The 72,089-nt window shown below is 44.8% G+C and overlaps 2 protein-coding genes across 5 annotated transcripts in view; one reads left to right on the top strand and one right to left on the bottom strand.

Annotated features, from left to right (window-relative positions):
• pef1 (penta-EF-hand domain containing 1) overlaps window positions 1-5,718 on the top strand; it is a 16,494-nt gene extending 10,776 nt beyond the window's left edge. For all 4 annotated transcript variants that reach the window (XM_085962681.1, XM_085962680.1, XM_085962679.1 and 1 more), the window contains exons 4-5: window positions 3,315-3,458; window positions 4,754-5,718. In XM_085962681.1, coding sequence (XP_085818807.1) covers window positions 3,315-3,458; window positions 4,754-4,983 — 374 coding nt within the window. In that variant the 3' untranslated portion in view covers window positions 4,984-5,718. The remainder of the gene's footprint in view (window positions 1-3,314; window positions 3,459-4,753) is intronic.
• A 7,092-nt stretch (window positions 5,719-12,810) lies between these two features.
• On the bottom strand, window positions 12,811-57,972 carry LOC147103239 (orexin receptor type 2-like). The gene is made up of 9 exons (XM_085963180.1): window positions 57,765-57,972; window positions 55,299-55,604; window positions 37,483-37,661; window positions 36,055-36,298; window positions 25,416-25,531; window positions 22,200-22,414; window positions 15,611-15,732; window positions 13,144-13,209; window positions 12,811-13,001 (listed from the first exon to the last, which is right to left on the bottom strand). Exons 1-9 carry the CDS (start codon window positions 57,970-57,972, stop codon window positions 12,811-12,813), a joined length of 1,647 nt encoding a protein of 548 aa, XP_085819306.1.
• Between the last annotated feature and the right edge of the window lie 14,117 nt (window positions 57,973-72,089).

Genomic DNA, 72,089 nt, shown 5'->3' with positions numbered 1-72,089 from the left:
GGGTGTAGTATTTTGTTTAAATTTGTTTTCATTATGGGTTTATATTTTGTTTATCAGAAAGGAGAACCATTTCCATTGAGGGCAGAGTTTTTTAAAATTTGTTTATGGGATGTGGGTGTCGCTGGCAAGGCCAGCATTTATTGCCCATCCCTAATTGCCCTTGAGAAGGTGGTGGTGAGCCGCCGCCTTGAACCGCTGCAGTCCGTGTGGTGAAGGTTCTCCCACAGTGCTGTTAGGTAGGGAATTCCAGGACTTAGACCCAGCGACGATGAAGGAACGGCAATATACTTCTAAGTCAGGGTGGTGTGTGACTTGGAGGTGGTGGTGTTCCCATGCGCTCTGGCATTCTACAGAAGGCACTTAACATTATAGAAGGAATTAAAACAGGGAGGCTTATTTAGAGAAATCTACTACAGTATATAGAATATTTTTGCTGAAATTTTGCAAAATTATGCAGCACAGCCTTCATAATTCTCTTCACTTTTTAAAATCATTACAGGGAATTGAAGATCATTTATTAATTCTTTCCGTATTTGCTTGTGTTACAATCTAATAGTCTAGGACTATTGGGAGGGAAGGAAAGATGAAGTGGTGGAATTTCTAACATATTTCCATGTTTTCATTTAGTGACTCAAACTGTGTTTGTGTCCAAAATCCATGTGTTACAAATGATTCTGGCAAGCTATAACATTCTTTTGTTCAGTTATATTATTCGATATTTTTGTTCGGTAAGTGGCGATGGTGTTGGGCAGTGACTTGGATAAGTGTGTGATGGAGCTCTCTAAACAGCTGCTGTTGAAACACCTTAAGGGTAATGGTGATCTTTGGTGATAATTCAGCTCCATCTAACTGTTAGCCTCACTAATTTGTTAAAGCTGGTAGTCTCAATTATGTTATCAACACTCTCAGTTTGAACAGAAATATCCAAACATTAACAGGAACAAAACCAAAAATATCAGTCTTAATACTTTTGCGACTGATTTTAGGGCTTCTTGTTCAGACTGCCTGTAAGTTTCAACTTCATCAAGATGAACGGATACTTTCAGTATCCATTTAATCTGGTAATGCATGCCATTTGGACATAATATGCACATCCAGGTTTGGTTAATCATAGCCTAGTCTTCTGCACAGTAACTCACAATATAAGCCCTATATATAGTGTATAGCTGGGGGGAGCCCGGCTTTGCCAGGGCTGTTTTGGGCCGGGCGGTTTAAATCGAGTGCCAGGCTTTGGGCCCTGTCTGTGTCCCTCTCTGAATCTGCTGCCGGGCAACATTTCTACCTTTTAATACCTTGAAAGATGAAAGTGAAAGTACTTATAAAACGTTTTTGGTAAATCTTATGTTATTTTTAAAAGAGATACTAACTTTTTCAAAGCTGGATGATCAAAGTAGTTTGAGCTGGAAGCTGAAGTAATGGCAGTGAAACAATGGCTGCTACATCCCTGAGATGAAAACGATTAGTCCCACACACACACACACCGATTGGCCAACCATCAGGGGACCGTACTGTAGGATTGGTCAATCGTGACGGCACAGGATTGGTCGAACCTTGACGTCAGTCAATCAATGCTAAGTAGCAGATAATGAGTAATTTTGAAGGTTTTTTGCATAAGGCGCGAACAATTTTCGTCCGACCGAAAAGTAAATACGCTTACGAGCGTCCCGGAAGCGTAAGCTTTCTTCGGAGGTAACGCGCGCGTAGGTACGCTCTATAACTTTCGAGCGCATAGCCGGACAGACGCACACGTGAGGACAGAAGGACAGACAGACAAGGACAGACAGACAGATCGACTCGTTTATATATATATCCCTGAAGGCAGCGGAGCAGGTAGATAAGGTGGTTAAAAAGGCATATGGGATACTTGCCTTCATTAGCCGAGGCATAGAATATAAGAGCAGGGAGGTTATGATGGAGCTGTACAAAACGCTGGTGAGGCCACAGCTGGAGTACTGTGTGCAGTTCTGGTCGCCTCACTATAGGAAGGATGTGATTGCTTTGGAGAGGGTGCAGAGAAGATTCACCAGGATGTTACCTGGGATGGAGCGCCTCAGCTATGAAGAGAGGCTGGACAGGCTGGAGTTGTTTTCCTTGGAGCAGAGAAGGCTGAGGGGGGACCTGATTGAGGTGTACAAAATAATGAGGGGCATAGATAGGGTAAGAGGAACTTTTCCCCTTAGTGGGGGGGTCAATAACAAGGGGGCATAGATTCAGGGTAAGGGGCAGGAGATTTAGAGGGGATTTGAGGAGGAATTTTTTCACCCAGAGGGTGGTTGGAATGTGGAACTCAATGCCTGAAAGGGTGGTGGAGACAGGAACCCTCACAACATTCAAGAAGCATTTGGATGAGCACTTGAAATGCCATTGCATACAAGGCTATGGACCAAATGCTGGAAAATGGGATTAGACTGGACAGGGATGGATGGGCGGCGCAGACACGATGGGCCGAAGGGCCTCTTTCTGTGCTGTAAAACTCTATGACTCTATATATAGATTACTGCTGCTAAATGGGATAATCTATTGGTTTAATTAAACCAGATTTGAATTTGACTCCTTTTATAAATTGAGCATCATAAGGGCCTGTCTTTCTGGAAAACTGAGCAGGGAGCTTTGCATCGGTGGTCAAAGTGACATCTCGTCCCAATTTTAGGGGCTATTGAAACAAGAAAAAGGTTTATTTTTAAATTTAAAAGGAAGTATGAAAATGGTAGACAAGCAGGCATTTTTGAGTACAACTGGATCATTTCCCGTTTGCCAGTATTTTTAGTGATCTGAAATTGAATTCTTTATTTTGGTAAGTTTTCAGTTCGGTGTTTAACAAGTGCTTTAAATGATAAGGCTAGCATGCTAGAAAATTATAACCCGTTAAGTCACTTTGGAAAATATAAAAATCTATTTTTTTAATCAAGAATGTCCTTCTATAAGAATACATGAGTTCCTGCTCATGAAGGCTGAATGTTCTATTTGCAACATGATACACTGAGTGCTGCTGATGGCTTCAGTGTACAGTGTAGAATGTGTGTTATTCAGTGTAGCTAATCATGATCACTATTTAAAGGGTAAGTTTCTTTAAAAAAAAACCTTAGGTTATCTCGCCTTTCTAGCTGGGGCTGAGCAGGCAGGTGGCTGACTGCTCTAAGGCTGTCACCGATGCTACTCCGAGCTAGTACCAGGAGGTGTGCAAACCCAGTCTGGAGTAGCTTCCCCCACCCCGCCAAATGACCATCAAAGAGTAGCTTTATTTTTCTCGGGTTCAACTATTTAGCTCGGATGAAGTAAATTATTTAAACCGATTTTACCCTTTGCTCCTCCAGATATGTTTGATAAAAGCAAAATTGGCAAGATCGATCTGTACGGCTTTTCAGCACTGTGGAGATTTCTTCAGCAGTGGCGGTCCATGTTCCAGCAGTTTGACCGGGATCGATCAGGAGCCATAAGCCCCCAGGAGCTACAACAAGGTGAGCCAAAGGAACTTGTTTGTGATTGCTCTCCCTGTATCCACGTCACAGTAATTGCTCCTCACTGGAAAGAGTGGCCTTTGATCTGACTACTGAATTAAACAAAATGAAGAGAACAAAAGAGGGTGATACGTGTGATCTGATTTCAAGAAGTGGGATTAATGTCTCTTTTGTTTATCTTTTTGTAGCTGAGGGTTGGGCTTTGGGCTATGTTGAGTTACAGCAGCTGTACACTCTGCAATTGGGATGAAGAGTACCTATGTGATGACATAATAAAAACCATGGGTTGAGGATTGCCAGAAATAGTTTATTAATAATTGGCAAGTGTCAGCTTGGCTCAAGTGATCGGACTCAAAAGGTGAGCGTGCTAACGTTGTGGGCTCTAGCCTCACTACAGGACTTGAGCACATAACTCGGCTCACACTTCAACGCAGTCCTGAAGTACAGTCCATCAGACTAGACGTTAAACCAAGGCCCTGTCTGCCTGCTTAGTTGGATGAAAAAGATCTCCTGGCACTATTTGAAAAACAGGGAATTCTCCAGGTGTCCTGGCCAACATTCCTCCCTCAACCAGCATCACGAGCAGATTATCTGGCCATTCATCTGTGGGACCTTGCTGTGTGAAAACTGGCTTCCCACATAACCACAGTGACTGTACTTCAAAAGTAATTCGTTGTTTGTAACGTGCTTTAGGATGTCCTGTGGATTTGATCAGTTCCAAGTTTTTTTTTAAATAGGTGTAAATCTTCATTAGATCCAAATGGAAAAGTTATGAAAATGATTGAATATAGAACAATTGAGATGTATTAAAATTAAGTTGATTTTTATCATTTGAACAAATATTAACTTTTATTTCACCAATCCATTTTTTGGAGTTTGGTATTTGTGTGTCCAACTCAATTTGCTTTCCATGATTTGGCTTGAGGACGCTCCGTTTCTTCCTTGAACAGAGGCCCAACAAGTCCCCATCCACCACCACCCTCCTCCGCCTGGATGAACTTGTTCTCACATTGAACAACTTCTCCTTTGACTCCTCATTTCCTCCAAATTAAAGGTGTTTCTATGGGTACCCGCATGGGTCCTAGCTATGCCTGCCTTTTCGTGGGATATGTGGAACACTCTTTGTTCCAGTCCTACTCGGGTCCCCTCCCTCACCTCTTTTTCCGGTACATTGATGACTGTATTGACTGTGTATTTCAGAATTTAATTTTAATTACATTATCAAGTTATTCTTCATTAAAATCTTTTATTACATTTAACCTAATGAAGCTTATGTTGGGTTTGGTTTTTTGCAGCTCTCTCTCAGATGGGTTACAACTTAAGCCCACAGTTTGTCCAGTTCCTTACGGCCCGGTACACACAAAAGTCCGCCCGGTCCACCATTCAGCTGGACAGTTTCATCCAGATCTGTACACAGTTGCAGAGTACAACTGATGCCTACAAAGAGAAAGATACCAACCGTTCTGGAAATATCCGCATCAGCTATGAGGACTTCCTCATTCTTGCTGTATCACGCATGCTATGATCTGTTGTGATATCAGAGAGCTAGGTTGAATGTCTGTTCACCTACTGTGGTCAGCTAAATGGATTAAACGTAGAATTGTAAAAATAAAAATTGGATTGCGAACAAAAGGAGCAATTTAAAATGGACGACAGGGTTGTACTCTCTTGTCCCACCAGTTATGGACCATTGTTGTACTTTCAACACTGTAATTATAGTACTGTATTTACTAAAGTAATGCATTTACATATAACAGAAACTCTCATTGCTTGGACTCTATTAAAAGATGTGCTTATTTTAAAAGTGTTCCATAAATCAAATCGAAATAAAGTTTGAATTGAAACCTGTTCCAACTATAACACTAAGCTGCAAAAAGTGACTTCAGTGTAAGAATGGCCCGATACAACCTATTCCAAATTGAAGGCTTGTGTTTTGAAACAGGCGTAATTCCAACAAAACTTGTTTATTATAAAGTTCTGTATAGAGTAGCATTACATATGTGTAATAGATTATACTTTTTCTGCATTGATTTTTAATGATTTTGCACCCCAAAAATTAAAAAGAAAATTTCAGTGAAATTCTGATTTTGATGCATTATGTGGGAAAAGGTTAAGTGAGGAATTGGGAAAACTAAGAGCAATTTTATAGGCCTTGAAGATTGCATTAGATTTTGTGTTTCAGGTATCTTCTTTGTCGGAGAGCTCTGCACATTTTGCAAACTTAATAAAGACGAGTGCTGGATTCGATTGTAGTACTACAGTTTGGACTAGTTGGTAACATTTTTTGAACTGGAATGATCATTTTCATTAGCTGTGAATATAGCAGTATATAATAAACACCAACCTATACTTGCGATCTTTGCAATAGTACTGTAGCTTTACATCGGTAATCTCCAGCTTCATTTAAGCATACTAAAAATAAGCAAATATGCCATGAACTGAATTGTTCATTCACAAGCAAAAATATTAGTAAGTAAAGCAGTTTAACTTATGTAAGCAGTTTTGTTTCAGAGTTTGTTGGTATCCACAGCAGCTATCTAATCCCTGTTGGATTTTTTACAAGTCACAGATATCTCTGTCTTTAACTGTACCCTAATACTGTCCTCTTAAGCTATTAGCTTGCTGGTGGTACATGTATAGAACATCTTAACACACTAATTTGGAACAGCCTGCCCTGGCATTTAGGCATATGCTGTTCTCTTGTATTTGCATCCACGATTGTGTGGCTGTACTTGGCAAAATTCTGAGACTGGCTTATTTATTAAACAGGTACAGACAGAAGTCAATAAAAGCGTCAACCAAATTGTTTAATGAAAATTAAATTATATTTTATTGATAAACTTTGTAATATCTATTACATGAAAAGGCAGGTTTTCCAGAAGCTGTTTGATTTCTGTTTTAAATTTACAAAAGTTCTTTGACATAAATTAAAAACAAATGCTAAAAATATACAGTAGGTTGATCATTTGAGAGGATAGGCTAATATTTCACATTTAACCATCTTCCTCTTTTGGATGCTGATTGATCAGTGTATTTGCAGCAATTTCTGTTTTATTTCAGATTACCAGCATTTATCACTCCTGTTATGCTTAGTTTGTTATAGTGGTCCAGCAATACTTGTACTAATCAAATTAGATGGCCTGCTCCTGAAGCCCCCACCACCACAGAAGCCAGTTTTCAGCCAATTCAATTCACTCCACGTGCTATCAAGAAATGGCTGAGTGCACTGGATACACCAAAGACTATGGGGCCCAACAACATCCTGGCTGTCGTGCTGAAGACTTTTGCTCCAGAACTAGCCACGCCTCTAGCCAAGCTGCTCCAGTACAGCTACAACACTTGCATCTACCCAATAATGTGGAAAATTGCCCAGGTATGTCCTGTCCACAAAAAGCAGGACAAATCCAATCTGGCCAATTACAGCCTCATCAGTCTGCTCTCAATCACCAGCAAAGTGATGGAAGGTGTCGTCGATACTGAAATCAAGCGGCACTTACCAATAACCTGCTCACTGATGCGCAGTTTGGGACCTGCCAGGACCACTTGGCTCCTGACCTCATTACAGCCTTGGTCCAAACATGGACAAAAGAGCTGAATTGCAGAAGTGAGGTGAGAGTGACTGCCCTTGACATCAAGGCAACATTTGACCGAGTGTGGCATCAAGGAGCTCTAGTAAAATTGAAGTCCATGGGGATCAGGGGGAAAACTCCACTGGCTGGAGTCATACCTAGCATAAAGGAAGATTGTTGTGGTTGTTGGAGGTCAATCATCTCAGCCCCAGGACATCGCTGCAGGAGTTCCTCAGGATAGTGTCCTAGGCCATCTTCAGCTGCTTCATCAATGACCTTCCCTCCATCATAAGGTCAGAAGTGGGGTTGTAAACTGATGACTGCACAGTGTTCAGTGCCATTCACAACTCCTCAGATAATGAAGCAGTCCATGCCCGCATGCAACAAGACTCGGACAGTATCCAGGCTTGCGCTGATAAGTGACAAGTAACATTCGCACCACACAAGTGCCAGGCAATGACCATCTTCAACAAGAGGGTGTCTAACCATCTCCTTCACATTGGCATTACCATTGTCGAATCCTGGGGTTCACCATTGACCAGAAACATAAATGCTGTTGTTACAAGATCAGGTCAGAGTCTGGGTATTCTGCGGCAAGTGACTCACCTCCTGACTCCCAAAGCCTTTCCACCATCCACAAGGCACAAGTAAAGAGTGTGATGGAAAACTCTCCACTTGCCTGGATGAGTGCATCTCCAACAACACTCAAGAAACTCAACACAATCCAGGACAAAGCAGCCCACTTGATTGGCATTGCCTTAAACATTCACTCCCTCCACCACTGGTGAAACGCGGCTGTACTGTGTATCATTTACAAGATGCACTGCAGCAACTCACAAAGGCTTCTTCGACAGCACCTCCCAAACCTGCGACCTCTACCACCTAGAAGGACAAGGGCAGCATGTGCATGGAAACACTACCACCTCCAAGTTCCCCTCCAAGTCACGCACCATCCTGACTTGGAAATATATTGCCGTTCCTTCATTGTCGCTGGGTCAAAATCCTTGAACTCCCTCCCTCACAGCACTGTGGGAGTACCTTCACCGCATGGACTGCAGCGGTTCAAGAAGGCGACTCACTGCCACCTTCTCAAAGACAACTTAGGGATGGGCAATATATGCTGGCCAAGAATGCCCACATCCCGTGAATTAATAAATTTAGAAAACTGAAGGCACGGCTTCCAATGGTGGGGCGAAGGAAATCAGGGATGCAGAAGGCCAGAAATGGAGGAATGCAGAGTTCTTGGTGTGTTGTATGGCTGGAGGGGGTTACAAAGATGGGGCAGGGTGAGGCCATGGAGCGATTTTAACACAAGGATGAGAATTTTAAATTCGAGGCATTGCTGTACCGGAGCCCATGTAAGTCAGTGAGCACAGGAGTGATGGGTGAATGGGACTTGGTGCGAGTTAGGATAGGGGCTGTAGAGTTTTGGATGAGCTCAAGTTTACAGAGGGTGGAAGATTGGAAGCTGGCCAGTACAGCATTTCCTTCGCCCCACCATTGGCGATCGTGCCTTCAGTTTTTTAAAATTAATTCACGGGATGTGGGCGTATCTGGCAAGACCAGCATATATTGCCCATCCCTAGTTGCCCTTGATCGAGTGGAGGTAACAAGCAGGGGCAGAGATGGGTGATATTACAGAGGTGGAAGTAGACAATGTTGGTGATGGAGAGGATAGGGAGCCAGAAGCTCAGCTCAGCGTCAAATAGATGCCGAGGCTGCGAACAGTCTGCTTCAGCCTCAGGCAGTGGCCATAGAGGAGGATGGAATCGATGGCTGGGGAATGGAGTTTGTGGCGGAGGCTGAAGACAATGGCTTCAGTCTTCTCAATATTTAATTGGAGGACATTTCTGCCTATCCAATACTGGATGTCGGACAAGCAGAATGACAAATATTAGGCAGTGGAGAGGTTGGGAGAGGTGGTGGTGAGGTAGAGCTGGGGTCGTCAGCGTACATGTGGAATCTGATGTGTTTTTGGATGATTTCGCCGCGGGGCAGCATGTAGATGAACAGAAGTGATCCCTGAACAGAACTCTGAGGCACACTGCTACAATCTTGAAAACATTCTGAGAAACTGCTCATAATTCCTACTTTCTGCTTCTTCCCTTCTAATAAATTTTCAATCCAATTTGCTCACTTTCCCCTAAATTCCACACACCTTGATCTTCTCCAATAGTCTCCTGTCTGGTATCTTGTCAAAGGCTTTCTGAAAGTCCACATCTACTGGTATTTTCCCCATCCACTAAGTCTCTCACCTCCTCAAAGAACTTGTATCAGGTTTGTCCTTTATGAAATCTGTGTTGGCTGTTTCTAATTCTTCATCTAGGTCATTCATTAAATATCTTGTCTACCAATTGAGTATTTTTCATATATAAAAAAGATGTAATTTCAACTTATTTGGAATTCCCTTCTAAAGATGAAAAAAGATACAAAATCTTTCTTAAAGTGGCATGGCATTTATTAGATCTCTCAGTATTGATTACAGAACAATGATGATTCATGGAAAATCTTGCATATTTGCATGCACCATAAATTTACTTTAGGACAGGACAAATGAAACATACATGGGCGTCTGATCAATCATTGGCTGATGTATAATGTCTGTCATCGTGTTTGATGCTTAAAGCTTTTCCTGTAAAATTGGCCATTGTTGCTCCCAGACACTCATTAGTGACTTGTTGCCCATCACCTCAGTATAATATATTAACAATCAGCACAGGACATTTATCTTAATATAAACACACGTACTCTGTGCACTAAAAACACTGAATGAATGGATTCACTGTATGTGGCAATTGTCTTCAATCAGCTTTTTCATCGACTATTTTTTGTACTGGGCCCTGCCAAGGATGTTTTTAATGGAGTTTTAAATTAGGAATGTTCCTGGTATGTCTGATAAGTCATTACATAAATTCTTTTAATTTCAACAGTCAATTGCTTACCACTTTAACAACATAAAAGTGATTTGCTGGTGTATTTTGAGCTATCCAATGGGAGATTTCAGGAGGATGAAAGCTGTATAATGCTGCCATTTTGGCAAAGACAATAAATGTTTATAATAAAAGCAGAATATTGTTATGTAGTAGAAGGTCATCACTCCAACTTCTGCCTCCTTGAAGCAGCTGGTGCCAGGATAGATAGAATGTATGGAAGCAGGAGTCTCTCAATACTGCAGGGAACTGCATTATCAGAATGGCTCAAATGCAGTATGATAAGTCCATCATGGTCAACTTGTATGTGAATGTGAGACATCATTAGAAATAAATAATTAGCATTTTTGCATTTATATAACGTATTACATGACCTCAGCACGTCCCACAGCGCTTTACAGCCAATGAGGTACTTTTGAAGTGTCGTCGCTGTTACAAAATACCTTTTATCAGCATTCAAAAACTGAAGCCTTTCTGGAATGAAATGGATACAAGCTTTTACTTTAGCTATAAATTTCTGCTGGGGGGACCATGATTTCTGAAAATGAAGTCTTGTAATATCCATTACTTTACGCTCATTATCCAGCTCTGTTACATCCTCTATGAATTTTGATAAATTTGTTGTGGGCACACCTGTCTTATGTAGGCCAATTGTGACGTGTGACCTCTGCCTGTTGTTCTCTCTGTGTTCTGTTCAGTCCTGTAAAGGAGTACTCTTCCTGATAATTTCAGTTCTACGTCAAGAACATAGCCATGCCTATTGTTAATTCTTTGTGCTTTTAATTTATGTGCAGCTTCCAATTCTGTCACGTTTAACATTGATGTGAATGGATGTAAATGTTTAATGCTGAAACATTCTGATATAACATGACTTCTGATATAATAATTCACATGTTTCTTTTAGTCAGGGAGAAACCATTAAAACATTTTCTTTTCATTATGCTATTTTCTTTCCTTCACTTTTTATGACGCTTCTCAAAGATAGTGTTATAAAGATGGTTTATTGTATTATGAAGCTGAATGAAAAACTATTCAGCTATAGAACACAGACTAGCTCAGAATGTGAATAAACTAAAATAATTCTAAGAGTATTTTTTCTCAGCAATGAGATGTTCTTTAGTAGTCAAAGATTTAGAGAGATAATAATCAGTGTACCATAGTAATTAGATGGAAAATTATAACACTTATATACATAAAATCATGGATTTTCCATGCTGCTCAATGTAAGTAAGAGGAGATGCTATTTCAGAAGGACAGAAGAATTATAATATATAATGCTCAATATATTATTCTGCTGCTAAAGTTATTCAGGCTGCAAGGTATAATCCCACTGTATTCTTAAAATCAATGATCAGGTTACATTCTGAATAAACAGGCTTTCATTTTTTAAATGTAATTGATTTGGCCCTTGACCATGGCAATCTGAATGGCCCGGATTTTGTGGTCGAAATAATGGTGAGGCTGTCAACGCTCATCGTTATTAGGAATAAATCGGACAGCAACTTCCAGCGTCCGCACATGTGTAGTTAAACACGGAAATCAGGAAGTTGCTGTCCGAGTTACTCTGCTCCTCCAGAAGCTTCACTACACCAGTATCTCGCCAAGAGACTCGGCATTGAAACACATGAAACACTTCGGGCGTGAATTTGCGGTACTTACACGATAGATACCCACTAAACACGCCAGAAAAATTTATTTCTTGTCCATTCATGAGTAAGTGAATTTTTAACAGTGTGATAAGTCTGAATTACTGCCAAACAACATCAATGGCACTGAAAATTAACTTTTACAAGTGTGGAGTCTCATTCCTTCAGATTTTAATTATGTTGGAGATTTAAAATAATTAAAAAATGTAAATAATTTTTTTAACTTTTTATTTCTGTCTCTTTTATCTCTTTTAATCCCATCTATCTTTCCCTCTCTCTATTTTGCTTTCTGTACATGATTTGACATTGAATTAACGATATTAACTTACACTTCCTGGTTTAGACTCTGCGTGGCTCAGTAAGGATTCTTCAATCTGATTGGTTAAGGAGACACACAGTTGCTTTCTCTACTCACGCAGGTCCCAGATCCCCTGTAGAGGGCGCTGCTTTGTTTTGACTCTCTAATAACCGCAAGTTGCAGTGCAAAAGCTCACAGAAAATCCGTGGGCAAGAGTAAGTGTAATGAACGGCGAGCGCTGTTCATTCGCCGCTGACTGCAAAATCTGGGACATTGTGATTGTTGTTTGGTCAGGGAACTTTGCAGATTGGAATGTGCTGGTTAATTTCAGGCTGGAGGTCAGAAGCATGTGTAACAAAGCGTGACATATGGAATGTGACGTCTAGGGCTTCCAGCTGTATTCTTAATCTCATTGCAGTTGCATAAATGATCAAGGAATGGATTATGTGATTTAAAATCTTAATTGTATGAAGACACAGAATAAAGGTTTGTTTGTCTATGGATCATCTGGCAAAATCTACAAAAACAAGTCTAATGAAAAATTCTGTCCTTTCCCTGATTCTATTAATTCTTTGAGACAGATTATGTCATGTAATTTTCACAAACTGTCAATAACATCAGCAAAAATTACTAACTTACACACCTTATGGAGTGTGTCATACAATATGTGGAATAATTACCAATTTGCAGTATCTGCTAAATTGAAAGAATTGTATCACAGGTTTTGTTCTGAAATTTAAATCCTTCAGTACTCCAAAAGGTTAACCTTCATCTGGTTTATTCCAAGGCAGAAAAGCCAATCTTTCAATTGACACTGAACTAGAGATCAGGCAGGTTAGGTTCCACATTCACTTTCTCTCGTGATCTTCAGTTCAGATACGGTCTATTTTTGCGGCTACTGAAGTTGATCTATGAGAGCACACTGGTGACACTGGCCAGAACAAGATGCTCAGAAACTCTGGAAACAGTGTCGAACTTGCTAATCTTTGTAGTGATAGATTTTTGGCTCCTTGCACTTGTTTGGACTTTGAATTTCTTGCATGACTGAGGTCCAAGGAAACAGCATGAGAACGCTGCCTTAAACTCCTCCCGAAACTTTCCTAAAACGAGAGACAGTTCATTTGTCCAGAGTATACCTTAGGGCTTGAAATTCTTAACTTGCCATTAACTTCATTTATTTCTTTCCTTATTTCTTTTTTATTGGTAACATTCGAAGGGGACATGAGCAAAACAAGCATTTACCAACATTGTTAGTGTTGTGACGAAGATGTTTGGGGTTGATAGATTTTCGTACTATATCGACTTGAACTGTAAAGAAACATCCAGCAGTACAATTACAGACATTGTCCTCCTTGATTTAGGAATTGTGAGAGATCATTTTGGGCTGAGCAACACTAGAAAGAAATATTGGTGATGATAATAGTTTCACAAAACGTTAAAATGTGTTGGTTTAAATGTGATCCTTTTGTCTATGTACATTGGTCCTAAAATGGTAAATAAGCCTAGTGCCAACACCAATTGTAATTATAATATACTATATAGTTGTCAATCTGATAAACAGTAGAAAATGCTACTTCAAGCAGGAATAAATTGTGTAGCTGTAGCAGAGCCACTGAGGGACTCTGAACAACTGTACATAATTCCCTTTAATGATGTGTTAGCTACAGACTAAATCTGTACCATTGTATATACTGTTTGCATGTACAGTGCGCGGTCCCTTTAAGAGCGTGGGCAAACACGATGACGTCATGCTGTTAATCACGTGATTACCCAAACGCGGGAAAAATGTGATGACGTCATGACGCCATCCATGGGACGGCCCTGGCAGTCCTCGTGGAGCCTCCGACCTGTTAAGACCTGTATTCATAGTTCTCTTGCATCAATCTGTTTAAACTCGTTAGTTTGACATTAAAAACCTTTTTGATTGATTGCCTGCATCGAACTCAATCTCTAGATAGGAATTTGACCATTCCTACATAGCAGTATTTATTGCTAGGTATTGACTTTTGAGCTAAAAAGCAATGGTACAAGAGTAAAATTCTTGTAAGATCAGAGGAAGACTCCAGGAAAAAGCCTTACCATAGCTTAACCCTCAAGTATTTCTCTGTAAAGTGACTCTTAGCTGTATTTGAATAAAATATTTAGAAGTTAAAAAAATATTTGTTTTGAAAAAAAATTGTTCTGCCCTCCTCCTGAGAAAGCCCATTTTTGGTGTAGGTTTTGTTCCCAACATCCCTTCCTGCACTCCCCCTCCCCACCTGACTATGAATGGTCAGAAACCTGGCCCAGTAGTGTTTTGTCACCAAACCTTGGGCACTCAGTGGAGATTGCCGGGTCTTCATTATGAGGCTAGCATGTTTTTGAAAATGTTTTAATGGTCGGCCATTGTAAGGCCTTATCCTGGAGTAGTCCTTCAACATCAAAGTTATTGTTAAAAAATTCTAGTTATTCTTCACAAATGTTTATTGAATGTTTTCCCTTATGCCACTGTACAGTGACTTGGAACTGTTATCGATGCTAAAGGTACCATCTAAGTGCAAGATCAGGGCTCCAAAGAGTTACATTGCCTCTTTATAGCTGAGAGTTCACTTTCCAAGGTACAATTTGTAGACACAGCTTCCTTTTTTAGGAGGGCGTGAAACCTCTTTAATAAGAACATAAGAATTTAGGAGTGGGAGTAGGCCATACGACCCTTTGAGCCTGCTCCACCATTCAATGAGATCATGGCTGATCTTCTACCTCAACTCCACTTTCCCGCCCTATCCCCATATCCCTTGATTCCATAAGTGTCCAAAAATCTATCGATCTCAGTCTTGAATATACTCAATGACTGAGCATTCACAGACCTCTGGGGTTGCGAATTCCAAAGATTCACAACCCTCTGAGTGAAGAAATTTCTCCTAATCTCAGTGCTAAATGGCCAATCCCTTATCCTGAGACTATGACCCCTAGTTCTCCACTCTCTGTATTTGCCCGACTCCCCACTTCCCTTTATTCTCTCCAGAGCACAATAAGGCTGTGGCCAAGGTGGTAGGCAGACGACCTGTCTCGGGTCTCAGTCAGTAGTGGTCTGAACCAACCACTTGGGGTGCTTCAGGGCAGGCTGGGAAAAAGTCTTCCCCTGCTTTTGTCTTCCTATGGCAGCATGGCCGAGATTGGCAACTTGGCACAGTGCAAGATCAAACCTGTGTTCGGTCACTCTGTGATGTGCCCAGTGTACTTTTTGGCTGCAAGTAGATCACATCAATGGTATGTACCTCCATTTGGTCTGCACCTTGTAAATATTTCCCCATCCATCAGAGATGTGATTGCAAACAAAATCACTGATATAACACCTTATGACCATTTGAAATACAATATTTTGGGAGATGATGGTGCCAATTTTCTCTTTTGGCGGTGGCGGAAAGCTGGTTGTAGTCGCCCGTTATACATCCCACCTGAATAAGGAAAATTGGGCGGGGTGTATAACGGGTAGCCGATCTGCTACTGTCGAAAGTGAAAAGTTGGCCCCCATTGAAACTCAGCAAGTTTAATTAATTATCGTAAATTGTTGGTTTTAGTTTTTCTTCTTGGTAAGTTTGTGATTTCTTTGCTGCTATCAGTATCGGTAATTATAGACGTATCATTAGAAGAATAATTTTGCTCTCTCTGAACAGTCATACTCTCCTCTGCTCTCAAACCCCCCAAAAAACAATCTGTAGAAACTTACCACTTAAAAAGTTGTAGATTATGGGATTGGCAGCACTGTTTGCATACACAAGCCAATGAGAGAGGGTGAACCAGGCGTAGATGGCATCCCTGTCATCAGAGTTTTCAAACATCCCAAAGACCCTGAGGAGCAAACACATTTTAAACTCAGCAAAACTCTTTTGATAGCATTGTTGTTGTATTATTTAATTTCCCATTTTGCTATTTATTTCAATTTGATCACAATGTGAGATCTTTTCCACTTTTGTGAAGTGTTAAATCTCACCAGTTTACTGGCCACAGATAGAATTGCAAAGCACAGTACTTCAATCATCCAATAAGTTTGTTCAATAAGATTTCACCAGCAGAAACCTGACCAACTAGGACGTGGCTGGCAATTTCTTTGGTTATTACAAAAGCAAAATACTGCGGATGCTGGAAATCTGAAATAAAAACAGAAAGTGCTGGAAATACTCAGCAGGTCAGGCAGCATCTGTGGAGCGAGAAACAGAGTCAATGTTTCAGGTCAACGACCCTTCGTCAGAACCGGAAAAAGCTGGAGATGGAACAGGTTCTTTGGTTATTACTTGAGTTGTTAATTGTCCTGGGCCAATATTTATCCCTCAATCAACATCACTAAAAAACAGATTATCTGGTCATTATCACATTGCTGTTTGTGGGAGCTTGCTGTGCGCAAATTGGCTGCCGCGTTTCCTGCATTACAACAGTGAGTACACTTCAACAGTACTTCATTGGCTGAAAGCGCTTTGGGACGTCCGGTGGTCGTGAAAGGCGCTATATAAATGCAAGTCTTTCTTTTTCTTTTTAACTGCGATTTAACTAGTCAAGTAATAGCCCAGGAAAATGAACCATTTCTGGAGAGTGAGAAACTGTATTAAATTAAGCAGAGCAGAGAACCTATCGCGCCTGATTCACTGACATGACCATTTCCACATTCAGAAGGACTGATTTAAAGATTTCTGACAGTAGAATTAAATTATTTGCTTTTATGTGTAAAATAAACCTCTGAATTTTGAAATAGGGAAAAGAGTAAACTATGTTTCAAGTTTTCGCAGCGGTGTGCATTGTCTGCTTATGTGGTTTGCCTCGAAAATTATATTTAAATAGTATTCCCTTGGTTAGTTCCAACCTTCTTTGTACTTGCACTGATTTTGTTAAGCATCGAAAATCTTGTAATTTTCAGTTCCCCCTGAGGGGGAATGAATTATACAGCTGAGCTTCCCAATAATTTATTACACATCTGTTGTAAGTGTCTTCGAGCCCAGCACTGCCGAGCTGATTAAGGTGCCGGTGAGTGCAGTGCAGAAGACGGTTTATAAGTGCACTGGTAGTTGGTAGGGTGGGTGCTTAACCTCTGGTAGATCCTTCACTCCTGGGAAGCCTTTTTCAGCCAGTTGTGCCACTGAGCCAATTAATGTAGCTGTTGCAGCAAAATCCACGTTGAACAGATGCTCTGCCAAAGGGTTTCGTTGCTCCATCCAATTGATGCCACGTTAACAACTAATTCCTACCTGGTTGTTTTAATTCCCCTCGCCACCTCCACCCACCCGCCATCCCAACAGTAAAATTGCCACATCTTTCTTTGAACGTTTATTAACAAGGCCATTACAAGTACTGTAGTACCAGATTATTTTAAAAGTGTAATTAACAATGTCATGTCCCTTTTGCAGGTTATCTCTGTTTTCTGTCAGTTTTGATACCCTTCCCTGCCATTGCTGCTACTGAGTAACAATAGAAATCATCTCCCTTTCAACTAGCTCAATGCAAATATTAACCAGTTCAAAGATCATTAATGTTATCCACAATAAGAACGTTGAAAAAACGAAATGAAATATTCCCCATGAAAACCACATTACAACAGAACGATCACACACGACTACTCAGGGAACTTTCCCAGAAATCAATGCAGCAACTATGGAGACTTTTTAGCGCAGACTGCCCCTAGCTGATACAGGACCTGCGACTGGTATAAGGTCTCCTGTGAGGTAACAAAGCCCCTTTAACAACACCAAGGTGACTGGAATCAGGTTAGTGCGCTAGAGGGGCAGAATAGTAATACAGTAACAGGGGAAAATGGTTGTTTGAGTAATGCACAGTGGACCTAATGAGAGAGTAATCTTTTACTTAGTCATCTGCTGATGTTTGCGGGATTAGTGGAATCCTGCCTGAAATGAGTTTGTCATAAAATTTCTGTTCAGCTTAGGCTAATTGTATGTTAGAGATATTTAATGGCTGGTTCATTGTCTCCTCCAATTGAATAATAATGACTCTTTTTCTAGTGTCCATGTTCAACTTTAGTCTCATATAATTTAGTCTAATTGACCTGAAAGAGCTTCAGAGTAGTACATCATTAGAGGGGATATTTATGATTGAGGCTAATTCATTAAATATATTCAAGAAGGAGTTAGATATATTTCTTAAGGCTAAAGGGATCAAGGGATATGGGGAGAAAGCAGGGACAGGGTACTGAATTTGGATGATCAGCCATGATCTCATTAAATGGCGGAACAAGCTTGAGAGGCCGAATGGCCTACTCCTGCTCCTATCTTCTATGTTTCTATGTTTCTATGATAATGTGTCTGGATTTGTTGTTAGGACAATGTGTTTACATACCTGCATGTGGTATGCAGAAGGATTCCTCACTGCAGTAGGACATATGTGGTTTATGCCACAAATGTACATAAGAATTAGGAGCAGGAATAGGCCATGCGGCCCCTCGAGCCTGCTCCGCCATTCAATAAGATCATGGCTGGTCATCGACCTCAACTCCACTTTCCCACCCGATCTCCATATCCCTTGATTCCCCTAGAGTCCAAAAATCTATCGATCTCAGCCTTGAATATACTCAAAGACTCTGCAGTCACAGCCCTCTGGGGCAGAGAATTCCAAAGATTCACAACCTTCTGAGTGAATAAATTCCTCCTCATCTCAGTCTTAAATGGCCGACCCCTTATCCTGAGACTATGCTCCCTAGTTCTAGACACTCCAGCCAGGGGAAACAACCTCACAGCATCTACCCTGTCAATCCCCTTCAGAATCTTGTATGTTTCAATGAGATCACCTCTCATTCTTCTAAACTCCAGGGAGTATAGGCCCACTCTACACAATCTCTCCTCATAGGACAGCCCTCTCAGCCCAGGAATCAATCTAGTGAACCTTCGTTGCATCGCCTCCAAGGCAAGTATATCCTTCCTTAGATAAGGAGACCAGAACTGTGCATGGTACTCCAGGTGTGGTCTCACCAAGGCCCTGTACAATTGTAGCAAGACTTCCTTACTCTTATAATAATAATATTAATAATTCAACTTTATTGTCATTGTACAATGCACAAGTACATGAACAACAAAATGTGATCTTGCAAGCTCCCATGAGTCCAGTACAAATAACATTAACATTAAACGTAAATAGCACCATCCTGGGAGAAGCAAAGCCGCTGCGTCTGTGCGCGCCGCCATTCCATTTCCACCATTCCTCCTGTCCGACAATCTTCAGCCCAACGCCGGTCCTGCTCACCAGCCGCCCCTCCCAGGGCTCCTTCCGTGACCTTCTCACCAACCGCCCCTCCTCGGGGCTCCTTCCGTGACCTTCTGCACCTGGTCTTCCCTGATGGTCACCCCTCCAGGTACTAACCAGGCCTGGCTCTGCTTAGCTTCCAAGCCTTGCCAGTGACCCTGTCCCTAGTCCCTTGCAATAAAGGCCAATTCCCATTTTGCCTTCCTTATTGCTTGGTGTTCCTGTATGCTAGCTTTCTGTGTTTCTTGCACGAGGACACCCAAATCTCTCTGAATACCAACATTTGAAAGTTTCTCACCATTTCAAAAAATATTCTATTTTTCCATTCTTCCTTCCAAAGTGAATAACCTCACATTTCCCTACATTATACTGCATCTGCCACCTTACTGCCCACATCAGGATATGTAAATAAATAGACTTCAAATGAAAGTGCTCCCCTCGTAACCTAAGTTCTTAAACCCTGGAATGTTAAAATCTTTAAGAGTGGTTTGTGTGAGAGGGTCAGGTGGTGCAGTGGTTATGGTGATCAGTGGTTATGGTGGTGCAGTGGTTATGGTGGTGCAGTGGTTATGGTGATCAGTGGTTATGGTGGTGCAGTGGTTATGGTGATCAGTGGTTATGATGGTGCAGTGGTTATGGTGATCAGTGGTTATGGTGGTGCAGTGGTTATGGTGATCAGTGATTATGGTGGTGCAGTGGTTATGGTGATCAGTGGTTATGATGGTGCAGTGGCTATGGTGATCAGTGGTTATGGTGGTGCAGTGGTTATGGTGTTCAGTGGTTATGGTGATCAGTGGTTATGGTGGTGCAGTGGTTATGGTGTTCAGTGGTTATGGTGATCAGTGGTTATGGTGGTGTAGTGGTTATGATGATGCAGTGGTTATGGTGGTGCAGTGGTTATGGTGATCAGTGGTTATGATGGTGCAGTGGTTATGGTGGTGCAGTGGTTATGATGGTGCAGTGGTTATGGTGATCAGTGGTTATGATGGTGCAGTGGTTATGGTGGTGCAGTGGTTATGATGGTGCAGTGGTTATGGTGTTCAGTGGTTATGGTGGTGCAGTGGTTATGGTGGTGCAGTGGTTATGGTGGTGCAGTGGTTATGGTGGTCAGTGGTTATGGTGGTGTAGTGGTTATGATGATGCAGTGGTTATGATGGTGCAGTGGTTATGGTGGTGCAGTGGTTATGATGGTGCAGTGGTTATGGTGGTGCAGTGGTTATGGTGATCAGTGGTTATGATGGTGCAGTGGTTATGGTAATCAGTGGTTATGATGGTGCAGTGGTTATGGTGTTGCAGTGGTTATGGTGGTGCAGTGGTTATGGTGATCAGTGGTTATGATGGTGCAGTGGTTATGATGGTGCAGTGGTTATGATGATGCAGTGGTTATGGTGGGGCAGTGGTTATGGTGGTGCAGTGGTTATGATGGTGCAGTGGTTATGGTGGTGATCAGTGGTTATGGTGGGGCAGTGGTTATGGTGGTGATCAGTGGTTATGGTGTTCAGTGGTTATGGTGGGGCACTGGTTATGATGGTGCAATGGTTATGGTCCTGGATTAACAGCCCAGAGATGGTGAGCTTAAACCAAAATGTAATAAATCTGCTCATTAGTAGGTTGTCATCAGGGAAAGATAATGATCATGGAAGCTGCTGGGTTGCCATTATAAACCCAAACTGGTTCACTAATGCCCTTTGCCCTGGTCTGGCCGACAGAAGGCCCCAGTCCCACACGACATGGTCGATGCCTGATGCCCTCTGAATTGGCCTCGCAAGCCATTCAGTTGTAAAAACAATTTCTACAGAGCACAAGGACTGCAGTGGTTCGAGGAGAAGAAGGCCCATCATCAGCTTCTCAGGGCAGCTATGGATAGGCACTAAATGTTGCTTTGCCATCACTGCCCCCCATCCTGAGAACAAATCTTTTGAAAAAACACAATGGCGTAGAAATTGGATCAGGACCGAGGCACTGTGGTTTGGATCAGGCCCGAGGCACGGTAGCTTGGATCAGGCCCGAGGCACGGTGGCTTGGATCAGGCCCGAGGCATGGTGGCTTGGATCAGGCCCGAGGCACGGTGGCAGAACCATGGCAAGTTGGTCCGCTGACCTCATTTGTATGTTATCATCGAACTGGATCTACCAGTCACAGTCCCAGAGGCAGCTTGCCAGTCACAGGGTGGGAGGCGGGGAAGCAAAGTCAGCCGGCTGGGACACCGGCCGAGGTCTTAAGGTGAATCCAGAGGAAGGGATGTAATCGGGAGAGGGAGGTGAGCACTCCTGCTCCTCCTAGCTCCACATTCAGGGGAGTTAAAAACTTTTAATTCACCTCTTGGGTGGCAACCTCCAGTGGGTACTTTTAGGACCCCTGGTTTGGCTGCTGTGTACCTGAAAAAACTGACCGCAAAGACGGGCAGCCTGGACGACTACAATGCATCCTAAGCAATATGGCGCGTGGCGCACTTCGGGTGTGGACCGAGAACGTGCACGCAGGGTGGGCTTAACAAGGTCAATCAAGGGAAAATATTGTGGGTTGGCCGGACGTCGTTGGGGATGGGACTGAAACCCGACAACCAGCAGTCCCGCCCCCAATGTGCCCCTATTGACAAAATCCAGCCCTCTTTGTTTATGTTAGAACTATAATATTTAAAACTGTCTTCAAAATGAATTACTTCTTTCTTCTTGATTGGGTGTGTGTTTATTTGGAATTGAGCTGGTGTGGAGCATAAACACTGGCATAGACCAATTGGGTTGAATGGCCTGTTTATATGCGGTAAATTCTATGTAATTCTATATAATTGTATGAGCGTATTCTGAGTGGTGCGAGAGCTCACAGTATTACTGACATGAATCAGTCATTCATGAAAGAAAGACTTATGAAATAATACTGAGCAGCCTGTGGGTGGCGCTGTCCAGGGAGAGTATAAATACTCGGGCATGGGCCCAGCTTGCGCAGGACATTCTTAACAGGAACTAGTAAAGGACACAACTAGATCTCCATGTTGTAAAACAGTTGATTAAAGCTTTGTTTAACGCTTAGACCAAGTGCCTAGTAGTTTTCTTACATCAATTACCATGGTAACGCACCTCTTTAAGATATTGAGGATGCTGATGGGAAGGTAGCACAATGCAAATACAAGCAGCACCACCATCAGCATGCGAGCTGTCTTTCTCCGTGCTCTCATCTGCTTGATCTCTGCAGCAGATGTTCTTTGTGCTGTGCCTTCTTGTGAATGAGCTGAACAATGTGCTGAGTGTGGCTTCCACTTACATGCAAGTGTAGCTGACGATGATCCAGGGATCTGAGGAAAGAGAACACGGAGTAAGAAGAATTACTGGAGGGCTCTCATGACCCACTGGCTAAAAAGATGTGACATTGAGCTATACGCAGCAAATGGGTCTCGGGTTGCCAATTCTGGTTGGACGCAGTCCTGGAGATTTCATCCTAGGACCTTCTGCCCCACCCAGTCAAACAACTTTTTTCCTGTCTCCAATATTGTGATAACTGACAAACAAAAGTGTTCAAAGAAAATGGAAAAAGAACACAATTTTTTTAATGCCCCTATGATTTTTTCTCCTGGGCTGTTCACAGGATCAGAAGGTCAATCTTTAATTCCTGGAGGCTCCAGGACAATTCTGGAGTGTTGGCGACCCTAAGTGGGCCCCAAGTCTTATCTCTAGCTGTGCTGAATTAGTTGATCCCAACTGCTGTGGTAACATTGGCATCCTAAGTAATAGAGGGGAAAGATTGACCGGGCTTGGCTTAACTGTGATAACCATTATGGTCCCCCAGCTCATGAATGCTCACTGTCTGGGACTCACACATTTACATAGGTACCAGAGGGACGCCTTCAGATCTCCAATTCCCTCTGTAAAACTTTCCTTCTCTTCACAAGAGGGCAGAGTCACGGGAATGGAAAGTTTGGGGTCTTGTAGGGCTGGAGGAGGTTACGGGAATAGGGAGGGGTGAGTGGAACTTGGAATTGCTGAGTCTGGAGGTGACAATGGCATGGAGGAGGGTTTGACCAGTAGATGGGCTGAGTTAGAGGTGGAGTGTTACCGAGGTGGAAGCAGGCAGTCTTTGATCAAGCTTTTGGTCACCCCTCCTGATAACTTCTTCTTTGGCTTGTCACCATCCATTTTTATTGTGAAATGCTTAGAGGACGAGACCGGAAAATTAGTGGTGGGGAACATGGAGATGGCAAAAACGCTGAACAAATATTTTGTATCAGTCTTTACAGTAGAGGACACTAAAAATACCCCAACACTGGACAAACAGGGGGCTATAGGGGGGGAGGAGCTAAACACGATTAAAATCACTAAGGAGGTGGTACTTGGTAAGATAATGGGACTAAAGGCGGATAAATCCCCTGGACCTGATGGCTTACATCCTAGGGTCTTGAGAGAAGTAGCGGTAGGGATTGTGGATGCATTCGTGGTAATTTTCCAAAACTCCCTGGATTCAGGAAAGGTCCCAGCAGATTGGAAAACTGCTAATGTAATGCCCTTATTTAAAAAGGGAAGTAGACAAAAGGCTGGAAACTATAGACCAGTTAGCCTAACATCCGTGGTTGGTAAAATGTTAGAGTCCATTATTAAGGAAGCAGTAACAGGACATTTGGATAAGCATAATTTAATCGGACAGAGTCAGCATGGTTTTATGAAGGGGAAGTCATGTTTGACAAATTTGCTCGAATTCTTTGAGGACGTAACAAACAGGGTGGATAAGGGGAACCAGTGGATGTGGTGTATTTGGACTTCCAAAAGGCATTTGACAAGGTGCCACACAAAAGATTACTGCACAAAATAAAAAATCACGGGATTGAGGGCAATATACTGGCATGGGTGGAAGATTGGCTATCTAACAGAAAACAGAGTTGGGATAAATGGTTCATTCTCGGGTTGGCAATCAGTGACTAGTGGTGTTCTGCAGGGGTCAGTGCTGGGACCCCAACTCTTTACAATCTATATTAACGATTTGGAGGAAGGGACCAAGTGCAACGTATCCAAGTTTGCTGACGATACAAAGATGGGAGGGAAAGCAGTGAGTGAGGAGGACATAAAAAACCTGCAAAAGGACATAGACAGGCTAAGTGAGTGGGCAGAAATTTGGCAGATGGAATATAATATTGGAAAGTGTGAGGTTATGCACTTTGGCAGAAAAAATCAAAGAGCAAGTTATTATCTAAATGGAGAGAAACTGCAAAGTGCTACATTACAAAGGGATCTGGGGGTCCTGGTGCATGAAACACAGAAGGTTAGTATGCAGGTACAGCAGGTGATCAGGAAGGCCAATGGAATCTTGGCTTTTATTGCAAGGGGGATGGAGTATAAAAGCAGGGAAGTCATGCTTCAGTTATACAGGGTACTGGTGAGGCCACACCTGGAATACTGCGTGCAGTTTTGGTTTCCATATTTAAGAAAAGATATACTTGCTCTCGAGGCAGTTCAGAGAAGGTTCACTCGGTTGATTCCGGAGATGAGGGGGTTGACGTATGAGGAAAGGTTGAGTAGGTTGGGCCTCTACTCATTGGAGATCAGAAGAATGAGAGGCGATCTTATCGAAACATATAAGATTGTGAGGGGGCTTGATTGGGTGGATGCGGTGAGGATGTTTCCACTGATGGGTGAGACTAGAGCTAGGGGGCATAATCTTAGAATAAGGGGCTGCCCTTTCAAAACTGAGATGAGGAGAAACTTCTTCACTCAGAGGGTAGTAAATCTATGGAATTTGCTACCTCAGAGAGCTGTGGAAGCTGCGACATTAAATAAATTTAAAACGGAGATAGACGGTTTCCTAGCTGATAAGGGAATTAGGGGTTACAGGGAGCGGGCAGGGAAGTGGATGTGAGTCTAGGTTCGGATCAGCCATGATCCTATTAAATGGTGGAGCAGGCCTGAGGGGCTGTATGGCCTACTCCTGCTCCTACTTCTTATGTTCTTATGTTCTTAGAATGTTTTTCTGTTGTTAAAGACACTATATAAAGGCAAGCTGTTGTTTTTACAAATATTTCTCTTGACTTAAGTTTTTACTAAACTGATTCATTCATTTGAGAAAATGGCCATTTTTGGAAAGAATGAACAGATTTTTGACATGTTTGTACTTCATCAAATTAACTTCAAATTCAGTAATAAATATTTAGCACCTTTTATACAAATAAATATTTTTCTTTTTGTGGAATACACATCAGAATACTTTTTCACAGTTTACATCAGTTGTGCATTGCTTTACGTAGGAAATGATCAGTTCTTTTTTTGAAGATGCTAAAATGTTGTTTTTCCAAAGGCTGCTCGTGCACCTACCTGTCTACACCAAAGCTTTCTAAATATTTGAAAATATGCCGGAAACATCAAACATAAAGGAGCCACGTAGGTTACTATACAAAAGCAAACGTGATAGACCTTGGGGTAGACGTTATCTGGAAAAAGACAAGGAAAAATACAGATTTTATGGTCAATGGGTAACATGGTGTTATTGTTGATGTAACTATGGAACGCTTTACTTCTGCCAGTCTTCTCTGCTTTCTACAGTCTACAGGGTTTGTTTTAAGCCCTAGTTTGACATCACCTAACTAGCACATCTTCATTTCCATTATCTTCACTGGTCTTTCCAATCTTGGTGATGTCCTGAGCTCTGAGCCTGTCCTGCACTGCGGGCCTTGACTCTTCACGCAAGATCTCAATAATAAAACAATGTTCCTTGTTCAACAATATTCTTAGATAATGCTTTCCTCTGGGGTGGTAAGCCTTCCTACTGCTAGAGGCAGCATGTTCACTGCGATTGCTAAAGGATGCCTATTGCTTGGAAACAAACTTTAAACTTTCCTACTTGTTGGCTGATATTTATGGCTGACAGATTTTATCTACCTGATTGCTTTTAAGCTCCATCCATCGTCCATTACATTAAAATAAGTCACCAGTTTTCACTTTGCAAAATACTTTGCTGTTGTTAAGTTACTTTTCTGATGCAAGTGAAATTAATTGAATGGAATACTTGTGCAAAAGGGTAAATCATTAGATTTAGATCACAAACATCAGGAAGGGGGGCATTTATTGGAGGAGAAACACTGACTTGTATTGCAATGATTAATTAAAAAATACGATACACTTAAATGGGCAGTTTTATTACGATAAAGCATCTTACAGGATCCTTTACTGTGGCTTATACACTAAAGAAGGTCCAGTGAGGAGATTTCCTGCTACCATTTCAATCCTATTTATAAAAAAAAGTGAAAAAGTTTGTTCTTCAACATATATTGTATATAAAATACATCGCAGTGTACGACACGGCTGCTCTGTGGTACTGTTTTCATAGTGGACTGACCCCGGCACTAAGTCTGCCCAAGCACTCCTCATTGCAGCAACACTCCCCCTTTGAGAAATCATTAATGCTGAACTCAGTGCCTTATCACGCCGAAGGAGTTCCCTATTTGAATGGCTTTTCTGCTTCATGTTAATAAAAGCACTAATTGGTAATCTCAATCAAAGAGATGAGGCAGGATTTTCATTGGGCCGTGGAGGCGGGATTGGAGGCGTGTGGGGGTTAAAATCTTGAAATCGGGGGGCACGAACCCATCCCGCCCCCAACCCGCCTCCATGCCCGTTTCCCAGGAGGCGGGTACCTGACCCGCACTGGGACCCGCCTCCCCGAGGCGGGAAGGGGATTAGTGCCAATTAACTGCCTGTTAACAGGTAGTTAACAGGCAGTTTCTAGCCTAAGCCCTATTTTTATTCCTGAAGTGTGGGATTCCCGACGGCTCCAAACCACACCAAGTTAGCGAGGCGGACCGTCGGGCTGAAGGGCTTGGAGGGTTCCAGATGTCCGTTGTTCAGGTGAGTGATGGGCGCATGAGTGCAGAGGTAAGTGTGTTTGGTGTGTGTAAAGTGTTTAAAGAAGTTTTACTTACCTTTTCTTACCTTTACAGCCTTCCTTCCTTCAGGTCTCGGGAGTCCCTCATCTCACCGGCACAGAAAGCAGAATGGCCGCGAGCTGTCAAAAATTGCAGCATTCAGCTTTCTGTTCTGGAGAGATCTCTAAATCAGCCTGAGAGGAAGGAATTAACTTGGAGTACAGATTGTCAGTGTTTGACAGCTTCAAAGAGCTGTCAAACGCTGATATTTCATCTGTCAAAAGCTCTTGACAGATGAAATGTCAACCTGTGACGTCACCTGGTGCCGGGTGGCCCTTAATTGGCCTGCTGAGCTTGCTGGGCGGGCTCAACAAGGTCAATCAAGTGAAAATCGCGTGGGTTGGCCACAACTTGATGGAGGCAGGACTACAACCCCGAAAGTTGTAGTCCCGCCTCCTACACGCCTCCAGTATTAAAATCCAGCCCAAGGTTTGTGTAGGAAATGGAAAAATTCACATTGGTGCAGTAGGGGGTGCTGCTCTGATGTCGAGATTAAGTCACGCTCTTGGGGCAGAGTGGAGGGACTTTTAATAGCAGCTGGTTGTGCTATACTTGATCAGGGAGTGTTTGATAGTGACGCTGAGAGCTCACGATGAGAAAGTGTTTCATTCCCCATTATTGACATTCCTTGCCTCGATGAGCAGAGAAATTTAACGTTCTCCAAAAAAGTAAAGATTAAAGGGTGGAAAATTAGGTGGTGCCCATTTTGGGGCGCTAACGTCACCGGGGCACTAATTTCAAGAGGAGTGCCGGGCTGAGCGTTCGCAGCCGGCACCCCCAATACAAAAGCGAAAGGGGAGCAGGTGCTGGCAGTTGGCCAAAATAAGAATGGCCGCCCGACACCTACCCTTTAATTTGCGCCGCCACTGCCAAACCGCCCCCTGATCCTGTTGCACATATCGTGCAGCGATAGGTCAGGGGGCGCAAGGGAAGTTTGACGTCATTGCCGGCTGCGTAGCGGCACTACTGGCTACCGCCGCCGCTAACCTCCCGCTGAATTTCACGGGAGGTGTTAGCGGCGTCGCGCCCGGCGCTAGGGGATTGCGCCCCAGGGGCGCTAACGAGAGGCGCAAGCTAACCCAATTTTTCCCCCAAAATGTTTATTTTCTTGTCAGAGTGCAAGATTAATGAAAGATGTCGTCCTTCCTTCAGTTAGAACAGTGAATTTTCACTAAAAATGAATAAAGGTGGTACCTATTTAACTCAGCGGTGTTTAATTGTTTAACCCAATTAATTTGATACAGTACCAATCTGTCTCTCATCATAATAAATGTAAGCTTGACCTTCTCTTGTATAAAACATTTACACGCAAGCGATTTTGCCTTTAAGATTCATTCCCACTGCATGTTTACAAATGTACCACACTTTGGTCTCTGAACCTGACTACTGTAGTGTATGTGCTTCAAGTCAGAACTACTTTTTACAGCTCCTGTATACTGTAGTACCGGCAGTAACCACACCGGTATATAAGCTGTGCGCATGCCTCTGTACCCCAGTCTAGAGATGACCCTCCTCCAGTAAAGACCTGTTGTTTGTAATTATTTATCCACTGAACCACGGAGTCAACAGTGGCGACGAGTGTTGATGCGAATCTACCTGCAACAAAAAAACAAACAAAAAAAATAGTCGAGTCCAGGAACACGGGCGTCGACCGCGAGCAACCGCCCAGCAGTCAGGCAGAGATCCAACTTCGCTGGGGAGGCTGTGGAGAGCCGGGCTTGGTTCCCCAGCCACAACGAGCAGTGAGAGACCGACGACAGGTCCAGAGCAGACCCTTCCCGAGCAGCGGCGGCAGGAGCCGACCGACGGCAGAGAGAGAGAGCCGGGCAGCGTCGACGAGGTAAGAAAGAGGGTGAAGAGAGCAGGGCGCAGCCGGGGATTGATCACCGAGCGGCGTCGAGGAAAAATACTGCAAACCGGAGAGAGAGAGGGTAAGAAACAGCCGGGTTCTAGACTGAGCGGCGTCGACAAATATCAAGAGAAGAATGCGCAGAGCACAGCCAGGGATCACAGGCTGATCAGGGTCCGCGGGGCAAAGCAAGGGGAGGCGCCATTTAGCCGCGGAGAAGCAGGGAGAGCGCGGGAGGCGCCATTGAGCCGTGGAGAAGAAGGAAGAGCGCGGGAGACGCCATTTTGCGAAGCCGCAGTGGAGAAGACGGGCGAGCGCGGGAAGGAAGGAAAGCGCGGGAGACACCATTTTGTGCCAGCGGAGAAGAAGGGGAAGCGCGGGAGGCGCCATTGGGGATAGTTAACGCACAACCAAGGATGCCGCAGAGTGGCAGTATCTCTACGTTCGACAATGAAGTCGAAGATTGGGCGACATATGTGGAACGTATTGAGGTGTACTGCAGGGCGAATGAAGTTCCAGATGCTAATAAAGCACTGGTTCTGTTAAATTCCATGGGTGCAAAAACTTATGGGTTACTGCGAAATCTAATCACCCCAGAGAAGCCGGTAAACAAGGATTTTGGAAGCATAGTAGAAATCCTACAGGACCACTTAAGCCCCACACCGCTGCTGATAGCAGAACGATTTAAGTTCCATAAAAGGAACCAACACAAAGACGAAAGCAATGCTGAGTACCTAACGGAACTGCGCAAGCTATCGAAATACTGCCAGTTTGGAGCGGGACTAGCAGACATGTTAAGGGACAAGTTTGTGTGCGGGCTACAAAGTGAAGGAACCCAGAAACGGCTTCTATCAGAAAAGGACCTTACGCTGGACAAAGCTTTCAATATGGCAGTATCACACGAAGCAGCCGCAAGGGGCGCTGCAGAAATACAACGGAGACCGCCAGAATACGGCACCAACGAAATGACCTATGGAACAGGGAAGTGCTATCGCTGCGGCAGAACAACACATGACCAGAAGGCTTGTTGGTTCAAGGACCAAGTGTGCAGACAGTGTGGGAAAGCAGGACACATAGCAAGAGTCTGCAGGTCTGGGAAGAAAACCAACAGTAAGAAATCTCCACAGGAGAAGTACAAAAAGGTACACCAGGTGATGGACAGTGGTTCAGACGAACAGAAAAGTGACACAGACTCTGGAAGCAAGGAGCTGGGTTGTCTGAAACTACATAATGTAACCGAAATAGAGGATCACCAGACTATCTGGGTTATACTCAAGATAGACGGAGTCCAAGTGGAAATGGAATTGGACACAGGGTCAGCTCTAACAGTCATAAATCAAAGAGACTACAAGTGGCTATTTTCACACATACCCTTGAAAGCTACAGAGATTGTCTTGAAGACGTATACGGGGCAAAAAGTCTACCCCAAAGGAAAAATAAGGGTGAAAGTGACATATAAAGGTCAGGAAATACCTAAAATGGATATATATGTATTGCCAAATGGAGGACCACCACTGCTAGGATGTGAGTGGATCCGGAAGATACATTTAGATTGGCATTCCATACAGGCACTGAAGGTGGAGGCCAAAAAGGATGATGACGTCACACCTGGACGACTGTCAAAAATGCTAACTGACGCAAAAGAAGTGTTCCAGGAGGGACTAGGAACACTAAAAGGAATAACAGCAACAATTAAAATAGAGGATAATGCAAGCCCAAAGTTTCTGAAGGCCAGACCAGTGCCTTATGCGATCAGACCAGTGGTTGAAGCAGAGCTGGAAGGGTTGGAACGTTCAGGAGTACTGTCCAAAGTGGACTGGAGCGAGTGGGCTACACCCATCGTCCCTGTAATGAAGAGGTCGCTGAGTAATACGCCTGGGGAACCAAAGAAGGTCCGCATCTGTGGGGATTTTAAGGTGACAGTGAACCCAGTCCTTCACACGGTGCAATATCCGCTTCCACGAATTGAGGATATTTTCGCCTTGCTATCTGGTGGTAAACGCTTCACCAAAATTGATCTAGCCCAGGCGTACTTGCAAATGGAGGTAGAAGAAGCTTCGAAACATTACCTTACGATCAACACCCATAAAGGTCTCTATCAATACAACCGGCTGGTGTTTGGAGTAGCCTCGGCTCCGGCTATCTGGCAAAGGGCGATGGATCAGGTCCTGCAAGGGATTCCAGGGACCCAGTGTTATTTGGACGACATCTTGGTCACGGACGAAAATGACGGTGATCACCTCGCTAACTTGGAGAAGGTGCTCGCCAGATTAAAGGAATATGGGCTACGAGCTAATCGCCACAAGTGCGAGTTTTTCCAGAAACAGATCTCGTATTGCGGCCACGTCATCGATGAAGAGGGGTTACATAAGTCCCCTGACAAGATTGAGGCAGTAGTCAAGGCTCCAGCACCGGAAAATGTGTCACAACTGAGGTCGATCCTCGGGCTGGTAAACTATTACCACAAGTTCTTACCAAATTTGTCTACGGTACTACACCCGCTGAACACCCTACTGCAAACAGGGGTACCATGGAAGTGGGATGACGAACGTAGACGAGCTTTCCAGAAGTGTAAAGAATTGATCACATCAAAAGAGGTGTTGGCCCATTTCAACCCAGCACTACCAATTCGTTTGGCATGTGATGCATCACCCTACGGCATTGGAGCGGTGCTGTCGCACAAATTCCCAGACGGGTTGGAGAGGCCAGTAGCCTTTGCGTCTCGGTCACTAACCTCAGCCGAGCGCAACTACGCCCAGATTGACAGGGAGGCCCTCAGCCTAGTATGGGGAGTAAAAAAATTCAACCATTATCTGCATGGGCAGAAGTTCACCTTGCTGACTGACCACCAACCACTTGTCTCCATCTTTAATCCTAAGAAGGGCATGCCAGTAATGACTGCACAGCGGTTACAAAGATGGTCCCTGTTTCTAGGGGTGAATCAATATGAAATAGAATATAAAGGCACGAAACAGCATGGGAACGCTGATGGGCTATCGCGCCTGCCACTGCCTACGGTGGAGGAAGCACCAGCAGTGGACCCTATCGAGATATTTTATTCTTCGATAATTGAACGATTGCCAGTAACAAACACGGATATAGAGAAGGTGACCCGCAATGATCCGACGCTGTCACGGGTATATGAATTGATGGTGAGGGGATGGCCAACACATGGTGACTCACTGTTGCCAGCATTCTCATCCAGAAGAGAACAGCTGTCAGTATGCCAGGGGACAGTGATGTGTGGATCCAGAGTGGTGATTCCACCCAAGTTAAGGGAGAGAGTGCTAAAGGAGCTACATGAAGGTCATCTGGGGGGAGTGAAAATGAAAAGCCTTGCTAGGGCTTATGTGTGGTGGCCGGGAATCGATCAACAAATCAAAGACCTAACTAAGAGCTGCTTAGGATGCCAGAAGGTCCAAAATGCACCACCACATGCCCCTCTACACCCATGGGAGTGGCCCTCCTCTCCATGGCAACGGGTGCACATTGATTTCGCTGGTCCATTCATGGACTCAATGTTCTTAATAGCAGTGGATGCTCATTCAAAGTGGCCTGAGGTGATAAAGATGTCTTCAACCACTACAGAGAAAATGATTGCAGTCCTACGGACCATATTTGCCAGAAACGGTTTGCCAGAGCAGATCTGCTCTGATGATGGACCACAGTTTGTGTCCGACGAGTTCCAAAAATTCATGAAAAGGAATGGGGTAAGGCATTACACATCCGCCCCGTACCATCCAGCCACCAATGGATTGGCTGAGAGGTTCGTACAAACCTTTAAGAAGGCGATAAAGGCCATGTGCGACGAGGAAATTCCACTACAGCATAAGATGGACAATTTCTTATTAGCCTACCGAAACGCGACACATGCAGTTACCAACCAGACCCCGGCCATGATGTTCTTTAACCGAAGGTTGAGATCTCGTCTGGACTTGCTCAGACCAAATGTGCGAAGAAATGTTGAGGACAAACAATTCCAGCACATCAACGAGAAGCCGACAAGGAGCTTCAATGTAGGGCAACCAGTCTTGGCCCGTGACTATCGAACAGAGAAGTGGCAACCCGGAACGATATGTACAAGGCAGGGGCCATTAATGTACACAGTGGATGTCGGGGAGAACATTGTGAGACGCCACGTCGATCAGATCTTAGCGTCACAGGAAGGCGTCAACCCCATGTCTCGAGTACCTGGGGATGAACCCGACATACCGGTAGCATCTACTTCAGACCCAGTAGCAGTGGAACCCGATGAACTACCCGATGAAAAGGGGTCAGAATCGCCTCTGCACCAAGAACAAGAACCTCCGGAAAGGCGCTATCCCGAAAGGGTCAGGAAGCCGCCCCAAAGACTGAATCTATAAATGGACTTTTGTTATTAAATGTACATGTAAAAATGTAATTGTTATTTGAATATTAAGGGGGTATTATTAATCTAAAAAGGGAGGAATTGTAGTGTATGTACTTTAAGTCAGAACTACTTTTTACAGCTCCTGTATACTGTAGTACCGGCAGTAACCACACCGGTATATAAGCTGTGCGCATGCCTCTGTACCCCAGTCTAGAGATGACCCTCCTCCAGTAAAGACCTGTTGTTTGTTTATGTACAGCATCCGTGTAATTATTTATCCACTGAACCACGGATCCAACAACTACCACCAACCAAATGCTTCATAGCAGGTGCTGCAATGTGCAGTGTCTGAACTAATGTGAATCTTCTCTGTAAAACTATGTTTGAAATACAAGCCTGGAGATCCCTGGACGTCTGCGGAGGGGACAGAAGTGTGGTGGGGTGTGGGGAGGGCTTCCGTCTGCCGCTGTGCCGTGGCATTTATCCCATCCCAAATCTCGGGAGGATGGTCATTTGAATATTCAGGGTGGGCATCTGCGTCTGCAGCAACGCAACAGAAGCACCCCCCCCAACCCGCCCCCACCCGCTGAAAAGGCGGGAGTCAGGGTAACACCCTTCCACTCTGAAAGGGGGCACCCAAAAGCCAGAATCAGGCTGACTGGGTCCTTCAGAAGGTCAACAACCCTCCGCTCTCAGCTGGCATAGAATCTGCTGCGTCTATCAGGGGCGAGCTGGGCGGCAGTCCCATGTAGCTCAGGAATGCCTCCAAGCATGCCCAAAGCTGGATCCTAATGTAATGGGGACGATCCGAAGAAGTGGCCACCTCCCTTTGGTCTCCTTATTTAAGGAGGGATATACAGGAAACTTTGTGCTATCCGGCACCCACGGGACCGAGCTGCTGCCGTTGCCTCAAAACTTCCGGATAGACCAGCGTCAATGTTATCAGATAGGAGCTTTTCATCTCCGTATCTGACAACAAAGACTGTTGCTCAGCAACAGCTTGTCAACACTCGGCCCGTGGCTTGGAAGCGACTCTGAAGCTGTTGCTAAGCTACAAAGACGCTTTCCAGAGCCTGCCTGTGAAAAGAATGCTAGGAGAAGAAAAAAAACCTAACCAAAACGGCTGCTGATTTCTGCCGTTAGATCGAAGTTGCTGGACATTCAACCTCCGGATAGCACAAAGTTTCCTGTACTTGCATTGGAGGCAGTTCAGAGAAGGTTCACGAGGTTGATTCCGGAGATGAAGGGGTTGTCTTATGAAGAAAGGTTGAGCAGGTTGGGCCTATACTCATTGGAGTTTAGAAGAATGAGAGGGGATCTTATTGAAAGATATAAGATTCTGAAGGGGCTTGACAGGGTAGATGCAGAGAGGATGTTTCCCCTTGTGGGGGAATCTAGAACTAGGGGGCATAGTTTCAGAATAAGGGGAAACCCTTTTAAATCGGAGATGAGGAGGAATTTCTTCCCTCAGAGGGCCTTGAATCTTTGGAATTCTCTTCCCCAGAGAGCTGTGGAGGCTGGGCCATTGAATATATTTAAGGTGGAGATAGACAGATTTTTGAACTATAGGGGAGTCAAGGGCTATGGGGAGCGGGCAGGGAAGTGGAGTTGAGGCCAAGATCAGATCAGCCATGATCTTATTGAATGGTGGAGCAGGCTCGAGGGGCCAAATGACCTCCTCCTGCTCCTATTTCTTATGTTCTCTCCTGGACTGTAATATACTTGGGAAGATGTGAGGGGTAGAAACCCAGTGTAACCAGGTTCTGCCCTAAAATGTGTCCCCCCTCTGTTAGGATTGCGCCCCAGATCTGTGCTACCTACCCTGGCAGGCCAGAATTTTTACACTATAGTGACAACCTTTTTCGTAAACTAAATAAGGCCACTTTTTTCATTAGTTTATGGAGTAATTTTTACGTTCTGTTCATAGTTATGGTCAAAAATAAAAAAAATAAAGGGATAGCAATGCTGGCGAAAGACGTCACTCATTTGAGTGTGGGTTACTTAGACATATACCCTGCTTAACTACACAATGTTAGGCCATTAAGTGGGAGGTCATGGTTAACTAAAACATAGAATCATAGAAATGTACAGCACAGAAGCAGGCCATTCGGCCCATCGTGTCTGCTCCGGCTGAAGAAGAGCTATCCGGCCTAATCCCACTTTCCAGCTCTTGGTCCGTAGCCCTGTCGGTTGCAGCACTTCAAGTGCCTATCCAAGTACTTTTTAAATGTGATGAGGGTTTCTGCCTCTACCACCCTTTCAGGCAGTGAGTTCCAGACCCCCTCCACCCTCTGGGTGAAAAAAGTTCTCCTCAACTCCCCTCTAAACCTCCGACCAATTACTTTAAATCTATGCCCCCTGGTTATCGATCCCTCTGCTAAGGGAAATAGGTCCTTCCTTTCCACTCTATCTAGTCCCTCATAATTTTATACACCTCAATCAAGTCTCCCCTCAGCCTCCTCTGTCCAAAGAAAACAACCCCAGCCTCTCCAATCTTTCCTCATCACTAAAATTCCCCAGTCCAGGCAACAACCTTGTAAATCTCCTCTGTACCCCCTCTAGTGCAATCACATCCTTCCTGTAATGTGGTGACCAGAACTGCACGCAGTACTCTAGCTGTGGCCTAACTAGTGTTTTATACAGTTCAGGCATAACCTCCCTGCTCTTATATTCTATGCCTCGGCTAATAAAGGAAAGTATCCCGTATGCCTTCTTGACCACCTTATCTACCCGAATATGCTTCCTTTTCAAACATACAAAAGTCTTTTAGTCCCGAAAACCCGTACAATCCTCTATCGTACAATACGGCCCAACGATGCATTGTGTACTCACCTCCCCAGTGCTCGTCACAGACCGAGAAAAGCAGGGTCTTATTGGCTAATTCTGGGATCATGCTGCTGTATTCCATTACAAAAGCTTGAGGAATCATTATCACGAAGGAGATGATCCAGATAACAATGACACTGTTCCTAGCCCGCTTTGCTGTGCTTTTAAACATTAAGGGGTGGCAAATTGCATACCAGCGATCCAGAGCTATGAAGCTGAGGGTCAGTACCGACACAGAGACTGACACCGTCTGCAAAAGAAAGGCCATCGTCAGAATTAAACCAAAACACAATTGTTCTGTTATGAATCTGAAACCACTTCCATCTGTTTTAGTAGCAGTAATTTACCTTAATCCTATTTCGTGAGCTTTCCATAAAGAATCTTTATTTACAATCAATGATTTTTAAGTAGCATCCTTATGTTATAAAATGACTGCTGCCTTGATGTAAATTGGTTTCAGGTGCATGCCAACGTGACATTTTTTTTACACAAGATTTTCCTGGTTTCAGTGAATCTGACATATTTATATTGGGGTTGCCAGTGAGCGTGCGAGCCCCGCTTGGTGACAACCAGTGATGGAAGCTTCCCTCTACTACTAATGGAAAAGCACCTTTAAATCAAAACCATAATTATTTGATGTCCACATCAAAGCTATTATTGGCGCGGTTAATTGACCCTTTTCACCCTTGAGTTCAGTGGTGAGGCCACATTCGGATTATTAGGATATATAGCCTCCTCCGTTTGTTAATTTAGCAACAAAGTAGTTGTTGGTGTAAAGTGGTGTTCCTCGGGAATGTGGGAATGTTCCAATCAGATGAAGGGATGAGCTCGGAACTGAAATTTAAAACCCAAACCTGTTTGAGCAGGCAGTTGAAATGGTGTAGTTGGCTGGATTTGGTTGGCAGGCCTTTTCATATGTAACACTGTAGTGGAGATTTGACTCTCAATTAAAGAGTGGGAGTTCAAGGCCCCATGTTGATTGACTCACAAACTCTCATTGGAAGAGTTTTCCCAGCTGGTGAGGTTGAGCCCAGCGGGAGGGCGGTGTGCTCAGAGGGACGGGCAACTGGCAGGAATGGTCTCTTCTCACAGCATGTCTACCTCCTGTCAGTCAGAAAACAGCTGTAAAGAGCCTGCGGCCTGGACTATCCCATACAATAGGAGAAGAAGAAAGCAGGAAGGACCTCGAAGGGGAAAAACAGCGGTAATTATAATTTATTTTTAAATATTCAACCATGTTAAATGAAAGTTGGAAACCTTAAATTAAGCTGTGGGATACAGGCACATTCATATGAAATTATTTTCTGTGCTATTTTAATGAAGGTAATATCCCATTTATTTTAAATGTGTTAATGCCTCTGTTAAAATGTGTTCACATGCTCGTAATTTCAAGGGCAGGGAGATGAGATGGTCAGAGAGCCGAGATAGCCATACCTGTAAATAGGGTATCACTTTGCAAAGGGTTTGACCGAAAAACCAGGTCTCAGTGATATCCACCACCAAGCTGGCAGGAAGACAGATCACAGTGACCAGCACGTCTGCCAGTGACAGGTTCACAATGAAGTAGTTCGTCACAGTCTGCATGTGATGGTTCTTCCACACTGCAAAGCACACTAGAACACAAAAGGTCAGTCGGTACAAAAATGAAATTAGAATCCGATGAAGAATCCCATCCAAAATATTAATCAATTTTCCTCTCTGATGCTGATCGGTTTAAATTGTATTTCCAGCATTTTGTGTTTTTAGACCCCCGTGTTCACAGTTTTTCTTTTTATCTCCACACTGTGATCTTTTATGCATTGTGACACTCGGTACTATATAATTCTCCAGGAGTTACTATTCTGGTAGTGACTAATCTGTAAATGTAGGAATCTGCTGGTGAGTTTTATCATTTCTTAATTATTGTCATATTATGACACACCAGGCCCATATCTAATCATATCTAACCATATCTAATCATGGAGTGGATTGTTGTGAGGGGTGAAACTTGTGGAATGATAGCAGGTTAAAAATGTAAATAGCTACTGTTGCGGTTTCAGATTCTTTTACGTACCTTTCTCATCCAACAGTTTCTGACACTGGACCATCCCCCTTACCATCTGAAATCTACATTATTTTGCTTTCTCCACTGGTAGTGACTGTAGACCAGAGTGAACGAGGCTAGCGATGATCTCATTTGTTGTTATACTACTGCTGCATCAATCATAGCCTTGTGTTCTGCTCCCTTCAGATAGTCATGAAATATTATAGACAAATCAAACATTCAGCAGGCAAAAACAACCAGTTAAACTTATTTACAAAATCAGGGAATTAAACTAACACCAGAGTACAAGACAACTACAATTTATAACTTGCAGGTAATCAGAACTTTTACTAGTCCTTCTCCATTAGTTATAACAGACTTTTCTAACAAAATAAAATCCTTCAGACTGCACAATGAATGATAACGGCCCAGATTTCTCACACAAAAAATAATTTTCAGAACTGGTGATTAGTTCCCTTAAAGTGATAAGAGCAGAACAAGTAAAGATATTGTATAGATCAGGAGTTGGTGCATTTTCTTTCTGATTAGTGTCAGTAGAAATGGATGCTCACATTGTACAGAACAGGAATGAATACCTCTTCTGATATGTGCAATTGATATTTGAATTTTGCAGTGAATCAGCATGAGAAACAGTACCATTCACAATAACTCTGCATTATCGAGCTCTTAACATGAAAGATGGAGTAGCACATGCAAATGGTAAGGAACAAAGGGGCTGAATTCCCATGGCTCTTTCATCGAAGTAAAGCAGACGATTGGAAATTCACCGCCAAAGTATTATACTGGTGTCTTTATAGAACCGTCTATTTTCTAATGGAGAATAGTATGTGAGTTTGAGTTTTGAATTTGTCTAATCATGTTCAACATTCATTTTTAGGATCCATTCCACTCATTGAGAACAGGATCTTTTTTAATGGGAAATGGGTACAAAAATATTTCTGATTGCTGTCAGGGTCATAACCCAGTTTTACCACCAGAGGGCACTCTAACCTTGCAAAAATCAGTCAGCAGACTAAAACTGCAGGACAGGGTGGGGGCAAAATTCGATAGCCCCCAAAAATGGGCGCAGGGATCGCTATGTGCGATTAACCCACACACGCTCATTGTGATGCAGGCAGCATGCCAACTTCGTGCTGCCTGCTGATTAACATGATTTCTGCCTGCAGCCAGCTCTAACCTCACTGTTGATTGGCTGCACGTATCAGCAGGGGGCCCAAAATCGTGAGAGGCTAGCACCAGTTAAAGCTAGCCTGCACCTCTTAAAGGGGTGCATTGTGGCTGGAGCAGGTACCAAGCAGGTACCGTAAGTCGTTCTACAACTGATTCTGACCTGGGAAACACTCAATAATGGCACAACATGGGAGAGAGCGGGCTCCAAGGTTCTCCGATGCTGCACTCGTGGCCCTCGTGGAGAAGTGGAAAGGAGGAGAGATGTGCTGTATCCGTAGGGGGCCAGGAGGTCCTCCAGACACACGCTCCGAAGGCAGTGGGAGCAGGTAGCTGTGGAGGTCAATGCCAGGAGTCTAGCCCCGAGGATCTGGATGCAGTGCCGCAAGAAGCTCAATGACCTCACACGAGTGGTCAAGGTCAGTGAATTCACCTTCAAATGCCATATCCTACCAACTGTACCACTAGCCTCAGCCACTGCTCAATGCACCACACCCCTATCACTCACCTACCAACAATCGCTATCAATCAGGACTCATACCTCACATTCACCGCTTCACCTCACCCGCACACACTTAGCACTGCTGCAAGCCTCACAATGTGGCAGCACTGGTGTCAAATCAAGATCTGCCTGCTCTGCATACTTCTGGCAGACGCTCACTGCGTGCTAACTCCCTCACCAATATGGTGTCCAGCACGATTCACCCTAAAAAACGAGCACTACGGATCCGAATATCTTTTACAAACTTAGAACTAAAATTGATGGGCTGAAAATCCTGCAGGGCCCACACTGACCTTCATGCCTGAATTTCTGATAAGCGTCATATAAGAAAGTTGTGGGATCATTGCATCCTATCGATTACAAAGGTCATCAACATGCTTTGCTTAAATATACAAATAGTAAGAACAGGTTAAAACCAGTTGTGCAGTGTATCAGTAAAAGTTGCAACATCCACAGCTTTGTGCATTTGTGTTTTGTGCAATTTCATCATTAATATACCTTTCTCCAAAGTGTAATGTATCCAAGTTTGCTGACGATACAAAGCTAGGTGGGAAAGTAAGTTGTGACGAGGGCGCAAAGAGGCTGCAAAGCGATATAGACAGGTTAAATGAGTGAGCAAGAATGTGGCAGATAGAATATAATGTGCGGAAATGTGAAGTTATCCACTGTGGTAGGAAAAATAGAAAGGCAGAGTATTCTTTAAATGGTGAGAGATTGGGAAATGTTGATATTCAGAGGAACCTGGGTGTCCTTGGACACGAATCACTTAAAGTTAACATGCAGGTACAGCAAGCAATTAGGAAAGCAAATGGTATGTTAGCCTTTATTAAAAAAGGATTTGAGTATAAGAGTAAAGACATCTTACTGCAATTATATAGGGCCTTGGTGTGGTAAACCACTGTTATACCTGCCTGTGTGTGTGTTTGTATTCCACTGTGTACATGTCTGTACATGCCTCGGCTGACTCCTCCCACGAGTCCAGGTATAAAGGTGACTGCTCCACAGTCCCTCTGTATTCTGGACTGGTCGACCACTCGAGGCACACCTTCATTCTCTTGTTAATAAAAGCCTGTTAGTTACTCGCTTAACCTCAGTCTTTTGAGTAATTGATAGCGCATCAATTTTATTAACAAGATTTTTTATAATGGAGAAGATCCTCACACCAGCATGCCTGGACTTAGACCATCGGGAGGCGGACGCATCCACCAAGTTTGCTCACTGGCTTAAGTGCTTTGAAAGATTCCTGATCGCCTCCGCTGCAATGGTCAAATCGGATGAGGACAAACTGGATGTCCTGACCTCCAAAGTGAACCACCGAGCGTACTCGGTCATCCAGGACGCGACCTCGTACACGGCTGCTCTCAAGCTCCTCAAGGACCAGTACACGCGCCCAGTGAACGAGGTGTACGCCAGGCACCTCCTGGGGAGTCGTAAACAACAACCGGGGGAATCGACCGAGGAATACCTTCAGGCACTGTCTGTGCTTGGCCGGGCCTGTGGTTGTAAGGATGTAAAGGCCGCCGCGTACACAGAGGAACTTATCCGGGACGCTTTTGTAGCGGGCCACAGGTCCAATTACACCCGACAGCGACTGTTGGAGCAGAGTGACCTCGACCTCAACAAGGCCTCTGAACTCGCACTATCATTGGACGCAGCCTACCGGGGCATGGATGCCTACTCCTCTGCACCGTGGACGCCGCGGGGAACGACAGCCTGGGACATGGTAGGACCATCTCATAGCGCCGTGCCACCCCAGCCACATCCCAGCAACGGCCCAACTACCGCAGCAGTGTCCCAAGGCCAGAAATGCTACTTCTGTGGCCAGGCCAAACACCCCAGAGCGCGCTGCCCGGCGAAAAATGCGATCTGCTCGGGCTGCGGGAAGGAGGGACACTACGCCAGCGTCTGCAGGGCCAAAGCCACCCCGAACCCCAGCAGCGCCGCATGTGGGCCGTGCGGGCCGCCATCTTGGGCCTCCCCAGCCATGTGCGAACCACCGGAACAGCAGCCATTTTGGACGCCTCCAGCCACATGGGGATCATGGACGCCGCCATCTTGGACGCCAGCCGGGACGCAGCAGGCCCCCAACACCGCCTCATCTGATACCCGCAGCGACACACCTGTAAAGTCTGTGGGTTGTATAGCGAAGTAGTACACAGACTACAAGAGTAACTTAAACAGGACTTTACTATTCGAAGGTCAGGGCGAATCTGCCCAATAAATTCTGCCACAGCACTTATATACCGGTGTGGTCACCGTCGGTATTACAGTATACAGCAGCCAGGATAAAGTAGTGCCACACCTAAAATAGTTCTCTTAAAGGTGGACGGTTACATACAATAGTTCTCTTAAAGGTAGAACAGTTACATACACTACAATCCTCCCTTTTTAGCTTACAACATACTTATTCCCCATTAACATAACATCATAACATATCCAACTTCATGTTACAACAGTTCACAGAGGTAGTCTCTGCGGAAACAGTTCACAGATTCAGTCTCTGATCTTCTTGACTCGGTCCGGACCACGCCTCCGTGGTGTAGTCGGGTCACCTTGCTAGAGGGACTCCTCCCATAGTCCTTCCCTAGACTTAACAGCTTTACTTCCATCACTTCTGAACCAGCATTGCTGACTTTTTTAAAACAAACAAAAAACAGTTGGATTGCCTTGGGAAATTTTCCTACTTTCCAACTGATTTGGCTCCGTTCGGGGGACCACGTGTGTGATCGGGTAGAGGTAATAATGGTTCAGATGGTTATCATCTTCTGCTTCGTCTTTTCCTTTTTTGCTTCTTGGAGACTCTCGGGGCTCCATTGTCAGCTGCCAGCTGTAACGCCACCATCTCCCTATGTTCCTTAGACTTTAAGTGATTCATCCTGATTTTGGCACTTTGGGAGTTCTCGGCACAAGCTGGGCAGACCAGGTCCTCGTAATATTCAGTGTCACTCAACAGATCATGGTAATATTCGGTATCGTCTTGAGCTAGGCCAGCGAGAGGGTCTTCTATTTCCTCCTTACCCAGCTGGACGTTAGCCAGCTTTTGTTCCAAATCCAGACATCTTTCCTGAAGAGACTTCTTCATGTGTTCCGCTTCATCCAGCTTTTTCTGGGCTTTCAGCAAGTCTTTTACTAATGACCTCATTTGTGATTTCAATACTTCAACTTCCTTCGGAGATTGATTGATCGGACTATTCAATCCCTCTACTGAAGTAGCTGTTTCAGCATTCTGTTGTTCTACATTGACGTGAGTCAGCGTACTTTTGGCATCCAAGGGCTGCTCTGCTGCAGTCTTCTCCGTCTGTGTTGCCACTTCAGCTATTTCAATAACTTTTGAGAGCTCCGAACCCCTTTTCTTTGAAGATTGAGGCTCGTGTTCAAGTTTTTCCCATTTCAGAGTCTTGTCCCTCAGCATATGAAGGAGTTGGCTGACTGTTAACTCTTCTGCCATCATCCCTTTCCCATTCGCTGCAGGGCTGTTTATAACCTTGCCCTGGAGGAGTTGGCTGACTGTTAACTCTTCTGCCATCATCCATTTCCCATTAGCTGCAGGGCTGTTTAGAACCTTGTCCTGGGGCTCCTTTGCTGTTTCTACTTCGCCATCATCCGCAGCCCCCACCATTCGAATTTCCACAATTGAATCGTCCGGTGATGCTGCACTCGACTTCAGTAGGAGCTCGGAATTCATGGCGACCAAATCAGCCTTTTCTGCCTGCAACCTGCTAACAAGCGCCTTCAGTTGCTGAACATCTTGCTCCACCAGATTAGAGCACGCACCTTCAGAGACCGAATCAGCTTTGATTCGTTTGGCCTCCTCGCGCAGACGGTTTGTGTGCTCCTGCTCCATTTTCTCCCTCAGCTGCTTCTGTTGTCTTTCCAGATTCTCCCACTCTGTGTCCAAGAACTTTTTCATTGCTGTTGTCTCTTGCTCAAGACGGCGACTCAATTGTTCTAATTGCTGTTGTAATTTGAAATAAAGTTGAGTTCGAGCCCGGTGTTCCTCAGTAATGTATATGTCTGTAAACTGGACAGACTCAGAATTCTCTGTCAAACTATGTTGTTGTTGTTCAGTGGAATTCTGTTCTGAAACTTTGTTCTCCTCTGGCGCATAAGCCTTTATGCACGCCTTCGTTTTTCCAACCTCAGTCAGCAAGTCCATTTTAGCCTTGTCTTTCATACTTGGGCTGGTCTTATCGTCATCCATTTCAGAGTCTGAGCTGATTGTCTGCACCGAGTCCTCACTCGTTATTGCTTTTAGGTAGTGCCATTCCATGTCTATTTTCTTGATCCACTCCCGTCCTAGAAGTGGTGGTCCTCCCTCAGGTAGTACATATAAGTCCATTCCTGGGTGTTCTTTGCCCCTGTCTCTCACCTTGACTCTTATCTTCCCCATGGGGTATACTTTATGCCCCATGTATGTCTGCAATACGAACTTGGTATCTCTCAAGGGTATATGTGAGAATAGCCGGTTGTAATCCCTTCGATTTATGACTGATAGGGCTGATCCAGTGTCCAACTCCATTTTCACTTGGACTCCGGCTATTTTTAGCATGACCCAGATAGTTTGTAGGTCAGCTTTCTTACTCACATTGTGAATTTTCAGACTACCCAGTTCCTGGCCGTTTGGGTCTGAATCCGAATTCTGTTCGTCTGAACTCTTCTCAGCCACCTTGTGTACTTTGTTGTACTTTCCCTGTGATGGCTTTTTTTGGTTGTTGGTCTTCTTTCCTGACCGGCATACTTTAGCTATGTGACCCAGTTTGCCACATTTTCTACAATCCTGGTTTTTAAACCAGCATTGGTTCTGGTCGTGTGTTGTCTTCCCACAACGATAACATTTCGTTGTACCCGAAGTAATTTGATCCACACTGAGTACCGCTGCCTTCAGCTGCATTTCCGCAGTTCCTTTCGCTGCGGCTTCGTGTGATGCTGCAATAAGGACAGCCCTCTCAAGTGTAAGGTCGTTCTCTTCGAGTAGTCGCTTTTGCGTTCCTTCCTTCGACAGCCCGCACACGAACTTGTCTCGCAATGCCTCTGTCAGATTTCCTCCAAACTGGCAGTATTTCGCTAGTCTACGCAGTTCGACCAAGTATTCTGCGTTGCTTTCCTCTTTCCGTTGCGTTCTCGCATAAAATTTGAATCGTTCCGCCAACATCAGCGGTGTGGGGTTCAAGTGATCCTTCAGGACAGCAACAATATTATCGAAAGTCTGATCCGCCGGTTTAGCTGGTGATAGAAGATGCTTCAATAACCCGTATGTCTTCGCGCCCATCGAGTTTAGCAAGGTTATAGCTTTATCATCATCTTCTATTTTATTGGCCTCACAATATGTCTCGATACGTTCTACGTACGTGGCCCAATCTTCCACCTCGGCATCGAAGTTGTTGATGTTACCATGCTTAGGCATCTTCACTATCTCTCACTATCTTTCTGCGAAACAACAGGATTTCTCTTTAACTTTTTAACTTTTTCTTTTTTTTTCCCAAAAATGGCGGTTTCCCGCGCTTGTCTTCTTCCCCGCCTACTGGCAAAATGGCGGTTTCCCGCGCTTGTCTTCTTCCCCCCTACTGGCAAAATGGCGGTTTCCCGCTCCTGACTTCTTCCTCTGGTGGGAGGGGTAAGCTTTGCCCTCGGGCGACGACCGCTGGTTTACGGGGTTTGTAGCCTGTGCGCCGGCTTCAGTTTATTCTGAAGCGCGCGCTAGAAAAGCCGATCGCGTTCCTTGTTCCCCCCCCTTCTTCTTTTCGGCAGGGGCAACCGGCGCTGGGGACAACCAGTTGGCGTCGGACAGATCCAGCTCCTGGTCCTTCACGGCAGCTGCTGCAAGCCGCTGGCCGGAACCTCGCTTGGTCTCTCTCTCGGGCTCTGTCTCTCCCGCTCGCGCGGCTCTCGCTCGCTCTCTCTCGGGCTCTGTCTCTCCCGCTCGCTCGGCTCTCACTTGCTCTCTCTCGGGCTCTGTCTCTCCCGCTCGCGCGGCTCTCCCTCAGCAGCTTTAAACGCCTCTCCCAGACCTCCCGCAGTCCGGTCCTTTCCTCCCCGGCTGCAGCTGATTCTTCGCGGGTTATTTAGTTATTTATTTATTTATTGCCTCCGCGCCTTATGATCCCGGCCGCAGCGCCTCGCGGCCTCGGTAGGTGCCCGGCCTTTTTCGCTCCAATCGCGCCTCCCAGCCCTCTCGCAGTCCGGTGCTTTCCTCCCCGGCTGCGGCTGAGTTCTCCGTGGCTTATTTATTTTTATATCTTCCCGCGCCTTACGATCCCGGTCGCAGCGCCTCGTGGTCGCGGTATTTGTCCGGCCTTTTTCGCCGTCGTGGTCTAGTCATCTCACAACGCTCCCCAGCCCGCTTGTACCGCGGCTTCTGCTCCACGCTGCCCCAGTCTCAGCGCCTCTGGGCCTGACTTCTGTCCGGCTCCTTTCCCCCTCGACCGTGGTCGAGTGCACCGCCCTTATCCTCCGTTTATTTGTTTCTATTTTCCCTTTACTCACAGTCACCGTGGCCGACTTGCTTCTCGTGTTGATCGGCTCACTCACCACCGTGGCAGAAGGGACAATCCGTGCCTGTTGCTGATGGAAGACTTCGTGTTTGAAATCTTCCTCCTTTCTTGGTCTGCAGACTCGAGTTTTCTCCCAGCAAAACGACGAGGGTGGGTGCCTCTTCTCGACGCTCGTTTACTTCTTCAGAAGTATTGTTGCCGCAGGGTAAGATCGAACTCGTCGCCACTGTAAAGTCTGTGGGTTGTATAGCGAAGTAATACACAGACTACAAGAGTAACTTAAACAGGACTTTACTATTCGAAGGTCAGGGCAAATCTGCCCAATAAATTCTGCCACAGCACTTATATACCGGTGTGGTCACCGTCGGTATTACAGTATACAGCAGCCAGGATAAAGTAGTGCCACACCTAAAATAGTTCTCTTAAAGGTGGACGGTTACATACAATAGTTCTCTTAAAGGTAGAACAGTTACATACACTACAACACCGACCCCTACGCTGGCCTCCGTTACGCTGGACCAAGCGAGACCGCACCAACTGGCCCGGTCCACAATGGACATTAAGGTAAATGGTCACGAAACAACCTGCCTTTTTGACTCTGGGAGCACGGAGAGCTTCATCCACCCCGACATGGTGCGGCGTTGCTCTCTCCCAGTCCTGCCTGCGCACTAGCGGATTTCTATGGCCTCCGAGTCCCAGTCGGCGGACATTGGCGGCTACTGCGTGGTGACACTCTTAGTAGACGGGACTGTGTACGATAATTTTAAACTTCTGGTCCTGCCCCACCTCTGCGCTGCCGTTCTACTGGGGTTAGATTTTCAGTGCCACCTTAAAAGTGTTACGATGGCGTACGGTGGACCCCTCCCTCCACTCACAGTCCGCAGCCAGCAGCTTCCAAATTGCCCGCCGCGCACCAGGTGCAACCTCTCCACACTCAGAGTCACCCCCCCCCCACTGTTCGCTAACCTCACCCCCGACTGTAAGCCCATCGCCACAAAGAGCAGGCGATACAGTGCCGGGGACAGGGTTTTCATTAAAACCGAAGTGGAGCGGCTCCTGAAGGAGGGGATTATTGAGGGCAGCACCAGCCCCTGGCGAGCCCAGGTTGTGGTCGTTAAGACCGGCGAGAAGCAGCGCCTGGTCATCGACTACAGCCAGACAATAAATAGCTACACCCTGCTGGACGCTTACCCACTCCCCCGCATAGCTGATATGGTCAACCAGATCGTGCAGTACCGCGTCTTCTCGACCATTGACCTGAAATCAGCGTACCACCAGCTCCCTATCCGCCCTGAGGACCGCCAGTATACTGCCTTTGAGGCAAACGGCCGCCTCTATCACTTCCTTAGGGTTCCCTTTGGCGTCACCAACGGGGTCTCCGTCTTCCAAAGGGAGATGGACCGGATGGTCGATCAAAATGCGTTGCAGGCCACTTTCCCATATCTGGACAATGTGACCATCTGCGGCCATGACTTGCAGGACCATGACGCAAACCTTGAAAAATTCCTCTGCACCGCCCAACTCCTGAACCTGACATATAACAAGGAGAAGTGCATATTCCGCACAAGCCGCCTCGCCATCCTTGGCTGTGTTGTGGAACACGGAGTCATCGGTCCCGACCCCGACCGGATGCGTCCCCTTATGGAACTCCCACTGCCCCACTGCCTCAAGGCCCTGAAGAGGTGCCTAGGGTTTTTCTCCAATTACGCCCAGTGGGTCCCCTACTATGCGGACAAGGCCCGTCCGCTGATCAAGTCCACCTCTTTTCCCTTGACGGCAGAGGCCCGCTTAGCCTTCCACCGTATCAAGGAAGACATTGCCAAAGCCACCATGCACGCAGTGGACGAATCCATCCCCTTCCAGGTGGAAAGCGACGCGTCCGACTTTGCCCTGGCCGCTACCCTTAATCAGGCGGGGAGACCCGTGGCCTTCTTTTCACGAACTCTCCAGGGCCCGGAGACCAGACACTCCGCTGTTGAGAAGGAGGCCCAGGCTATTGTGGAGGCTGTGCGTCATTGGAGGCACTACCTGGCTGGAAAACGATTTACCCTGCTCACTGACCAGCGTTCAGTTGCTATTATGTTTAACAACAAGCAGAGGGGCAAAATCAAAAATGACAAGATCTTGAGGTGGAGAATCGAACTTTCCACCTACAATTACGAGATCTTGTACCGGCCCGGGAAGCTCAATGAACCCCCGGATGCTCTATCGCGTGGCACCTGCGCCAGCGCGCAGATCGATAGACTGCGGGCCCTCCACAATGACCTCTGCCACCCGGGGGTCACCAGGTTCTTCCACTTCATCAAGGCCCGCAACCTGCCTTACTCCATTGAGGAGGTCAGGACCATGGCCAGGAACTGTCAAGTCTGCGCTGAGTGCAAACCGCACTTTTATAGACCAGACAGGGCTCACCTGATAAAAGCCAGTCGCCCCTTCGAGCGCCTGAGCGTTGATTTTAAAGGGCCTCTCCCCTCCTCTGACCGCAATGTGTACTTCCTCAACATTATTGATGAGTACTCCCGTTTCCCGTTCGTCATCCCCTGCCCGGACATGACCAGTGCCACGGTCATTAAATGTCTGAACGACCTCTTCACCCTGTTCAGTTTCCCCAGCTATATCCATAGCGACCGGGGCTCATCGTTTATGAGCGACGAACTCCGTCAGTACCTGCTCGCTAGGGGTATTGCCACAAGCAGGACCACCAGTTACAACCCCCGGGGGAACGGACAAGTGGAAAGAGAGAATGCGACAGTTTGGAAGGCCGCCCTGCTAGCCTTAAAGTCTAGGGGCCTTCCGACCTCCCGCTGGCAGGATGTGCTCCCCAATGCGCTCCACTCTATTCGGTCACTGCTCTGCACTGCCATTAACGCCACCCCTCATGAGAAAATGTTTGTCTTCCCAAGGAAGTCCACATCGGGGACATCGCTACCGCCATGGCTGACGTCCCCAGGGCCGGTCCTACTGAGAAGACACGTGAGGACCCATAAAATGGACCCCCTGGTCGAGAGGGTCGACCTCCTCCACGCCAACCCCCAGTATGCTTACATTGCGTACCCGGACGGGCGGGAGGACACAGTCTCCATATGAGACCTCGCACCCTCGGGGGCCCCAGTAACCCACTACCCACTACCACCCCCCCCCACGATCCAATATCCAACCCCAGCAGACGGCACGCCTGGGCCCCGCGACCCGCTCGACACCCACGAGGACTACACACCAGTGCCCCAGCCTACGCGGGACTCGACGCCAGAAGCTTCACTACTCCTGCCGTCGCCACGTCGATCACAGCGGCAGACAAGACCTCCGGAGAGACTCCAATACAGAAACTTATAATACACTTCACCCGCCGGACTCATTTTTAAACAAGGGGTGAATGTGGTAAACCACTGTTATACCTGCCTGTGTGTGTGTTTGTATTCCACTGTGTACATGTCTGTACATGCCTCGGCTGACTCCTCCCACGAGTCCAGGTATAAAGGTGACTGCTCCACAGTCCCTCTGTATTCTGGACTGGTCGACCACTCGAGGCACACCTTCATTCGCTTGTTAATAAAAGCCTGTTAGTTACTCGCTTAACCTCAGTCTTTTGAGTAATTGATAGCGCATCACTTGGTGAGACCACACCTGGAGTATTGTGTACAGTTTTGGTCTCCTTACCTAAGGAAGGATATACTTGCCATAGAGGGAGTGCAATGAAGGTTCACCAGACTGATTCCTGGGATGGGGGGGATTGTCCTATGAGGAGAGATTGAGTAGACTAGGCCTACATTCCCTAGAGTTTAGAAGAATGAGAGGTGATCTCATTGAAACATACAAAATTCATACAGGGCTTGACAGGGTAGATGCAGGGAGGATGTTTCCCCTGGCTGGGGAGTCTAGAACCAGGGGTCACAGTCTCAGAATAAGGGGTCGGCCATTTAGGACTGAGATGAGGAGAAATTTCTTCACTCAGAGGGTGGTGAATCTTTGGAATTCTCTACCCCAGAGGGCCGTGGAGGCTCAGTCATTGAGTATATTCAAGGCTGAGACCGATAAATTTTTGGATACTAAGGGAATCACGGGATATGGGATAGTGCGGGAAGGTGGAGATGAGATAGAAGATCAGCCATGATCTTATTGAATGGCGGAGCAGGCTCGAGGGGCCGAATGGCCTACTCCTGGTCTTTGTTCTTAATGTTCTCATATTCAAAGACAGGTTGCGAGATATTACTAGTTGTCATGCGTGGGATATGGAATTATTCCATTTATGTGGGATAACAGCCCACACGTGAGCTGTTGCCGGTTTAAAAAATTCAGAGGTTATGTGCTTCCTCTCAGTGGCGGCAAATGCAAGTTATAACCACAGCAACTGATGATCATCAATTCCTCTACTTTATAGTAATCGGCACAAGAAATATTACTGCTGCATCAAATCAAAAATCACTGCCAAATGATGCTGCCAGTGAATGTTTTAATGTTGTGATGCTTGATGATACGATGGAGAATGGTGTCCATTTTTCTCTCAATACCCGTTGAAAATTCACCCGCACAACCTCTCCCTCTGCAACTCTGAGTATTTTAACTCCGCTCCTCTCCACGTTACTGCAAACATGAAGTAAAACTCCCTGAATATCAGAAACCCAGGAACAAATGTGCTCTTTAAAGCGTTTTTGAAATTTGCTACGTAATTCAATATTAAAAAAAAATCAGTCAGTAAAATCCACCTGACTGCTGGAATCCACCAGCCGCAGGAGAAGGTGACGGCTACCACTTTGTATTCTGAGTGGGAATAAAATCACTGAAGTTGCTATTCAGTGGCAGAACTTGTACTGCAGTAATACTGCAAAACAGAAAGAAAGAAAGACTTGCATTTCTATAGCGCCTTCCACGACCACCGGATGTCCCAAAGCGCTTTACAGCCAACGAAGTACTTTTCGAAATGTAGTCACCAATGTCCCCTTAATTATTTTGGGGTGCGCAGTCCCTTTAAGGGGCTGCGTGGCCCATTTACAGTTTCACACATGCGCGAAATTTACCTGTGCTGCATGGGACCGGCAGACAGCCGTGCAGCTTAGAGGGAACGTTGATAGTCACTGTTGTAATGTAGGAAACGCAGCAGCTAATTTGCGCACAGTAAGCTCCCACAATCTGTTTTTAGTGATGTTGAGTGAGGGATAAATATATGGCCAGGACTCCGGGAATAACTCCCCTGTTCTTCTTCGAAATAGTGTAATGGGTTCTTTTACGTCCACCTGAGAGAGCAGACGGGGCCTCGGTTTAACGTCTCATCCGAAAGACAGCACCTCCGACAGTGCGGCACTCCCTCAGCACTGCACTGGAGTGTCAGCCTAGATTTTTGTGCTCAAGTCTCTGGACCTACAACCTTCTGACTCAGAGGCGAGAGTGCTACCCACTGAGCCACTGGCTGACACATCAAACAGTCTTCAAAGACAAACTAAGTAGATTTACATTAATTTTTTTCCCCACAGTGCTTCGAGTGAAGTAGCACTGGCAGGATTGAGAACAAGGATGGCTGAGCATGGAGATAATTGATTAGGAAGTGACACAAACTCATTATCGAGTGGGTGAGGTGGTGGGCGTCCTCAATTGCATTTCTTTCGCAGTCACAGTGATTTTTACCATTTTCACCTGGTTGAAAAATTGTTTCTAAAATAATTTTTAAAGCAACACTTTGATCAAATTATTTTTTCTAAAGGAGAAGGAAGTAATTTTTTTGCACAGAGTCAGTATCGCAATTTAACAAACTGCTGTGAGATAAATGAGATTGAAAAGCAATGCAATTGTATCCAAGCAGAGTATTACACTGGTGGATCTTCAAAGATACCGGCAGCGACATAACTTAGGTCAGAGTGATTGAAAATAAAAGACAGCTTCAGATTTTTATGTTCTCATATTTTGATTAGTGACGTGGTTTGGTTTTGGAAATTGTTTGTAAAATTCCCTACAGGGTGGGAATTACTGTTGGTGATATTAAGAGCTGAACTCTTCCTATGCTCATTAGTCTAACTAAGCATTAACTTGTTTATAGGAACAGGAGGAGGCCATTCAGCTCCTTGAGCCTGTTCCGCCATTCAATGAGATCATGGCTGATCTGTATCTTAACTCCATCCACATCCCTTAATACCCTGGGCTAGCAAATAGCTATCATTTACAGATTTCACATTATTAATTGAGCTCAGCATCTACTGCTTTTTGTGGGAGGAGTTCCACACTTCTACCCACCTTTGTGTGAAGAAGTGTTTCCAAACTTCTCTCCTGAATGGCCTGGCTCTGACTTTAAGGTTATGTCCTCTTGTCCTGGACTCCCCCACCAGCGGAAAAAGTTTCTCTCTATCTACCCCTTCAAAATCCGAAAAACTTCAATCAAATCACCCCTTAACCTTTTATGTTCCAGGGAATACAAGCCTAGATAATATGTAATCTTTCCTCATAATCTAATCCTTGGAGCCCTGGTATTATTCTGGTGAATCTGCGCTGAACTCCTTCCAAGGCCAATATATCCTTTCTAAGGTGTGGTGCCCAGAACTCTACACAGTGCTCCAGATGTGGTCTAACCAGGGCTTTGTATAGCCATAGTATAACTTCCTCCCCTTTATATTGTAGTCCTCTCGTTAGAAAGGCTAACATTCCATTAACCGTTCTGATTATTGTGTGTACCTGACCGCTATATTGTAGTGATTTGTGTCGATGGAAGTATTTATTTTGTGAGAGGAATGTCATGTAAACATGTTAAGCATTCATCCACTAATATCACCAAGGGTAATTTCTAACCTGATACGTCTTCAAAATAGTTTCTATCTGCACACTGCAGACAAGAATATTCAACGACGGAGAATCCTCAATATTCAAAGAAACGTTTTATCCCACAAGCATGGGTAATGATGGAAAAAGCACGACAGGAAAGTGTCACCGGAAGTAATTGTGACACCCAGAGGACGTGTGCTAAATAAAAGACTTCTAATATATTATAGATATATCGATAAGAAAGTGAAAGTTGTCCCCTGTGAGCGCCAAACATTAAAAAAATGCAAGTGGGGGAAGCACAGCTCCGATTGTATAATTGCTGTCTAAATTTTTATTGTATTGAATCATCATTTTAGAAGGATGACATTTACAATTTTCCCTTTTTAACATACCGTGAATGCACTACAATTTAATTGTCTCTTTATGTAATGTAGAAGCAGCTTATTGCAGTTAGATGACTAAATTTCTCATTCATGGTTCTTTCAGCTTTTTTTCAGCCTACAAAATGTTTAGTTAGCTCAAGCCAGAACTTATTTTTGACGCTGGAAAATGTTTCCCCTGGCTGGGGAGTCTAGAACCAGGGGTCACAGTCTCAGAATAAGGGGTCGGCCATTTAGGACTGAGATGAGGAGAAATTTCTTCACTCAGAGGGTTGTGAATCTTTGGAATTCTCTACCCCAGAGAGCTGTGGATGCTCAGGCATTGAGTATATTCAAGACAGAGGTCGATAGATTTTTGGGAACGAAGGGAATTAAGGGATATGGGGATAGTGCGGGGAGGTGGAGTTGAGGTAGAAGATCATTGAATGGCGGAGCAGGCTCGAAGGGCCAAATGGCCTACTCCAGCTCCTGTTTCTTACGTTATTATGTTCTTATGAAATAGTTGACAATAAATAGTGGATAAGCCTTAGTTTCAGAATTATTTTTGTCCAGTTTCTGCCAGGTATGACAATCAAATCAATAAATCCAACAGGAGGAAACCAAAATGCAACCCCCACTTTCTTTCATGGGTGATATTCCCGGAGGGACACAGGTACAATTTATGAATTATTTCTAAAGAAAGAATATATATGCCTACATTTTTGGTGAATTAAAATAAAATTTTCAGTGCAAAATGATTGAGCAGGGGTCCTGACTAAATCTCCGGTAGTCCTGTGCACATACCCACTGCCATAAGTACATTGATCTCATTTGTGAATCTGGATAATTTCAGAGAAAGAAACAAAGTCTGGGCATAGCCAACAGTTCCAGTATGATTCCCTTTCCATTGCTCAATGGCATGGACATTCCCAGCATGAGTCCCACTTAGTTCAGAGCTCAGTGTGAATGTATCAGATTTTATCCAAATCACCTTACAATACAGAAAAAAAATCCAAGTTTCCTAGGCAGATCTATGGAAACCAGATCTTGTTTGACATAGAAACATAGAAACATAGAAGATAGGAGCAGGAGTAGGCCATTCGGCCCCTTGAGCCTGCTCTGCCATTTAATGAGATCATGGCTAATCATCCAAATTCAGTACCCTGTCCCTGCTTTCTCCCCATATCCCATCCCGTAATCCCTTTAGCCTTAAGAAATATATCTAACTCCTTCTTGAATATATTTAATGAATTGGCATCAACTGCCTTTTGTGGTAGAGAATCCCACAGGTTCACCACTCTCTGGGTGAAGAAATTCCTCCTCATCTCAGTTCTAAAAGGCTTACCCCTTATCCTTAGACTGTGACCCTGGTTCTGGACTCCCCCACCATCGGGAACATCCTTCCTGCATCTAGTCTGTCTAGTCCTGTTAGAATTTTATAAGTTTCAATGAGATCCCCTCTCATTCTTCTAAACTCCAGCGAATATAAGCCCAATCGACCCAATCTCTCCTCATACGTCATTCCTGCCATCCCAGGTATCAGTCTGGCGAATCTTCGCTGCACTCCCTCCATGGCAAGAACATCCTTCCTCAGATAAGGTGACCAAAACTGCACACAAGACTGAAGGCTGTTTACTGAAATGTGAGGTCTGGCAGTTTAAACCAGTAGAAGTGGCCCATATTATGAAAGTGCCCTAAGGTTAGTTGGTTCAGATTCAGCAATCTTGGCAAGACAGGTTATAAAGACAGTAGCGAGTGCGGAAATTGGGATTATGCAGGGGAATGTGCACACTGCTGAAATTGGGTTACATTGATAGGGCCCAATGGTGATGAGGTTGTCACTGGGTGAAAATTTGGAAAGTAAGCTTCAGATTACCAGCACTGAAATTCCTCAGCTTTTTAAAGGGATGCGGATTTATTTTGTTTAAAAGTCTTCCACCTACCTAAAATATTTCCAACGAGCGCCAGCACAAAGACGATAATGTATCCGATAATAAAGACCCACTCGTACTGTTTGGGGTATAGGTACTCTCTCCATATGTACTGCAGAAATTCGTCATCATAGTCGGTGCCGGCTCCTGCTATGTGAGTCACATTAGAGATGGGACTAGACCCATAGAAGGTATCATTAGAATATCCATTTGTATCCCTGGTCTTGGGAAACATATCAGCACAGCTCATCTCCAATATTGCAGCGTTAGTGAGAGAGTTACTTAGATAGCCACTTGTAGTCAGGGCTCCACTAAAACCTGAAAAAAAGAAAGAACAATAATAACAATTTCTACAATCAACCTTTTAACCACCATACCGTGATCCATTGCCAAGTAGTCCATAAGACAAGCAATACGGCATTATAATCTGCTTTATAAACCAGGCTACGATCAAGGTTTGTCTTAAATATGAAATTCCTATTCATGGGCATCCTGATTGGCTAGAGTCACTGGATATTGTGCGTTTATTAATTTTACAATGGCCATTTGTAGGTTTCTGGGCCTAGAAATGAGTCTCGGACGGTGAGCGCAAAAACGGGCGGCATTGGATCGGCCACTCGTTATACGCAGCGTCAGTCCCATTGACTGCAATGGAACTGAACATCGGGTGCTGTGTGTAACAGGCGGCCCATCCGATACCGCCCGCTCTGCGCCACCGTCCGAGACTCATTTCTAGGCCCTAATGTTTTAGGACTAGCTGAAATTTAACCTTAACATGGCTTTGTCAGCTCCGTTGAATGCAGTTTTGCTCATTAACTGTGAGTCCTATCATTGGAGGGATCATCAGAAAACTGTTTGCATAACCAGAGCAAAGAAAGGCTTGCATTTATATAGCACCTTTCACAACCACCGGACGTCTCAAAGTGCTTTACAGCCAACTCTACTTTTGAAGTAGCGTCACTGTTGTAATGTGGGAAACGTGGCAGCCAATTTGCATACAGCAAGGTCCCACAAACAGCAATGTGATAATGACCAGATAATCTGTTTTTGTTATGTTGGTTGAGGGATAAATATTGGCCTTGAAATAGTGCCATGGGATCTTTTACATCCACCTGCGAGAGCAGACGGGGCCTTGGTTTAATGTCTCATCCGAAAGACGGCACCTCTGACAGTGCAGCACTGCACTGGAGTGTCAGCCTAGCTTTATGTGCTCAAGTCCCTGGAGTGAGACTTGAACCCACAACCTTCTGACTCAGAGGTGAGTGTGCTACCAACTGAGCCACAAAGGGAAGACACTTAGATCTGATGCTACAGGAAACTTTCTGGTATCCGGCATGGACGGGACCGACATGGTGCCAGTTCAGCAACAATTCCGGATAACCGAATGCTATACGGAGCTCAGAGCTCCGTATAAAGCAACAAACCCTGTTGCTTAGCAACAGCTTCAGAACAACGTCCACAAGTTGCAAGCGTCTCTGTAGCTTAGCAACAGCTGCAGCCAAACCCTTGCCTTCCTCCATTTGTTGCTGTGCAAGTAATAAAAGTTATAAAACTTACCTGAAACCGACTCCTGAATTTTGCCGGTTAACCGACATTTCCGGTTATTTAGGGGCCGGTTAATCAAAAGTTTCCTGTAATATGAAGTGCATATATTACTCAGAGGTTCTGTAAGTCTGGTTTTATTCAACTATATAAAGCATCTGTAGATTACCATGTTAGACAAAACAAACCTATAGACAGATGTGCTATTTTGAGATCAAAGAATTAAATATGATTTCATATTGATATTTTAGGCAATGTTTTATGATTGGAAATGTAGGAGATGCAGCCTTATTGCTTCTGGTGGAATGGGAATGTTGGATCTAACATATCAATATCCTAAGCACATGGCAACACAGAGTGTGAAGGTAATAACAACAATATACTGAAAATGTCAGCCTATGAACCTTTGGGCCCTCGGTATTCCCTATGTTGTGGAACTATTAACAGCTACCTTTGTGACAAAGCAGCCTCTGATATTTCAAGTCTCTACTTTGAATTGAGAAATGAAATCACTCAGTGGCCTTGATCTGTCGGGCACTGTGTCACCAAGTGAATGAAGGCTGTCAACAGAAAGCTAACACTTGTACAACAGAATATTCTGAGGGTTTGAAATGTTAAGCCTCTGTTTGCCGTGAAAATGGTTCTAAATATTTTCATTTATATTTGTGAACTCTCTGGGGTCTTAGAAGCTCACAAAGCTCATCTAGTCCAATATTTCCCAGTATGTAGATGACATTGTCTCTGCACAAAAGGGTTGTGGGCAGCTGTAAGTATAATGAATGCCGAGCGACGTTCCTTCACCGCTGACCACAAATTCCGGGCCAACATATTTAATCCAATAATATTTCTGTGTTACTGCGAACACTAAATCTGCATTTCTGCAGTTTTAACAACAAAATACTGCCTAAACTAGTTCTAATATGAACCTTCATTTACTGAGAGATATTTTGCTATCACTAACAGTGAGGCTCATTTTTTTACACTTTTGTAAGTTGTCTGAAGAAATACAAACAACCACAGCAACATAGTTGGAAACCTGACTTAATGTAAACCTAAATTGTTGATGATGGATTACCCCAAATATTAAGCTAACTTCCTCTTTCATCATTTTCCAATTTCCAGCATTCACAGCTGTGCCATTCATGTCTAAATTTCAATACTACATAACACACTGAATGAAATCACTGCAGTCTCTTTGGCCGGGATTTTGCTAACCTTGGCGGGTCCCGACCCCGCTGCTGGCCCCATCCCAGCCTCTGAAATGAATTTCTCTAGATTGGGCTTGTTAAGCCCCGCCCAGTGTGTTTTCTGGCCAATTAGAGGAAGTGGGTCTGGTGATGTCATTTGATGACGCTTCATCAGCCGGTTTCCTTAAAGGGACCATGGCCAACTTTAATTTGACAGTTGTGCTGTCAGTGTTCTGCAGCATTGAGGTGCTGCCAACACTGACAAGCACAGCACAGAGGCGCAGGGCTGCACCCAAGCTCTCCCATGACTCCCTCCATATGCTTATGCAGGGAGTTAGAGCATGCAGGGAGGTTCACTTCCCTTTCCATGGGCGGAAGAGACCTCCCCAGGAGATCAACACAGCCTGGTTGCACATTGCAGAGGAGGGCACAAGCAGGGATGTGGTCAGGAGGACCTGGGTTCAGTGACACAAACGTTTCAATGATCTCAGTGGATCTCGAAACGTTAGTACAAAGCCACACTCAACCTCATCCTGCTGTGCCTCTCATCACATCCCCATCACTCTGCCTTCCCTACCCTACTCCTGCACATCCTTACTCACACCAATTTACCTTGCACCTCCACTCATCCCTCTCTCTCTACCTACATTATCGCTTCCCCATCTCACTAGCCACCCCTCACACTCACCCTCATCCTAGTGCAATCATGCCAACTAACAACACACAAGGGCAGGTACTTGGGTGTTTTCTGCAATGTTCATGTAAAGTTTCTGTTGATGTGGTGTCAAACATTGAAACCACCCCGTGGGCGAGCTGTCAAATGCAGAAGGTGAGCTGAAATTCATTCTAAAGTGGCTGTAAACAAGCCACTAATTACCTGAATTGGGTCGCCCACTGTGAACCCACCGCTGCGTGTCGGGTCTGCTCAGCGCTGACAGACCCGACATCGGGAAAAGGCGCGTGGCAGCGGGTTCCTGCGGGGTCTCGACCCGCTGGGGAAATAAAACACTTTCCCACCTGACCTGCCACCGATCGCGCCCGCTGACCCCCTGGAAAATCCAGCCCTTTGCTTCAGCTCTCAATTCAACCCTGACCTGTACACTACTAGGCTATTTCAATTTGCTTTGCATCATTCACTGCACAGAACCTACTGAATCTGTTTCCATTGTCTGGACCGGGAAATAAATACTATCAATTATACCTTATATTCTGTCTTTGGTTAACAGGTAATAGTATCACATAGAATGCCAAGCGATCTAACACTGCATTTTTATTTCCTCCTTGGGTTCCCCAGGGTAAGCACCATTCCCTGACCAGAAGGATTTGCAGGCATTTACGCCAATCACTCTGTGCCCTTGTGCCAACACATGGCGGGGCCTAAGACCTGTGCGGGTTTATCTGCTGTCTGTTTTTCTCTGTGCTTGGGGTATTCAAACCAGCAATATCAGGAGCTCAGTATTGGAGCCATCACAGGTGCCAGCCTATATCCCACCTCTCCGTGGCACAGTGCGACACACCAGACCATTTCAATTTGCTGCACTATCCTTTTCCCTATGACTTACTCGCAGTTGTTACAGTTTCTTTGGGTTGGTTCAACCCTACGGGGAAACTGGCTATTTTTTTGTGTCCAGAGTTTAATAGCTTCCAGAACGTCACACATGAGTGTCTGGAATGCAAACATATAAATTGGGACAGTTCTCAAAATTACTGAATAGGTCACAGCTAATTCAGCACTTATTACCAGAAGCAACACAATTTATGTCAGTATCTCAAATATAACAGACTTTTCATATTATCAATGTTGGAGTGTAATTTGCAGTTGAAATTTTTTATTAAATGTGAAAATTTGATTTCAATGATAGTGCCTGGAATTAAAATTGCAGTGACCTCAATACTAAAGGTGGAAAAAGACAATTTTTGAAATTAATCTCTGTATGTTATTATACACATATTCTTGTGCATTCATATGAAGTAGCAAAGTTTCCTGTTTTGCTTTCATCAACCTTAAAAATTAACCCGGTAGTACTACAATCCCAAGGTGGTGGGACAATTACTGGAAGAAATTCTGAGGGACAGGATAAATCTTCATTTAGAAAGACACGGATTAATCAAGTACAATAGCAAAATACTGCAGATGCTGGAAATCTGAAATAACAACAGAAAATGCTGGAAAAACTCAGCAGGCCAGGCAACATCCGTGGAGAGAAAATAGAGTCAGCGTTTCGGGTCAAACCCTTCTCTCCACGGATGTTGCCTGGCCTGCTGAGTTTTTCCAGCATTTTCTGTTGTTATTACGGATTAATCGGGGACAGTCAGCGTGGATTTGTTAAGGGGAGGTCATGTCTGACTAACTTGATTGAATTTTTTGAGAAGGTAACAAGGAGGGTCGATGAGGGTTGTGTGTTTGATGTAGTGTATATGGATTTTAGCAAGGCTTTTGATAAGGTCCCACATGGCAGACTGGTCACGAAAGTAAAAGCCCATGGGATCCAAGACAAAGTGGCAAATTGGATCCAAAATTGGCTCAGAAGTAGGAAGCAAAGGGTAATGGTCGAAGGGTGTTTGTGTGACTGGAAGGCCGTTTCCAGTGGGGTTCCGCAGGGCTCAGTACTGGGTACCTCGCTTTTTGTGGTATATGTCAATGATTTGGACTTGAATGTAGGAAATATGATTAAGAAGTTTGCAGATGATACAAACATTGGTCGTGCAGTGGATAATGAAGACTGCAGGAAGATATCAATGGACTGGTCAGGTGGGCAGAACAGTGGCAAATGGAATTCAATCTGGACAAGTGTGAGGTAATGCATTTGGGGAGGGCTAACAAGGAAAGGGAATACACATTAAATGGTAGGACACTGATAAGTGCAGAGGAACAGAGGGACTTTAGAGTGCATATCCACAGATCCCTGAAGGTAGCAGGACAGGTAGATAAGGTGGTTAAGAAGGCATGCGGGATACTTGCCTTTATTAGCCGAGGCATAGAATATAAGAGCAGGGAGGTTATGCTAGAACTGTATAAAACACTAGTTAGGCCTCAGCTAGAGTACTGTGTGCAGTTCTGGTCACCACATTACAGGAAGGATGTGATTGCACTGGAGAGGGTGCAGAGGAGGTTTACGAGGCTGTTGCCTGGACTGGAGAATTTTAGCTATGAGGAAAGATTGGAGAGGCTGGGGTTGTTTTCTTTGGAATAGAGGAGACTGAGGGGAGACCTAATTGAGGTGTATAAAATTATGAGGGGCCTAGATAGAGTGGATAGGAAGGAACTACTTCCCTTAGCAGAAGGGTCAATAACCAGAGGGTATAGATTTAAAGTAATTGGTCGGAAGTTTAGAGGGGATTTGAGGAGAAATGTTTTCACCCAGAGGGTGGTGGGGGTCTGGAACTCACTGCCTGAAAGGGTGGTAGAGGCAGAGACCCTCATCGCATTTAAAAAGTACTTGGATATGCACTTGAAGTGCCGTAACCGACAAGGCTACGGACCAAGAACTGGAAAGTGGGATTAGGCCGGATAGCTCTTTGTCGGCTGGCACGGACAAGATGGGCCGAATGGCTTCCTTCTGTGCTGTAATTTCTATGATTCTATGAATTCCTTTATCATAACATCGATAGTGCTAAACAATATGAAATAAGGGGTACTAATATATTCGACCTACAATAAAAATGAAAACTGCCACAATAGTAAACAGAATTTTAAAAGTGAATTTACAATTTTATATAATAACGTTAATATAATTCCAAACCTGTAGTTCTGATGACAAAGGCCAGAACCAGGAACTGGGCTGCAAGGTAAAGACCATCAACATATATCGATTAAAAAAAAAATCACCATTTTTCATTATAGACTACATGTGCTTGTAAATAAATATATTTCTATGATGTCTAGGAAAAGCTTTCTAGTACGTGGAAGTGAGCCATAAAACCTCTAGGTAAGAAGGCACCTACACAAAGGTGTAACATTTCATTTCTGAGCACACAGAAAACAATTACAATACATTACTGGATGTGTGTTAAATAGGCCACAATAAAGATTGGATTTCAATCCAGAGGAGGTTGGTTGAACGACCATCTGTAATCTGGGGAAAGAAAAGCTTAGAACTGGAAAATTTCATTCCCTTTGCATCCAATTTCTACCCTTCCCTCACCTTCACATGGTCCATCTCCGACTCTTCCCTTCCCTTCCTCGACTTCTCTGTCTCCATTTCTGGTGACAGGCTATTGACAAACATCCACTACAAGCCCACTGACTCCCACAGCTACCTGGACTACACTCCCTCCCACCCCGCTTCCTGTAAGGACTCTATTCCATTCTCCCAGTGTCTCCGTCTCCGCCACATCTGTTCTGACGATGCCACCTTCCATACCAGTGCTTTCGACATGTCTTCCTTTTTCCTCAACCGAGGATTCCCCTCTACCGTGGTTGACACAGCCCTTGACCGTGTCTGTTCTATCTCCCACACTTCTGCCCTCACCCCTTCCCCTCCCTCCCAGAACCATGATAGAGTTCCCCTTGTCCTCACCTTTCACCCCACCAGCCTCCACATTCAACGGATCATCCTCCACCATTTCTGCCACCTCCAGCGTGATCCCACCACCAAACACATCTTCCCCTCACCTCCCCTTTCAGCATTCCGAAGGGACTGCTCCCTCCATGAAACCCTGGTCCACTCCTCTATCACCCCCAACACCCCCTCCCCTCCCCATGGCACCTTCCCATGCAAGCGCAGGAGATGCAACACCTGCCTTTTTACCTCCTCCCTTCCCACTGTCCAGGGCCCTTCCAGGTGAAACAATGATTTACTTGTACTTCTTGCAATTTAGTATACTGTATTCGCTGCTCACAATGCGGTCTCCTCTACATTGGGGAGACCAAACAGAGATTGGGTGACCGCTTTGTGGAACACCTCCATTCAGTCTGTAAGCGTGACCCCGAGCTTCCGGTCGCCTGTCACTTTAATTCTCCGCTCCACTCCCACTCAGACCTCTCCGTCCTCGGCCTCTTGCATTGTTCCACTGAAGCTCAGCGTAAGCTCGAGGAACAGCACCTCATCTTTCGATTAGGCACTTTACAGCCTTCTGGACTCAACATCGAGTTCAACAATTTCAGATCATAACCTCGGCCCCCATGTTTTCTTTTCGCTCCCACATGGCAGCTGTTGACGATTCTGCCAGTGCCATTTACACCTCATCTAGACTCATCTTTTGTTTCTTAACTTGTCCTATTACCATCTCCTTTTGCCTTGCACCATCATCCCTTTTGTCTTTTAATCTCTCCTACTTCCAGCCTATCACAGACCTTCCCTTTTGTTCTTTCCTCACCTACCCCCTTTCCCTGCCCATGCATTTGCTTAACTATCTGTTACTTCTCCAACTTTTTCCAGTTCTGACGAAGGGTCATCGACCTGAAGCATTAACTCTGTTTCTCTCTCCACGATGCTGCCTGACCTGCTGAGTGTTTCCAACATTTTCCGTTGTTGTTAAAGAAAAGCATCTACCTTGTACAATGTAGGTAGGGGTGTGAAATTTGAACTAAATGAAGTTCAAACTGCCCAAATATAGTCCTCTTTGACAGAGCTGTGTAGTAGTAACTGCAGATAGTTGACCTAAATGTTTATTATTGGGATTGCTGTGTTGCCATAGCAATTGCATGGCACAAACAGCAGGGAAGGCTATTGTGCAGTACTTCTTTCGTACTTTGGGCAGGAGTGCTAGAAGACAGATTGTTGGTTATGTTACAGTGGTGAGACCTATACGTTCCTTTAAGGGTTGTGGTCCAATTGGTCATGGTCCAGGTGGTCTTGCTGGCTGCCTCTACACCAATTACTGTTTCACGTGTTTCATTACATCAAAGTGTGATGAAAGTGAAGCATTTTTGTTCATGACGGATTATTTATTGGATTCTTTCTTTCTGGTCACATCACATAGTAGTGAGTAGTCACCTAAGAAGTAAACAGTTGTGTTTTGGAGTTCAGGCTTTTGTTGAACATTACAAGATGCATCGTTATTACTTTTGACATTTTGAGATTAGTAAGTGTTTGTAATGATTGTAATTAGAGTGGTGTACAGTAATAAGGGTTCTCTGGTCAACCCATGGATCTTTCTACATTTATCTAGATATTGGGCAGATAAAGGCACGCTCTGGTTTATAAGAGATGTGAAGACCAGTGGTGCTGTGCACAAGGAATATTCCTCAAGTGAAAACCCCAAAACGTCACAATAGAATCTGCGCACTGGGGCTTCAAGGTAATTGCAACTAAAAAGAATGCTTGTCATGCTCATAAGACTAGTCCATTCAATCTTTTTCTCAAAAAACTTTCAGCGGGCTAAGGTGACACTGGACAGATAAAGTAGAATCTTGGCTAGGTTGTTGATTATTGCAAGGTACTGCTGAAGTTCTTTGCTGCTTGATCTGTGCATTTCCCTAATTTTTGAATTGAGTCCTTCTGTGACTGTATGATCCATATAACTAATTTCAGGAACTCTATCTTGCACTCTTTGGCTTGAGATTTACATTCTACTCAATCTTCAACAAATCTTTTATCATATTGTTCTTCACCCACACATATCATCCCTGGCGACTAGAAAACCTTCTAATTCCTCCAATACATGCATCATTATTCTTTGAAATACTTAGGTGCTGAATGGCATTGTTACATATCAGTATCTACTGAAGGCTTGTTGAATATGCACAGTTTCAAGTGCTCCATCGAGCTCCACTTGCCAATGCATAATTTACATCCAATGTATTGAAGACTTCGGCTTTTGAAACTCAGTGTACTTCCTCAATTGGCTCTGGTATAACATTACACTGTGATTCAATCTCCAGTTTGTAATCAACAACAACTTGCATTTATATAGCACCTTTAACATAATAAAATGTCCCAAGACACTTCACAGGAGCATTATACCGAGCCACATAAGGAGATATTAGGACAGATGACCAAAAGCTTGGACAAGGTAGATTTTAAGGAGCATCTTAAAGGAGGAGAAAGAGGTAGAGAGGCGGAGACAGCAATTGCATACCAGTCCTTGCCAGCGTGTATGGATCACATCACCTAAAATTCCTACATCTAACTTAGAGTCTTCTTCAACTCTGTGCACTTTTCTTGACCTAAGCTTTCTGACAGCTTGTACCTTACAAAGCCTATTAGTATACAAGTTCACAAAGTAATTCATCATTACACACTTGCGATGGTTCTCTCCGCATGATGGCCATTTTCATTTTTCACACTCTCTGTCAGAGTATTGGTCATCTTTCTGACTACTTGGCTCTGCTTTGCCTGTGTGATTTCACTTTGTTCATTGTATATATAGCTTTGCTCTTAAGTCCAGTTACCAACTGACCTAATTGTCTTACTAACCTATGCAGCACAACACATGACTATTGCATTTTGAAGGGCAAGGTTTTATTTGAAAAACGGTGGTATTTAAAATAAATGTTTAGCGAATTTTGCCACCAGGATGCTTAAATGTTAAATACAAATTTGTCCTGAATGTGCGGTCGGGATGACGGTGAACTGGCAGGGAATCTTTTCCAATGTACTGCAGCATTCCCTTCTAGTTTCATTGGCTCAGGTGGCTTTCAACCCTTCCAATTTTTGGGCTTTCAATGTGTTTCTTTTGACACCAGCTAAGGATTACACTTCTCCAGCAGTCATTAACCACTTTATTAAAAGGCTAGCGAACACATCCAGCTAGTCATGTAGCTGAAATATTTCCAAACCACTTCACTAAATGGCAGTGCACTCCTAATTGCACCCATCCTCTTTTCCCAGGGCTGAGCAGTTTACACATTGACCCAGCCTGAGTTAGTGAAACTCATCACTCCAGGCCACCAGAAGCCCAGAGTGTCAATCAAAACTGGCAACCTTGTTTTTTAGATTTAGTCTGTTCCTAGTGCTGTCAGTTTAAGACTGTTCCCAGTAGGACTCTTTTAGATTATTGCAAATTCCGTAGGATTTTAATTTGATCATTTCTAATATCTAATTTTTCATTAGGAGATTAAATATGGATTAAAAATCTCTATTGGCTAAGTGACAGGAAATAGAGAGTAGTGTTGAACAGTTCTTTTTCGGACTGGAGGAAGGTATACAGTGGTGTTCCCCAGGGGTCGGTTCTAGGACCACTGCTTTTCTTGATATATATTAATGACTTGGACGTGGGTGTACAGGGCACAACTTCAAAATCTGCAAATGACACAAAACTTGGAAGTATAGTGAACAGTGAGGAGGAGAGTGATAGACTTCAGGAAGACATAGACAGGCTGGTGGAATGGGTGGACACATGGCAGGTGAAATTTAATGCAGAAAAGTGTGAAGTGATACATTTTGGTAGAAAGAACAGGAAGAGGACATATAAACTAAATGGTACAATCCTAAAGGGGATGCACGAACAGAGAGACCTGGGGGTATGTGTGCACAAATCGTTGAAGGTGGCAGGGCAGTTTGAGAAAGCAGTTAAAAAGGCTTATGGGATCCTGGGCTTCATAAATAGAGGTATATAGAGTACAAAAGTGTGGAAATTATGATGCACCTGTATAAAACACTGGTTCGGCTCCAACTGGAGTACTGTGTCCAATTATGGGCACCACACTTTAGGAAGGATGTGAAGGCCTTAAAGAAGGTGCAGAAAAGATTTACAAGAATGATTCCAGGAATGAGGGACTTCAGTTACGTTGATAGACTGGAGAAGCTGGGGTTGTTCTCCTTGGAGCAGAGAAGATTGAGAGGAGATTTTCAAAATCATGACTGGTCTGGACAGAGTAGATAGAGAGAAATTGTTCCCATTGGCAGAGGGGTTGAGAACCAGAGCACATGGATTTAAGGTGATTGGCGAAAGAACCAAAGGCGACATGAGGAAAAACTTTTTTATGCAGCGAGTGGTTAGGATCTGGAATGCACTGCCTGAAAGGGTGGTGGAGGCAGACTCAACCTTATCTTCCAAAAGGGAATTGGATAAGTATCTGAAGGAAAAACATCTGCAGGGCTATGGAGAAAGGGTGGGTGAGTGGGACTAGCTGCAGTGCTCTTGCAGAGAGCCGGCACGGGCTCGATGGGCTGAATGGCCTCCTTCTGTGCTGTAACCATTCTATGATTCTTAAACAAGGAGTCCCTGAAAAAAGGGGGATGGTCGTTTTTTTAATTCATTCATGGGATGGAGGCATCGCTGGCAAGGCCAGCATTTATTGCCCATCCTAGTTGCCCTTGAGAAGGTGGTGGTGAGCCGCCTTCTTGAACCACTGCAGTCGGTGTGGTGAAGGTGCTCCCACAGTGCTGTTAGGGAGGGAGTTCCAGGATTTTGAACCGGCGATGATGAAGGATCGGCGATATACTTCCAAGTCAGGATGGTGTGTGACTTGCAGGGGAACTTGGAGGTGGTGGTGTTCCCATGCGCCTGCTGCCCTTGTCCTTCTAGGTGGAAGAGATTGCGGGTTCAGGACGTGCTGCCGAAGAAGCCTTGGCGAGTTGCTGCAGTGCATCTTGTAGATGGTACACACTGCAGCCACGGTGCGTCGGTGGTGGAGGGGGTGAATGTTTAAGGTGGTGGATGGGGTGCCAATCAAGCGGGCTGCTTTGTCCAACCACCACAACCATCTTCTTTTGTGCAAGGTATGACTCCAGCCAGTCGAGAGTTTTCCCCCTGATTCCCATTGAATTCAGTTTTACTAGGGCTCTTTGATGTCACACTCGGTCAAATACTGCCTTGATGTCAAGGGCAGTCACTCTCACCTCACCTCTGGAATTCAGCTCTTTTGTCCAAGTTTGGACCAAGGCTGTAATGAGGTCGGGAGCCGAGTGGTCTTGGCGGAACCCAAACTGGGCATCAGTGAACACGTTATTGGTGAGTATGTGCTACTTCATAGCACTGTCGATGTCACCTTCCATCACTTTGCTGATGATTGAGAGTAGGCTGATGGGGTGTAATTGGCCGGATTGGATTTGTCCTGCTTTTTGTGGACAGGACATTACCTGGGCAGTTTTCCACATTGTCGGGTAGATACCAGTGTTGTAGCTGTACTGGAATGGCTTGGCTAGAGGCGCGGCTAGTTCTGGAGCACAAGTCTTCAGCAGGATAGCCGGGATGTTGTCGGGGCCCAAAGCCTTTGCTGTATCCAGTGCGCTCAGCCGCTTCTCGATATCACATGGAGTGAATCGAATTGGCTGAAGACTGGCTTCTGTGATGGTGGGGACCTCAGGAGGAGGCCGACATGGATCATCCATTCGGCACTTCTGGCTGAAGATGGTTCTGATTTGTATTGGACACTTAAAGGTCCTGGTGGCATAAACAATTCTACTTTTATTTTTGTGCCACAGTTGATGCTTTGAAGCTGTTCTTTGGACAAATTCCTATCGAATCTCATAAACTCGAGTGTTTCAGAGTCTAACCACATAGTCCATAATATTGACTACTGGAGGGTTCTGGCTGTTTATCACAGGTTCCTGCAAGGCTTCGCTTCAGCAAATTAGCCCAGGAGAAGGATCAATTCACCGCTGGGAATTAAATTGCAGCTATTATACCAGGAAATTGCAGACAATTCCCTCGATCAACAACATCCCAGTAGAAACTATTGAAAGTTAACTATCGGCAACGATTGCATTTTTTCTGTCTGAAGTTAAAGATTTAAGTTGAAAACCTCCACATATACTTTGATGAATAGAAATACATTCCCGCCTAGAGTTAAGAATTTTAATTCGGTTTAGAATCGTGAAAATTCACAGGATACCCGGGGAAGCAGGGCAGATAGAGAACTGTAACCCTGCAATTAAAACAAGTCAGTTTTATTCTTAAATGTAATTAAATCTATTACCTGTTATAATGTTCATCCACTTTCTTCCACGGAGTGTTATCCAATACCGGAATATTACAGAATGCCCAAAATATTCCCCCAAGTATTAAATATGTTGCAAAGACAGTCGATGCTGTCCTCAATTAAATAGAGGCTTCTTGACACGAGTCCAACCATTGCATGGATTTGTAATCGGCTGTGAATGTTGAAGAATTTTCAGTTCAAGGTCGGATCGCTGGTCCATCTGGACATGTCTGAAAGTTTGGCTCCAGCTGATCCTGTAACCTTGCTGGGAGGATGTGAAGATTTCAGGAGATGAGGTGGTGAGGCTGCAATTTCTCCGTTCTCACCTCACACGCTTGTCACTTCCCAGTGGACCGAGCCAGGCAGATGTTCGGGAGGCTGCACATCAGCACCTTGCCAGTAACGTGCTGCCATTCCGGCCCAGCAGTTTGCATTGGTATGAATAAGCTGCAGTTCTTCTGCACGCTTGAAGGGGAAGTAGAGAGGATTGAATTGCTGGATTATCCTAAAAGCTGCAAGGCGGGGTGAACACACTTAATTTTGTTGGGTCAAAATTATTTTAAAATATTTTGTAAGTCCACTTCCTGCCAGCTCATTCACATGACGTCCACCCTTGAAAATAAGGGGCAAGAATTCTCTGTCTCTGTGTGTCTGTGATTCTCTCCCTGTCTCTGAGTGTGTCTGTGATTCTCTCTGTCTCTGTGTCTGTGATTCTCTCTCTGTCCCTGTGTGTGTCTGTGATTCTCTCTCTGTCTGTGTGTGTGCTTGTGATTCTCTCCCTGTCTCTGTGTGTGTCTCTGATTCTCTCTCTGTCTCTGTGTGTGTCTGTGATTCTCTCCCTGTCTCTGAGTGTGTCTGTGATTCTCTCTGTCTCTGTGTCTGTGATTCTCTCTCTGTCCCTGTGTGTGTCTGTGATTCTCTCTCTGTCTGTGTGTGTGCTTGTGATTCTCTCCCTGTCTCTGTGTGTGTCTCTGATTCTCTCTCTGTCTCTGTGTGTGTCTGTGATTCTCTCTCTGTCTCTGTGTCTGTGATTCTCTGTCCCTGTGTGTGTCTGTGATTCTCTCTGTCTCTGTGTGTGTCTGTGATTCTCTCTCTGTCTCAGTGTGTGTCTCTGATTCTCTCTCTGTCTCTGTGTGTGTCTGTGATTCTCTCTCTGTCTCTGTGTGTCTGTGATTCTCTCCCTGTCTCTGAGTGTGTCTGTGATTCTCTCTGTCTCTGTGTCTGTGATTCTCTCTCTGTCCCTGTGTGTGTCTGTGATTCTCTCTCTGTCTGTGTGTGTGCTTGTGATTCTCTCCGTTTGTGGGTGTCTGTGATTCTCTCTCTGTCTCTGTGTGTGTCTGTGATTCTCTCTCTGTCTCTGTGTCTGTGATCCTCTGTCCCTGTGTGTGTCTGTGATTCTCTCTGTCTCTGTGTGTGTCTGTGATTCTCTCTCTGTCTCAGTGTGTGTCTGTGATTCTCTCTCTGTCTTTGTGTGTGTCTGTGATTCTCTCTCTGTCTCTGTGTCTGTGATTCTTTCTCTGTCTTTGTATGTGTCTGTGATTCTCTCTCTGTCTCTCTGTCTGTGATTCTCTCTCTCTCTGTGATTCTCTGTCTTTGTGTGTGTCTGATTCTCTCTCTGTCTCTCTGTCTGTGATTCTCTCTGTCTTTGTGTGTCTGATTATCTCTCTGTCTCTGTCTGTGATTCTCTCTCTGTCTCTATGTGTGTCTGTGATTCTCTCTCTGTCTCTGTGTGTGTCTCATTCTCTCTGTCTCTGTGTCTGTGATTCTCTGTCTCTGTGTGTGTCTGTGATTCTCTCTCTGTCTCTGTGTCTGTCTGTGATTCTCTCTCTGTGATTCTCTCTCTGTCTTTGTGTGTGTCTGATTCTCTCTCTGTTTCTCTGTCTGATTCTCTCTCTGTCTTTGTGTGTGTCTGATTCTCTCTCTGTCTCTCTGTCTGTGATTCTCGCTCTGTCTCTGTGTGTGTCTATGATTCTCTCTCTGTCTCTGTGTGTCTGTGATTCTCTCTCTGTCTCTGTGTGTGTTTGTGATTCTCTCTCTGTCTCTGTGTGTGTCTGTGATTCTCTCTCTGTCTCTGTGTGTGTTTGTGATTCTCTCTCTGTCTCTGTGTGTGTCTGTGATTCTTTCTCTGTCTTTGTGTGTGTCTGTGATTCTCTCTCTGTCTCTCTGTCTGTGATTCTCTCTCTGTCTCTGTGTGTGTCTGTGATTCTCTCTCTGTCTCTGTGATTCTCTCTCTGTCCCTGTGTGTGTCTGAGATTCTCTCTGTCTCTGTGTGTGTCTGTGATTCTCTCTCTGTCTGTGTGTGTCTGTGATTCTCTCTCTGTCTCTGTGTGTGCCTGTGATTCTCTCTCTGTCTCTGTGTCTGTGATTCTCTCTCTGTCTCTGTGTGTGTCTGTGATTCTCTCTCTGTCCCTGTGTGTGTCTGTGATTCTCTCTCTGTCTCAGTGTGTGTCTGTGATTCTCTCCCTGTCTCCGTGTGTGTCTGTGATTCTCTCTCTGTCTCTGTGTGTGTCTGTGATTCTCTCTCTGTCCCTGTGTGTGTCTGTGATTCTCTCTCTGTCTCAGTGTGTGTCTGTGATTCTCTCCCTGTCTCCGTGTGTGTCTGTGATTCTCTCTCTGTCCCTGTGTGTGTCTCTGATTCTCTCTCTGTCCCTGTGTCTGTGATTCTCTCATGTGTGCCTGTGGCTCTCTGTCCCAGGTGTCCTCTGTGATTCTCCCCCTGTTCTGTGTGAATCTGTAGTTTTCTCCCTGTGATGTGTGTGTGTGTGTGTGTGTCTGATTCTCTTTGTGCTGTATATGTCTGTGTGCCTGTCTCTGTGTGTGCCTGTAATTTTCTCTTTGCGCTGTGTATACGTCTATAATTCTGTCTCTGTCCTGTCTGCCTCTGTGGTTCAGGTTGTCCTGTGTGTGTGTATGTGTGTCTCCCTATCCTGTGTATGTCTATGGTTCTTTGTCCTCATGTGCATCTGTGACTCTCAGGTGAGCCTAGAAATAAACCTGTTGGGGTACAAATTTGGATTAAATGGTGCATTGCAAGTGCTTCCATGATTGCACTCACATAATTGTTTATTCCTGATATTTGGGTTTAACATATTTTTTCTATTCGGTGCTAGCTTCCCCTTACACAAAGGGGAGCCGAATGGAGCCTTCACATGAGGTTCGCAGCAGAGGCTCATGTACTGGGCTCCAGCAGCCTTTTGCAATGCTGCATGCAATTTTGCCTGCAACATAAAAGGTTTTGAGCTTCAAAATTTGTAGCCAATGGAG

This window comes from Somniosus microcephalus, chromosome 20, assembly GCF_052327205.1.
Source record: "Somniosus microcephalus isolate GS21.2 chromosome 20, FLI_Smic_1.0, whole genome shotgun sequence".
NCBI classification, from domain to species: Eukaryota; Metazoa; Chordata; class Chondrichthyes; order Squaliformes; family Somniosidae; genus Somniosus; species Somniosus microcephalus.
Note: the sequence above shows the minus strand (reverse complement) of the source record. Positions and strands in the feature narration are given on the sequence as shown.

Bases quoted from the DNA above. Each gene is read 5' to 3' on its own strand.
- LOC147103239 (XM_085963180.1), bottom strand. From the start codon at position 57,972: ATGAATGGCACAGCTGTGAATGCTGGAAATTGGAAAATGATGAAAGAG. The intron at 13,210-15,610 runs GTAAGTTTCTAC...GTTTCTTTACAG, and splicing joins AATCTACAACTTTTTAAGTG to TTCAAGTCGATATAGTACGA. The intron at 13,002-13,143 runs GTAAATGCTTGT...CTCTCGTTTTAG, and splicing joins TCACAACACTAACAATGTTG to GAAAGTTTCGGGAGGAGTTT.